Genomic DNA, 72,089 nt, shown 5'->3' with positions numbered 1-72,089 from the left:
CTGTAGACGTTCTGCAAGCGCCTATGAATATCTGCCCTTCTTGGAGCGCACCTCCACTACAGACCTCGTTTAGAAGGCTGTATATAGCGCCGGGACTTATACCCTACTACACTGTACTACTGGGTCTGAAGTGGGAATATTCCGCGATGTCCCACAAGAAATTCGGCATTTTTTGAATGGAAACTGGCAGAGAAAAAAGTATTGTGTCACTTATTGAATGCCCCCCGTACTGCAGGCACAAGCATCCATGTTGAGGGAACCACAACTCCATTTGTAAGAAATAATTTAGAAATGTATGGAGGGTTTAAATACATGTAAAATGTGGCTTTCTTCATTTTAATTAAAACAGTAATAATAAAAAAGCAAAATAAAAACAATAAGCATATATTTAAAACATAGACACTTACTAATGCAGGAACTGTTTGATGTAAATGTTATGTGACGTGGTTGCTGTCATACGTTATTTGCTGAGTTTAAAACTGTTAATTCGCCGTTCATGTTCAACCAGAGGGCAGCAGTTTTGGTGCAAATATTCGCTAATTTAAGTAGAAAATTGATTCAATTGAGTAGAATATTTGCTAATTTCAGCAAAATAGTTGACTGATTGCGATCCAAAATTGAATGGTTTGCTGTATGGTGCGTTATTCTGTGTATGTCCCACATTGCTAGCAAACAGAAGTACCCCTCCCGACCATTCAATTATGCCCACAAAAACATATCGCACTTCCAGGAACAGGATTTGTACGTTCATTGTTCACCATGAAAGTGTACACTGTTACTAAATGCTATATCAGTGTCTATGACTGATGAGACATTTCTTTAGGACCTAAGGAAAAAACGTGAGTGTTACTTACACCAAAAGACTATCATATATAAAAAAGTGTGTGTTGGTTGCTGTACAGTTAGCTTTTTCTATTGTTATTTCATCTCCCTCGTCAGATACGGATGGGGGGTTGGCTGTCAGCAGTAGATGCAGCCTGTTTCTCAGCCAAACAACAAGCAAATCTAACAGAGACGAAAAAACATTAACATAAATGTGAGTTGTTAACATATGAATTAAAAAGGAAAGATGACATTTCTGGAGGGTTTAAATATATGTGAAATGAGGCTTTCCTCGTTTTTAATTAAATCAGTAATAATAAAAAAGTAGAAAAAACTATAAGCATACATTTAAAACACGATATAAAACATTGATCTTAAAAATACAGCACTTTACTGTTACTAAAACCTGAAGAACCGGCTTGGGAAAGGTTGTCTGTTGCTGAAGGAGAGAAGATTGAATATTGAAGAGGGAAGGAGGTGGAGGTATAAGAAGGTAGTAAAGGTGTGTAGCATCAATTGAGTAGGAGTGGGTGTTGGGAGACACGAGGAGAGGAGTAGCGTATGTATCGGTAACGTCACAGTTTGAAGGGGAAAACCGGATATGCAAGAAAGAGGGAAGCAAAAAAATGTAGGTGAGATATGCTGAGGGAATGAGAAGGAAACGCCGGCCGGAGTGGCCGAGCGGTTCTAGGCGCTTCAGTCTGGAACCGTGCGACCGCTACGGTCGCAGGTTCGAATCCTGCCTCGGGCATGGATGTGTGTGATGTCCTTAGGTTAGTTAGGTTTAAGTAGTTCTAAGTTCTAGGGGACTGATGACCACAGCAGTTAAGTCCCATAGTGCTCAGAGCCATTTGAACCATTTTTGAGAAGGAAACACTGAGGTGGTGCAATGGATGGGGTGGATTTATAGCTGGTAGGATGGTTAAGTTTTGCACGGAATTCTAGTTCTGGGAGAGAAAGATGGCTGAAATTTCGTTGAAAGTGGATGTGGAAGGTGTGCAGTGTTGGATTGGCGGGGTGTGTACGTCGAGGCCCAACAGCACAGTAGGATTGAAAAGTAGATGGGAAACAATAGGATTATTGTAATCAAGTTTGCAGATGGTGTAGATTGTCCATAGGTGTCCAGTTTCAGTGAAGAGGTGGGAAATTGTTATTCTTCAGTTTCTCCCGGCGTATTTGTTGCTCGAACAATCCACGGGTATACTGCCGATTCATAGTGTCCATAGTGCCCGTTGGACACTATGAACCGGCAGTATACCCGTGGACTGTTCGAGCAGGTGGGAAATTGATTAGTTCGTAAAGTATCTGGTTGGGGGAAGGTAACAGATGCAGAATGCGAGGCAGAGTTCATGGCGTTCTAGGATCTGGAGGGACTCATAGAACTTACATGGGGTAGATATCCCTGCCACATTTACATAGGAAAGGACGGAATATAGCAAGGTTTTGTAGGTATGGAGGACAGTGCAAAGGCGCAGTCCTTTAATGTGATGTGTTAGAAGTTATAACAATTGAAATTTCTGTCGTGCTTTTGTTGGATGGCTAGTAGGTGAAGTTTCCACGTTACTTGCCAGTTGATCGTTTCTCCAAGATATTTCAGTGCGTTAGTTAATTGCGTAGTACTGTCATAAAAGGTAAAGTAGATGTCATTGAAGCAAATGGTGTGGGTTTCATCGTCTTTCAGTTATTGCCTGGGCTTTGGAAGGATTGCTCTTGAGGAGCGATTGGTTAACCCAGGGGGTACAGTGACAGGTAGATTCGGCGGTTCATTGCGATTTCTGTAGTGTAGGACAGAGGGCGAAGAGTGCGGTGTCATTACCATCCTGATGGAGGTGGACTGCTGGAGGTGGACTGCTGGAGGTGGACTGCTGGAGATAGCTTGAACATATGGACAATTTAGAGGCGAGGCGATAGGGAGAGAAGTGAGGACGAAGCATATGTCACATCTGCAGTAGGATGGATGGTATGGGAATTGCTGTAAATATAAGTGTATCACTAAAATCACTATTTAAGGATGGACGATTAGGGAGGAAGGATGCAGTCGGGTGGACATAATTAACTGAAAGATTAAGTCTGGAGTTTGAAAAGGAGACCAAAAGGCCATACATTTCACTGGTTTTCTCCATTTCGAAAAGGAGACTGAAATGTCATACATGGTCATTGGCTTTGTCCTGGTTGAGGGAGTCAAAAATAGCGGATGTGTTGATTTTGAGCTGATAGACTGGGAGATGGGTGAAATGCAGGAACTGGTCATCAGAGAAGATGTCCGTGGAATGTGTTCCAGTATATGGAAGAGTTACTGTGGAGAGTAGCATTCAGTCTGGTGCATGTCTGGTACCAGTCACAGCGATGTTTAGCATTTAGTAGATCACTGACATGTTTCTATATTTTCCCATAGTGTGTGAGTTTTCCCAGCCATGAGTACATAGGAAGGAGCTTTATAAGCGACCAGATATCAGAGAGGAAGTACAGCTTGTGGAGGAAGAGTGGGGCGATGGATGTATAGGTCCTTGGTGAAGATGTTGGCTGATATAGCTTCTGACAGGGTTTGCTAGTGTAAGGCGGTGGGATGCAGACTATCAGCAGGTTGCTGGATGGCTTCCAATCTGCGTGTGTATGGATTCTGTGTTGGCTTTCCATTTGGTATGGGAGTAGTTTTCGATAACTTTAGCGTGGAGATTGGGATCACGGACGCATGTGGATAGGTAGTGTGGAAGACAAGATGAGAAGCACAGGTAGGTGGTGACTTCCTACTTGAAGAAGAACTATTTAAATATTCATTTTTTATTTTTATTTATTGTCTTTTCTCTTTTCTGTAAATATTATAATAATTTTCAAACAGGTTTATTCTCAAAAAAATGGCTCTGAGCACTATAGGACTTAACTTCTCAGGTCATCAGTCCCCTAGAACTTAGAACTACTTAAACCTAACTAACCTAAGGACATCACACACACCCATGCCCGAGGCAGGATTCGAACCTGCGACCGTAGCAGTCGCGCGGTTCCGGACTGAAGCGCCTAGAACCGCTCGGCCACCGTTGCCGGCTTTATTTTCAAATATGTATGTAAGCTGTAGGAAGGGTTAACGCGGAAAAATAAAGAACCGCTTCACGAAGAGTCGTCTTTCGTTATCTGTGAGTCGAATTGTAAAGACGTATGAGAATCTGTTGTGTCCAAAATGCTGAATAATTACAATATAAAAACGTATCGACACTGTTTTCATTGACGCTCCAACGAATCCACAACCTTGGAATCCAGTTAAGTAATTTCTTGGAAATTGTCTTTTACAAATCCCATATAAGATTGGGCGTCGGTCTTCGATACAACGCTGCATAATAACTGAAGTACGTGAATGCACTTATCTACTTCCTTTTGTGGCCACCATATTTAATTTTGTTCTGAGGCCATAGTGAGCCGCGACCAGGATCCTGTAACTTTTTCATTTCACGAGGTCCGATTCATTCTATTTCCTTAATGATAAAATAAATGTATTTTTCTCCCAACATATGTTTACATAGGCCACAAGGTACAGGCCGTGCGTGCCTCACAACGAAGTGTACGTTCGCGGATTTCACGTAGGGACTCGTAACTAACCAGTATAAATATTTTAGAAACATAGGGTTATTTTTTATTTTTTGTCTCATTTTATCGCGAATGTACGTTCTCTCTTATTCTTACAGCCAGTCCGGTGCCATATTTCAGTAACTGTTGTTCCATATCTTAATCGCACCGCTTCTTTACGGCGGAATTTATTACACTATTTGCAGGAGAACTTTCTGTTTCTAAATTGCCGCGCCGACTGGTCGAAATGTAAAACAATAAACATTAGCAGAAGCACAGGGAGCGCTTACAAACTGGATTGAGGACGTCTATAGGACTTCTACAGTGCCGGGAGGTACTAGGATGTGTGGAGTGTTGTTGCTTTCAGGAAAGTGTAGTGTGAGGTGGGGACAATGTCACGTTGAGGACTGTGGGAGTTACGCAAGGTATCTGCTATGGATTTTGAAGTAAAGAGCAATAATATAGGTGGAAAAGATATGTTTGACGTGTGAAAGTAAGAGAGGATGGGATTTGAGGTTGTATGCGACTGAATTCGGATATTTGCCAAGAGGTTGCCTGCCTGCAGGCGCCTAGGCCTACTTCACAGGGTGTCTCTGTACAGTCGCATTTTTAAAATTCTCCGTATAGGTGGGCTTTGCCAGACTGGGGAGAGGCGGTCTGAGAGGGAGCCTATGCCATTTATTTACGCTAATGTCAAGATCGCATTCTCTGTGATTGCGCTACAGGATGACGCGAAACAGGAGAGCAGAAAAGCACAAGCCTCCTGTCTGATCACTTGTGGGAAGCAACACGTAGTAACCCACACCATGGCTCTTCCACCAAATACATAACATTGTCTTTTGTGGATGTGCGCAGGTCTTTGTTCGGAAGGTGCAGCTTTGCTTGGGCTCAACCTGTCCTTTCTTTTCTTTAGGTTAGCATAAAGGCACCGTGTGATTGTGAAACACTGAAGTACATGCCTTAATTTTTGGTAGACGAGGAGAGAATTACCGAAGTTTTCTTAGATAGCGTTGAAAATTAATCAAAATATTTTCCCTGATATTTATTTTCGTGTGTGATTCACAATAACTGATTCCTTTCTAGAGGAGTGAAACAATTATTGACCAATACAATACAACTTTTATGGGCCAGCCGGATGAGAAAAATGCATAAGAAATGCGAAAAGAAAAAAGTCATGATAATGCAATAGCCTAAATAGGTACTTTGCCTATAGGAACATGAGTATAAATCGTTGTAAAATTCATTCTATTCATCAGAGTTCATACCTCCAAATTCTATCAATTTCTACGTCCAAAGTAGATTCTGACTGTGGCGTGTGCTCCAAGTGATTATGGCAGCTATAAATTGGTTTTTGCAGACCTTCCACAACGTGCTCCACGGAAAGAATCTTCGAAAAATACAGCGCGGACTGTGTCTGAAAGTAAGTGCTTTTCCACCTTGGAAACGTAGTCCGCTGTCAGACCTAGAATTTTTTACTCAGTTTTCTGTGAATTAGCAAGTATAGACGGTGTTGACGATATTGTTGCCATACAGAGCATATTTCAAAATTACAAAGCGCCAAACTACGCTGGCAATTGCCTCTGTTGTGGCGCAGTCAGGCGAATTTGTATGTAAACTTGGGTTTGTCTGTCAGCCAACTTGGACGTAACTAAACTCTTTGCTGCTGTGATTCCAATTTGTCCTGCACTGCTTTACGAAATGTTAACATTCATCTGGAAGCAAACAGTCCGCAAAGTCATATGCTGCATCGCATGAACTTCGATGACTTATTATATTGTAATAATTACCTGTATCTTCTCGGCAAAACGGTCGTCTTATAAAGGGATTCCTGGGCCGTTCATATGAACTGATGTCTTAAACCCACACTGTCGATACAATAAGTAAAAAAAAGAATGATAAAAATCTGAGCTCATTCAAGATTTCGCACTGCATTCCACTTGCGTATCTGAAATTGGCCTTGAGGGAATTCAATGGACAGAGGCGTTAGTGCGGCCTTATCTTCTGGTTTTTTCCCAATGATACTACCCACTTTCATTTGGGATAACATGATGAGCGATTCTATGGTGTTACTTTCTCTTTGTTAGTTTCGAGTGTTTCAAAGTAACAGAAATTTCATGTGAATCCATATTGAGAATTCCTCCTAAAAGCTTCATCTGTGCAAAATGGAGGCTCGTTGTGTATCGAACACTGGCTGATGATGTAGCAACTACAGATATTTGGCACTAAGAAACCAAGGACGAAGGTATCCAGGAAGGTTAACACCAGGCACTGCTTTATGGATTGAAGATTAATGGGTTTTTTAGTCTTCCTCACTTCCATATTATTGAGCTCACTGCTCCATCATTGTACAAAAGAATGCTAAAACTGTGGGCAGAACTTTTGAAAGCAGGAAGTCTGTGAGTGACAATCTAAGGATATGAGGAATGTCCAGAAATTAAGAGTACTCGCTTACTTAAGGATAAAAAAAAACAAAATATTTGCTAACATTTCACAGATTCCAGACATGAGTCAAACACTGTGTTTCGACGTAGTCGTCTAGACTCTCACCGCACTTTATGAGCCAAGAGTGGGCTTTCCGATAGTTTTGGCAACAAAGCCTCACCGCCACCTTTTTTTGGTCCACTGTTTGCCAGCACTCTCGACGTCATCAACCCATGAAGATTTTTTTTCCAACCATAAACAACTTTAGAGAGGTGAAAGAATTGAAATATCTACGTGTCAGATCAAGGGTCAAAGCTGGTGGTTTATGTTAAAAAAAGTACTGATCTTTTATGGTGACCCAGCTAAATGATTCAAAGTGTTGCTTTGTGGTGATGGCTGTTGGGGACGTGTAGCATGCAACAAGCACTCTGCCCTCGTCAACATTTCTCTTCTTTTGTTCTGTATCACCCTCGGTAGTTCTTTAAGGACTTGACGGAACAGAGCAGCTTTGTTACTCCCACAGCAAAAATGCAATGAGAAGAATTCGCTCAATTTTCCAAAAGACAGAAAGACGGGTTTTAGGGTTTCGAAACAATGGTTTTGAATTTTTTCGCTGATGGTAAGAAGAGATGTCGCTGATGCGTTGATTATGTTATAGTTTCAGAGATATAATCGGCCACCCATGTTTCGTATCCATCTCGCATAGAAATCTCGAGAACCAAGCGTTTCATTAATGGTTACTTGATGATAAGAGTTCTAGAGATTCTTGAAAACACTGCGTTTATCTCGCCCAAGACAACCCACTGTCGCTACGAATGATTTCTTCGACATAGTTCACCATATCGTCAGTCACGGTTGAGAGGCGCCACGACGCCACAAATACACATTACTACAATTTGTCGTACCATCCCAATTGACAATTTTTAATTTTCTAAAAATATGGAACAGTGCACTTCCCTTTGATGGAAGAAACCAGATTATGCTCGTCACCTCACAGCTGGCTTCATTCTGAATATACTCATTTCAACACGGCAGTATAACAAGAGTTTTCAGCCGACTTAGGCAAACCAGCATGTATTCTACGAACTACGTCTTGTTGTTGAGCACAGTCCTGTCAACTTTATCAGCAGAAGTCCAGCTAAGCGTCAGATACTCAGTACTCTTACTGTCTGGCCATGATTTTTTCAACCTTCCCACAAAAAAAAAAAAACAAAAAAAAACGCTTGATTAAAAATCACTTGCTTACGAGCCGTTGGAGTGCGATATTATTCATCATGAAGAGAAATTCAAACACAAAGGATGTTGCATTATAAGTTCGTAGACTTTTAGGCCACTATTAATTTGAATAAATTCATTTTGAGTATCAGGCCACGTCATTATGAAGTACTAAAAAAGCTACAATACCGTTGTTTCGATCTATTTTGCAGCGGTCCTCTTCAGAATGATTAACTGTTCTTGTGCTTGATTTTTTTAATACTTTATGTTATTCTGAACTACGTTACAGCCATCCTCGCAGTTAGCAGTAAAGGTGTGCATGAACTGAGCCAAGAGTCCAGTTTCTTGTAGCTATTTCCAAGTGTCTCCAGAGTAGATCTTGAAAATGAGAAAAAATCATTTGCGTAATATATAGCAGTGTCGTGACAGGTGATATGATCGAAGAAATGAATCATCTGTAAGCAACCCAGATGTTTACGTCCAGTGATAGTTTCATTCAGCTTCATTTTCCAAGTGCTGTGCTTGAGGTAAAACAGAGCAAATTTTTCCAAACCCCTGTTTTGCTCAAAGATACTTTGTACCCTTCCGGTATTTGAGGTTGAAGTTGCAGGATCGTTTAACACATTAGAAAGAATAAAGAATGTTCTACGATCGACAATGCCGCGAAATACCAGATTTAGGAATACGTATTGCAGAATCTACTTTGCTTGTGAGTTAAATGTAAGCGATGTAATTGGCATATTTACCAACAAAAACCAATGAGGGCTGCCTGTTATGAGTGTAACTACCAGTCTTGAATGTAGGTCTGTTAAATTCATTTATGACACTGTATGTTGTATGTTATAATTTTTTACAAGTGGTTCAAATGGCTCTAAGCACTATGGGACTTAACATCTGAGGTCATCAGTCCCCTATAACGTAGAACTACCTAAAGCTAACTAACCTAAGGACATCACACACATCCATGCTCGAGGCAGGGTTCGAACCTGCGACCGCAGCAGCAGCGCGGTTCACTGTGTCACGTGTAAAATATCAAAAATTCTACAACGAATGTAAAGTGATGTCATTGATCGTTATAATTCATGTAACGACATACTTTTAATAAATCTGTGTTTTCATGACATTCACTAAGTTTCTAGTATTGGGTTCAAATGGCTCTGAGCACTATGGGACTTAACGGAAAGTCATCAGTCCCCTAGAACTTAGAACTACTTAAACCTAACTAACCTAAGGACATCACACACATCCATGCCCGAGGCAGGATTCGAACCTGCGCCCACAGCGGTCGCGCGGTTTCAGGCTGAAGCGCCTAGAACCGCTCGGCCACCCCGGACGGCTTCTAGTATTCAGCCATAGCTAAATTTTGTGTTTACTGCTTCAGTAAACGTTAAAAAGGCTGGCTGTATAGATTACTCTACTAAGTTCAATAAACGCATAAACAGAAATTAGTCGTGTTTGACTGAATATTCTTTGTGTTGTATTATTTTCCACAGATTTATCAATATCAGTTAGACATTTAGCCGTATAACAACCTTTGACTAATCTGTTTGTGATATTCGCGCACTGATGCTGTTCATGCCAAACGTCGGTTTAAAATGTGTTTTCTCACTGTTACTGCAAAATGTTTCGGATGACACAAGTTGTCTGCAATACTATTTTTATATACAATAATTTAGTACATCATCACTCTGGTTACGTAGCACTGCACTCTGGTGGCAGTTGCTCCATGTTTCCCTATGTTTTTGATGTTTCAGCCAGTCTCCCGGATGTGTAGTTACCAATATAAAAGATAAAATATTATGGTAAGCCTAGCAAAGAAGTTCCTCGATTCTGATGCCAGCCAGAGTGTTCATTTTAGAGAGTGTTTATTTTGTGTTGATAGCTTCGACCATAGATATTGGTAGACTAGTCATGACGTAAATTTCGTGGCACCAACACCTCTACTGCTATACCACGTGACTATTGGCAAAACAATGGTGGTATCCTGTTGTGCTTATGGTTGTACCGAGCGTTTTGTGAAGGGAAGTAACATTAAATTTCACCTGTAAGTATTATTAGTTTAATTTAGCGGCATTTCTTGAATACTGATAAACTGTTGTGTATATCATATCCTTACCCAGAACGTCACAGTTACGTAAATTGGCGGTTTGAAGTGCTGTGTGTGTTTCCAGGCGCACATTGCAATCGTATATATTTCTTGGAATGGTAAGCTACAAAGCTGCTTTTTCTCTTTCGTATAGGTTTCCAAAGGATGAAGGGCGCAGGCAGATGTGGATACAGGCAGTGAAACGAAAAGATTTCAAGCCTACTGTGCACACACGCATCTGTTCGAAGCACTTTGAAGAAAATTGTTTCGACAAAGAAAAGACTGGTGGGAATTGGCTTCACAATGACGCCGTGCCAACAAAATTCGATTTCCCTGAGCATCTGCAAGCAAAGAGACCCAAGCTTCGTAAACCTCCGACTAAGAGAGATTCATTTGACGAAATTTCATGTGCAGAAACTTTCCATAATTCTCGTAAGTCTAGATATCTACTTTGTGTTAATATGTTACCGTAAGAAGGAGAGTGTTACGCAGTGGCTGTAAAAATGTAACAGCGTTTTTTAAAGTAACATTGTCGTATTATGCTTTAGACTGAGAGGAAATTCTTTCATGTACATTTTCGTTCAGTGGACTGGTATTTTTTTTGCAACCGCTATACAAGCTTCTGAAGTAAAAGCTGGGACAAGCAAATGTTTTAGATACATAGGAGAGTTTAAGGAAGATGATTTGGCTGTTCCTGGCATAGCTAGTAAAATGGCAACTGTTGCAAAAAAGCAGCTGAAGAAGAAAGCCAGAAAATTAAGTAATTTGCAGCGATCAGCCCACAGAATGAGGAAGAAAATTTTAAATTTGGAATCATTAATAAGTGACCTTCAAAAGAATAATCTTATAAGTGAATCCATGGGTAATTTGCTGAAGGTAAGATAGAACTATTCAAGTAGTACTTATAATTTCTTGACATATGACATTAAAGACATACCAAATTGCCATTCTTATTATAAATATCAGGTGGTGTAGATTCTAGTATTGTACCTGTCTTATGGTTCCATGACAAGTGGCATAGTTGATTGTAAGAAAGTCTCTATTCACACAAATGTAGGCATTGTTTTGAAAAATATCAACGTGTTCACGTAAATAATAGGATAAAATTACACTGTGGAAAGTACTGCAACTAGCCACAAGTGTCTTAGAAGTGATTGTTATTGTAACATTGCTAGCTTCGGCCTGGAACCCATTGCCATGCAATACCACTAATTCCTTGCAGCTTTACGTGTGTGTCCTAAAATTTTGAAATTACATATTTCTTGAAAGGTATTAGATTGTATATAGACTGTACACATTGCACTTACTTCATGAAATTCTCTCCTTTACATTTCCTCTCTTAGAACTTTTTTATATTTTGGGACACATACATAAAACTTGCAAGAAATCAATGCTACCATCTGACAATGAGCTCAGATTCAAAACTAGTAATGGTACAATACAAATCACTACTAAAAGAAACTTGTGACTGGTTGCATTATTTCCTACAGTGTAATTTACAAAAACAGTTGTGGTGTTCAATAACCACAATGGATAAAATAAAGTAGGAGAAAGCACCATAATTTAATATAAATGAGAAAGCAGTAACTTTTATTTAAGTGGAGACACTCTTGGAAACTTAACTATGTTAGATCTATCATACATGAGCGCAAATAGTAGAAACAGGTATGATATTTTGTTCCTTCTGTGCACAAATTTAGTTTGTAACTGCTAATTATGTGTTGTTTTCTCATTCCTTATCAATGCAGAGTCTTCTGCATGATGTGATATTCAGAACATGTTGAGTGAATGACAGTTTGTAGCCTAGCTCTTGCAGTTCTTTACTGAGAGTATCATATTGCTTTCAGATGCTGCCACCAGGTACCTCAGAGTTGTTAATGCGTGTCAGCAGAGGTCAAACAAGAGAAAAGTACCCAGCAGCTCTTCGGACCTTTGCTTTAACTCTTAATTTCTACGGCAGCAAGGCTTGCAGTTACGTAAGGAGAAATTTCAATACATCTCTGCCACATCCACGGAAACTGAGAAGGTGGTATAGTGTGATTGATGGAAATCCAGGTTTCAGCAAAGAAGCAGCAGTTGCTCTCAGAATACAGAGTCAAGAGCTTATGAACAAGGGCAAGAAATTGCTGTGTGCTATGTCATTTGACGAAATTGCAATAATTTTCGTCAAAATAAATTTGTTGGATATGTAGATTATGGGGCAGAGCTTGACGATGATAACCTTCCTGTTGCAAATGAGGCACTAACATTTATGGTAACTGCTGTTAACGGTTCCTGGAAACTGCCAATTGGTTACTTTCTAGTCAATGGACTAACTGCACTAGAAAAATCTAACCTATTGAATGAGGCTCTAAACTTTACTTTTGATGCTGGTGTTGAGGTGATATCAGTAACTTTTGATGGAACACATGTAAATACTGCAATGATAGAGAAGCTAGGTGCTTCTTTTTCTTTACCTAACATAAAATCTTTCTTTAAGCACACATTGTGTAATGATGAAATATGTATTTTCCTTGACCCATGTCACATGCTAAAGTTAGTACGTAATACATTAGCTGGTAAGGGCACAATTTTTGATGGGGATAGAAATCCTATTAAATGGGATTATGTACTCAAGTTACATGATTTGCAATGTGTGGAGACACTTCATCTTGCTACAAAAGTAAAAATGAAGCATGTTGAGTGGTATCGCCATAAGATGAATGTCAGAATTGCTGCACAGTCATTGAGTAATAGTGTAGCTAATGTCCTTGAATTTCTTAGCAAAGATTTGCAGCTAGACGATTTTAAAGACTGTGATCCAACAGTTAGGTTCATAAGGATTATGACCAATGTTTTTGATTGCTTCAACAGTAGAAATCTGTTAGCGAAAGGTTATAAAGCACCTCTGTCATTGCAGACTGCTAGATACATTTTGTCTTTTCTGGATGAAGCTGAAGAATATATAAAGAATTTAAGACTGGATGCAAATGGCCCCTCTGTTTTGTTTACAAACAGAAAGACTGGTTTCCTTGGTTTTATTGTGTCAATTCAAAGTCTCAAAAGGTTATACAATTCTCTGATAAGCAGTCCTAATCCACAACTTAAATTCTTACTGACACACAAGTTGTTACAAGATCACATAGAGACATTTTTTAGTTCAATCAGGAGGTATGGTGGTGATAACAATAACCCTACAGCCACTCAGTTCAAAGCTGCTTACAAAAGGTTACTTATACATCAGCAACTAAGGGGTTCAGAGTCTGGAACTTGTTTAGACACTGAAGAGTGTTCTATTCTGAATGTATCTTCAGCACTGGTTGAAGTACAAACAAACCCATTAGTTTCATGTATAAATTTCCGAGCTGAAATTCCTGATTTGAAAACGTGTCTCATGATCACTGTTACAGTATCCCTTCTATTTGTTTTGAACAACTGTCAAAGTATGTGACAAATGTTGTTGTGTACATTGCAGGATTTATAGTACGTAAGTTGAAGATAACCATGTATTGTACTGAATGTGCAAATTCTTTATATGGCTTATTAGAAAGTGAAAATGAACTCCTGACGAGAAAGAATATGGGAGGTTTAGTAACACCTTCCAGGGATGTTGTTCAAATCTGTAAAGTAGCAGAAAAAGCCCATCGTTTGCAGCAGGCAAAGGGCATGCTGACAAAAAAAATGAAATGCTTGTGCTCTTGTCATCTGCTATGGCAGAAATTGACAGCAATGTATTTACAGCTATCAATGAACATGTAATGAGCATTGACCCCACAGAAAACCATCGTACAACTCTTATAAAATCCATTTTATTTGAGTATTTTAAGATCAGAAATCACCATTTGGGGAAGACTGTAACAGAAACCTTTCAGAAAGGATGTGTAAGGAGCTTGTTTACAAAACAATATTATTTAAGGGACACTAAATGGTTCGTGTGTAGTGTTAGTCTACTTTTTAAAAAAATAGAAATTTGTTCAGTGCTGAGTTTGTTGTAAATACTTTATTGTGTTGCAAAATAAATGTTTTATGAAAAATTTATGTGAATTATATTATGCTCATACCTTTGTCATTCAAGATGTGATATTCTTAGTCTAGTAACAGATTGCCATAGACAGTTAAGAATAGAACTTTTAACATACTTTGCAGGAGAAAGAATAACTTAATTGTTTGCTATTTGGGCTGTGCCAGTTTAAACAGACAGTTGGAATTTCATATTAGTGTCTCGAATTGCATGGAGCTAGGGATATATATAGGGTGTGTGTGTGTGCGTGTGTGTGTGTGTGTGTGTGTGTGTGTGTGTGTGTGAGAGAGAGAGAGAGAGAGAGAGAGAGAGAGAGAGAGAGATTTATTACCAATAACCCTTCCCACTCCAAAAGCAATGGCAATGTGCATTGCTACTACACAAGAAGAAAGGATGATTTTTACTATCCTGGATTAAATCTGACTTTGGTACAAAAAGGGGTGAATTATGCTGCCATTATTTTAAATAATAAAGAATAATTTGCAAAAACAAGTTAGGGGTTTCCTTTCTCATCAGGGTTTAGTTTTATTTTGTACTTCCCAGTTACATACATATGAATATCAGAAACAGATACTGAATACCATTTGCAAAAAGGTAATTGTATGGCCTATGTTAGTTTCCAGGTAATAAGCTGTAATGTATGGGATAAATAATATGCTGCTACAAAAATCTTTGGTCATTTACCGAAAAGCACTAAAAGCCTGACAGATAGCCAACCAACATTTAAAATCAAACTAAAAGAATCTATGAATGACAGCTCCTACTCAGTAGACGATTTTTTAGATACAAATAAGTGATTGGAAGAACTGTCATGTAATGATAGGTCTACCTTTCATTAAACTGACACATCATTGCGAAGTATCGTATTCATGATCTGTGGAACAAGTATTCATGTAAGTAGGTATTGATTTTGTAGATATAAATTCTATCTTATTTGATACATCTACGAAACAAACTGTTTAAACCAAAAAGAGCTTTCAAATGAAACTGCTTAACGTTTTGTGGGTGAACGACACAATTGAGTTCGTTACATTCGATGTGAACACGTGTGTTTACGTTACAGGTTTCGTTTTTTTATGCCTATTTATGAAGTCTATAACACTTTCTACAACAAAGGAACTAAAACACACACACGCAATATTTACATTTTATGCAGTGCATAATGCGTATTGTTAGTAGATAATGTATCTCGTAATTGGTAACACTGAAATATTCACGGCGAATATATTGCCGAACATCGAAAGTGTTTCAGCAGTTCACAAAGTTCATTGTGAAGTAATGGCTGTAAAACTAAATTTGTACAGTGGTTACGCAATAATTTATCACTTCTAGCTGTGTTTACATAAGCTACATTTTATGTGGTGAAGTTAGCAGGAAATCCACTGAGAAATACTGGAAGTGAAATCAGAATGCTGCCTTGAACTCCCGCCGACGTTCTGCCAACAGTCACGCGATTCTATGTTGCAGCCACGCCAGATGTATAGCCGCTGCACTGCTTGCCCAGTCTATTAGTATCTATGGGCGAAGGTTGATAGTCGCTTTCTGAGAATGTAGTGCAGGGAGAAGTCTCAAATAGATAAAGATCCCTGCATTCTATGAGAAGCAATGGATCTGCATCGTAGACAGCAGTTCTTGTCTCTTTATAACGCAACGGGTAGAGTCTCTGGCACCGCTCTACACGTCGTGAACAACCTCTTCTCCAAAAAGTTGTAAGACGGCTTCTCATTGCTTAATGGTAAGAAATAGCAGAGAAGGAGAAGTTAGGACGCCAGTTTCCGAGATACGCGGATGTGGAGATAAGCGTTTAGACTGAAGAAAAAAACTGGGGAGCACTGGTAGAGTGACTCAGAATTGTTCAAGAACTTTGTACGTGGAGCAAAACGATTGATTAACGTTGTAAAAATTTGATAATACGGGAGGCTCTCATTTTGTTAATAAAATATCATTGTCCAGCATTTTACAGACCCTTTTTTGTTGCTGCACAGTAATTGTACTGACATGTAAAGAGGAGAACGAACTGTTCTTGGAGACAAGACTTTGCCTGGACGCTCGGAAGAGAATGCATTGGCTGGAGACATGGAACGAGACACTTGGTGTCGCGACACGGGAGAGAGGGCAGGGTCTGGAGATGCACAGAAGGGCTGTTCTATCTGTCGGCAGCTGATGTGTTGCAGTGTGCAGCAGACTGTGACACTCGCAACTCTCCGCGCTACTGAGTACTGAATACGGTGAGAAATTGCAGTTTGGGCGAGCAGCGTATGACAATTACCGAGCGTTTATAGCCATGCTGTTATTATCAAGTATATTTTGCAAATCTTAGGATTTCTCGAGCAACTGAAGGCTTATTTGTGATTCAATAAGTGATGCTATTTGCATGTGGTGGTTTTTCATTCTTTTGGTGGATTCAGGCAATCAATAACTCATTTGTAGATTGCGGTTTTATTCATTTCACCTAACCTATTCATTCTTTGTTGGGACACTCAAACATGTAAGTTCTGTCCCTTATCGGTAACTATAAATGTATCTTTGTTCTATTAGATATCCATTCTGCAACACATTTTATTAAATACTTAGTAGCACGTGGGAGATGACGTGTTTCTTGGTCAGTTCGACCGACGTGGAAAATTCTAACATCGACAGGAGTATGTCGAAAGCTCACCTGTACCCTCACAGGCTCAGCTTGAAAGTAAATGAAATAAAATACCGTGAATATCCACTGTGTCACACTTAAATAAATAAAAAACTACTGGACGATTAAAATGAGGCTCAAATAATTGCTCCTGCGAAAATTTGCATCTATTGTGTATGGAAAAATACTCGTCGTTACAGCAGCACATTTCCTCACTGGCAACGTGTCCCACTTCGTGACTTATTTCTTTTTCTCATTTATTGGAAGGCTTCAGTGGCATCGTGCGCTTTATTGCTTCAAACATACACTCCTGGAAATGGAAAAAAGAACACATTGACACCGGTGTGTCAGACCCACCATACTTGCTCCGGACACTGCGAGAGGGCTGTACAAGCAATGATCACACGCACGGCACAGCGGACACACCAGGAACCGCGGTGTTGGCCGTCGAATGGCGCTAGCTGCGCAGCATTTGTGCACCGCCGCCGTCAGTGTCAGCCAGTTTGCCGTGGCATTCGGAGCTCCATCGCAGTCTTTAACACTGGTAGCATGCCGCGACAGCGTGGACGTGAACCGTATGTGCAGTTGACGGACTTTGAGCGAGGGCGTATAGTGGGCATGCGGGAGGCCGGGTGGACGTAACGCCGAATTGCTCAACACGTGGATCGTGAGGTCTCCACAGTACATCGATGTTGTCGCCAGCGGTCGGCGGAAGGTGCACGTGCCCGTCGACCTGGGACCGGACCGCAACGACGCACGGATGCACGCCAAGACCGTAGGATCCTACGCAGTGCCGTAGAGGACCGCACCGCCACTTCCCAGCAAATTAGGGACACTGTTGCTCCTGGAGTATCGGCGAGGACCATTCGCAACCGTCTCCATGAAGCTGGGCTACGGTCCCGCACACCGTTAGGCCGTCTTCCGCTCACGCCCCAACATCGTGCAGCCCGCCCCCAGTGGTGTCGCGACAGGCGTGAATGGAGGGACGAATGGAGACGTGTCGTCTTCAGCGTTGAGAGTCGCTTCTGCCTTGGTGCCAATGATGGTCGTATGCGTGTTTGGCGCCGTGCAGGTGAGCGCCACAATCAGGACTGCATACGACCGAGGCACACAGGGCCAACACCCGGCATCATGGTGTGGGGAGCGATCTCCTACACTGGCCGTACACCACTGGTGATCGTCGAGGGGACACTGAATAGTGCACGGTACATCCAAACCGTCATCGAACCCATCGTTCTACCATTCCTAGATCGGCAAGGGAACGTGCTGTTCCAACAGGACAATGCACGTCCGCATGTATCCCGTGCCACCCAACGTGCTCTAGAAGGTGTAAGTCAACTACCCTGGCCAGCAAGATCTCCGGATCTGTCCCCCATTGAGCATGTTTGGGACTGGATGAAGCGTCGTCTCACGCGGTCTGCACGTCCAGCACGATCGCTGGTCCAACTGAGGCGCCAGGTGGAAATGGCATGGCAAGCCGTTCCACAGGACTACATCCAGCATCTCTACGATCGTCTCCATGGGAGAATAGCAGCCTGCATTGCTGCGAAAGGTGGATATACACTGTACTAGTGCCGACATTGTGCATGCTCTGTTGCCTGTGTCTATGTGCCTGTGGTTCTGTCAGTGTGATCATGTGATGTATCTGACCCCAGGAATGTGTCAATAAAGTTTCACCTTCCTGGGACAATGAATTCACGGTGTTCTTATTTCAATTTCCAGGAGTGTATTATTCTGTCCTGAACTTGGTAACTTTCCTCTATCTTTCTCTCTCTCTCTCTCTCTCTCTCTCTGTCTCTCTCTCTCTCTCTCTCTCTCTCTTGACACAACAAAAGGCAATGATTATGTTTTCGCCAGTTCTGCTGTTAACAAATTTTGAAATCTAGTATTTGGTCTATTAACATCGGAATGACATTGCCTAAAAACTAAGAACGACTGCATCGAGCCTTGAAGGACGTGAAGCGGTATTATGTGCTCAATATCCAGGCCTGAGCTCCTATGAGCATCGTTAGTACTCCCTAGAATATCATTTACGTGTCAGTTGAGTTTACTCATAAACTGGTCAACAACTGCTCACGGTAAGTGAGGAAGACTACCTCAAGAAGAAAATCTCAAGAAGGATTAAAGCCAATGCCTTCATGTGGAATAACTTACAGGAAAGATTCCGTAAGACATTGCAGAGACATGTAGACTGTAACCTAATATTTTGACAAACGCTCTAGTGAGCCCAGCATAGTCCAGTGATAGCACTAGTACGATATCAGATTTTAGCCTATGGATTGAGATGCACCTTGCGATTTCACTTAAAAGAGTATAGCCTTCTAGAGGCTCATATCGGTCCTATACAAATTAAGAAAAAGACATTTAATGAAGATATCTGGAACAATGTTCTCTGAAGCTGTCTCTAGTCCGCTTAAGTGCTGCACTTCTCACCTATGGTATCAGTGCATGAAACTGAAACCGTCTCCATTTACTTCACGGTTATTAATTTCTTTTATTCCTGCCTGTGCTAGTTAATTTTTTCATGCTTAACGGTTGTTATGTACTATTTGCGACTCTCTAAACCGATTAATTTCGCAAGGCTGCATTAATTAGTTTCCTTCCTGAAAGTGCATTCTGTTAGAAAATCTTTCTAGGCAACTACATAAGTACATTACATTACAAAAAGTAAGAGTCTTTTCCTTGTTGTAAATATGAGCCAAGTAAACGGAAAGGAATGAAAATTATGAAGGAAATAGAATATGATATCAAATGTTGACTGTGGTAATGTTCCTGGGCGTATTATTTACGTTTTACCTCAGGCATTCGCAGCACTGTGTCACTGTTCATTTGCAATCTTCTTAATAGTTGTTCTTGTTAATCACCGTAACGTTTTATCTTTGCAGCAGTTTAAAAGATAAGATACGCCGTCGTGCTAACCTCATTAAAAGCACGTAATTTTCCCGATGTCGTTTCACCATTGTTCGCAATGGCCATTAAGACAGTATCACCCTAGATGCTGATCAAACCTTGGAAAATGCTTTTGAGAGCCATTTTTTGTTAAATGTATGATAGGACGATAACTGAACGGGAAATTTTATCGTCGTTGTTTGCCTATTTTTTTGCTAAACCCACTTGAAAGGAATATAAAAAAAGGGAGGAAGGTTTATCTGTTTAGCAAGAGTAATAGAAGGCAGATTTCAGACTACCAAACAGATCAAAACGAAAATTTCTGTTCCGACACTGACAATGTTGAGTGTTTATGGAAAAAGTTCAAGGCAATCGTAAAATGCGTTTTAGACAGGTACGTGCCGAGTAAAATTGTGAGGGACGGGAAAAACCCACCGTGGTACAACAACAAAGTTAAGAAACTACTGCGAAAGCAAAGAGAGCTCCACTCCAAGTTTAAACGCAGCCAAAACCTCTCAGACAAACAGAAGCTAAACGATGTCAAAGTTAGCGTAAGGAGGGCTATGCGTGAAGCGTTCAGTGAATTCGAAAGTAAAATTCTATGTACCGACTTGACAGAAAATCCTAGGAAGTTCTGGTCTTACGTTAAATCAGTAAGTGGCTCGAAACAGCATATCCAGACACTACGGGATGATGATGGCATTGAAACAGAGGATGACACGCGTAAAGCTGAAATACTAAACACCTTTTTCCAAAGCTGTTTCACAGAGGAAGACCGCACTGCAGTTCCTTCTCTAAATCCTCGCACAAACGAAAAAATGGCTGACGTCGAAATAAGTGTCCAAGGAATAGAGAAGCAACTGGAATCACTCAATAGAGGAAAGTCCACTGGACCTGACGGGATACCAATTCGATTCTACACAGAGTACGCGAAAGAACTTGCCCCCCTTCTAACAGCCGTGTACCGCAAGTCTCTAGAGGAACGGAGGGTTCCAAATGATTGGAAAAGAGCACAGATAGTCCCAGTCTTCAAGAAGGGTCCTCGAGCAGATGCGCAAAACTATAGACCTATATCTCTTACGTCGATCTCTTGTAGAATTTTAGAACATGTTTTTTGCTCGCGTATCATGTCATTTCTGGAAACCCAGAATCTACTATGTAGGAATCAACATGGATTCCGGAAACAGCGATCGTGTGAGACCCAACTCGCCTTATTTGTTCATGAGACCCAGAAAATATTAGATACAGGCTCCCAGGTAGATGCTATTTTTCTTGACTTCCGGAAGGCGTTCGATACAGTTCCGCACTGTCGCCTGATAAACAAAGTAAGACCCTACGGAATATCAGACCAGCTGTGTGGCTGGATTGAAGAGTTTTTAGCAAACAGAACACAGCATGTTGTTATCAATGGAGAGACGTCTACAGACGTTAAAGTAACCTCTGGCGTGCCACAGGGGAGTGTTATGGGACCATTGCTTTTCACAATATATATAAATGACTTAGTAGATAGTGTCGGAAGTTCCATGCGGCTTTTCGCGGATGATGCTGTAGTATACAGAGAAGTTGCAGCATTAGAAAATTGTAGCGAAATGCAGGAAGATCTGCAGCGGATAGGCACTTGGTGCAGGGAGTGGCAACTGACCCTTAACATAGACAAACGTAATGTATTGCGAATACATAGAAAGAAGGATCCTTTATTGTATGATTATATGATAGCGGAACAAACACTGGTAGCAGTTACTTCTGTAAAATATCTGGGAGTATGCGTGCGGAACGATTTGAAGTGGAATGATCATATAAAATTAATTGTTGGTAAGGCGGGTACCAGGTTGAGATTCATTGGGAGAGTGCTTAGAAAATGTAGTCCATCAACAAAGGAGGTGGCTTACAAAACACTCGTTCGACCTATACTTGAGTATTGCTCATCAGTGTGGGATCCGTACCAGATCGGATTGACGGAGGAGATAGAGAAGATCCAAAGAAGAGCGGCGCGTTTCGTCACAGGGTTATTTGGTAACCGTGATAGCGTTACGGAGATGTTTAATAAACTCAAGTGGCAGACTCTGCAAGAGAGGCGCTCTGCATCGCGGTGTAGCTTGCTGTCCAGGTTTCGAGAGGGTGCGTTTCTGGATGAGGTATCGAATATATTGCTTCCCCCTACTTATACCTCCCGAGGAGATCACGAATGTAAAATTAGAGAGATTAGAGCGCGCACGGAGGCTTTCAGACAGTCGTTCTTCCCGCGAACCATACGCGACTGGAACAGGAAAGGGAGGTAATGACAGTGGCACGTAAAGTGCCCTCCGCCACACACCGTTGGGTGGCTTGCGGAGTATCAATGTAGATGTAGATGTAGAAAGACAAGGACAATGAGCACTTCTGACTTCTGCTCTACGTCTCCAAGAATTTATTTCATAAGTTTTTGTGTGTATTTCGGACTTAGCAAAGAAATAGTAGCAATAAATTCCACAAAGAGCTTCGAAAGGCATATTCGATTGGAATGCCACAGAAACGTATTACAAACATTTAAAATTGTCATTTTTCCATGGGAATGCCACAGAAACTTATTACAAACATTTAAAACTGTCATTTGTCTACTAATTCGACCAGAACCCAGGTTATTAACGTCGTTATTTGGACAGGAAGCTGTCAGCGCGATCGGGAGCATGGCATGAATTGTTGTGGCACTATCTGAAGGACAGCCACACTTTAAGAAAAGCTGCGTGTCCGAAACTGTCACAGGCTTACAGGAAACATTGTTTCTCGTCATCATGCTCGATGCTCGTACATTTACAATAGTAATACAGTCTTTTAAAACAGATGTTTTTCGGTATCACTTCATCTTCGTCCCCTTAACAATATTGCAAGGTGTCTTGACAGAATTTCCAACGCATTACTTTTATTTTCCGTTAGGTAATTATTATTTATATTTTCTACTAATTCCCGAAACCTTTCTAGTCGGATACAAGTATAGTTACTTCTAAATGATGATAATAAAAAAGGCTAGATTAGATTTTTGCCCATGAGTTTTCTAAATTTTTGGTAACATTTTTGGTGAACAGCGACTTGCACTCTATATAAAATCAGTGAAAAAACAGTATAGATCGTTTCGGTCTAGTCTTCAGAACGGCACCATCAGCTGAAGCTGACGCAGGTCTACTGATTGTTCTAGACATCACCAACTTCAGCTGATGGTGCCATTTTGAAGATGGTCTAAGATTAGGCCGATATCGGTCATTTTAATAAAATAACCGTCGCGATATAGAGAGTTTTTCCACTTATTTTACATCCATTTACCACTTGAGTCTATGTTACCACTTTATTGACATCTATATCTGCAGGACAGCAGGAGTAACAAACGCTAGTAGCGTGTCGAGGACAATTATGGCCAGGAATTGGCTGACAACAGCATCAGCGCTTTCTTCTGTTCATGGATATTCCAGGAATCCTACCACGATCATATAATCACGCTAGTAATATTACGCTGACAGTATTATTAGTATTACCTTATCTTCAAGGCCATCCCACGAATCCTATATATTCATTCCACTGTTCTTGTTATATTTCACTGTCAGCGCCATCACCACTACCTTCTTTCTAAGGCGATACTGGGAATAATGACATAAGCATCAGCACATCTGGCCATGTGCTAAGGCCATGGAGGTAAGGTTACGCCTGTGTAGGAGAGGGAGGGGGAGGGCTCCACAACCCAGCACTCCTGTGTCTCCACCAACCTGTGGGACCACAACCCTATCCCTCCACACCCTCCCTTAACCACTACTCAGCAGCCAAATGCGATAAAGTATTTGAATTGCCTGAAATGTCTAAGAATTTTGTCCATTATGTTCGCACTATTGTCTTCCAAGATTTCGTTTAAGGTCTGGCTCACCAGTCACATGGTTAAAATTCATTTGAAGCTATATTGTAAAGACTAGATAGAATATACAGGGTGGTCCTACACTATATGTCAAAAATGCAACAGCAGGTGGAGGGTATCGAAATAAGCAGATGTTGTACAGGAATACATGTGCAACTATGCTGCCTTGAGCCAGCAGAGAGCGATGATGACTGTGGCATATGAAAGTGCTTCACTAACTGGATTCGCCATTTCGCGCACAGATCTCGAGCAGCACACATCGTTTTTCCAATGCGGAGCTGGCCGTCATGCATTTCGTGTAAGGGGATGCAGAAGGCAATGAGTTAGCTACTCAAAGGATGTACAGGGGGCGATTGCTGGAGAGAAACCAGCCGTATCGCCGAACATTCGAGCACCTTCATTGGGACTTATTCACAGGAGGAGCGTTTTATGCTTCCAGGTGTGGAACATGCGTTGGAAGATATGGCAGAAATCCTGCAGTGGAAGGAAGAATACTAAATACAATAGACGATAACCTTTCGACGAGCTCGAGAGGTCTAGGACACGTGTTGGATGTGAGCCATCAAAGCTTTTTGAGGACATTACGTGAAGTCAGAATGCATCTGTTTCATTTACAGAGAGTGCAAGGACTGACCCCTGACGATTATCTTCCCCATCTCAAAATGGTTCAAATGGCTCTGAGCACTATGCGACTAAACTTCTGAGGCCATCAGTCCCAAGTTAGAACTACTTAAACCTGACTAACCTAAGGACATCACATACATCCATGCCCTAGGCAGGATTCGAACCTGCGACCGTAGCGGTCGCGCCGATCCAGATTGTAGCGCCTAGAACCGCTCTGACACACCGGCCGACTCCACATCACAACTTTGCTTAGTGGTACCTGAAGCAGACTGCAGCCAATGAAACCTTCCCTGCAAAAGTTTTATATACTGATGAGGCTACATTTAAGTGGTCGGGTATGTTGAACGTCCATAATTGTCAGCGATGGTCTCGTGGTAACCCACATGGCACAAATTGCACACGCCTATCAAGGAAGATTTTCCATAAATGTTTGGGCAGGCATTGTGCACAATAGCTTAGTAGGATGGACATTCTACCTAGTCATTTAACTAGCCACACATACGCCATGTGATCAAAAGTATCCGGATGACTGAAAATGACTTACAAGTTCGTGGCCCCCTCCATCGGTAATGCTGGAATTCAGTATGATGTTGGCCCACCCTTAGCCTTGATAACCGCGTCCACTCTCGCAGGCATACTTTGAATCAGATTCTGGAAGGTTTCAAGGGGAATTGCAGTGCCGCACTGTGGAGCGGTATCGATGTCGGTCGGTGAGGTCAGGCACGAAGTCGGCGCTCCAAAACATCCCAAAGGTGTTTTATAGGATTCAGGTCACGACTCTGTGTAGGCCAGTCCATTACAGGGATGTTAATGTCGTGTAACCACTCCGCCACTAGCCGTATATTAGGAACAGGCGCTCGATGGTGTTGAAAGATGCAATCGTCATCCCCGAATTGCTCTTCAACAGTGGGAAGCAAGAAGGTGCTTAAAACATCATTGCAGGCCTGTGCTGTGGTAGTGCCACGCAAAACAACAAGGAGTGCAAGCCCCCTCCAAGAAAAATATGACCACAGCATAACACCACCGCCTCCGAATTTTACTGCTGGCACTACACACGCTGCCAGATGACGTTCAGCGGGCATTCGCCATACCCACACCCTGCCATCAGATCGCTATATTGTGTACCGTGATTTGTCACTCCACACAACGTTTTTCCACTATTCAATTGTCCAATGTTTACGCTCCTTGCACCAAGCGAGGCGTTGTTTGGCATTTTTACCGGCGTGATGTGTGGCTTGTGAGCAGCCACTCGACCGTTTAATCCAAGTTTTCTCACCTCCCGCCTAACTGTCATAGTACTTGCAGTGGATCCTGAAGCAGTTTGGAATTCCTGTGTGATGGTCTGGATAGATGTCTGCCTATTACACATTACAACCCTCTTCAACTGTCGGCAGTCTCTGTCTGTCAACATACAAGGTCGGCCTGTACGCTTTTGTGCTGTACGCGTCCCTTCACGTTTCCAATTCACTATCACATCAGAAACAGAGGACGTAGGGATCTTTAGGAGTATGACACAAGTGACACCCAATCACCTGACCACGTTCGAAGACAGTGAGTTCCGGGGAGCGCCACATTCTGCTCTCTCACGATGTCTTATGACTACTGAGGTTATCTGATATGGAGTACGTGGCAGTACGTGGCAGCACAATGCACCTAATATGAAAAACGTATGTTTTTGGGGGTGTCCGGATACTTTTAATCACACGGTGTACAACACCTTCCTACACAAAAAAATGGTTCAAATGGCTCTGAGCACTATGGGACTCAACTGCTGAGGTCATTAGTCCCCTAGAACTTAGAACTAGTTAAACCTAACTAACCTAAGGACATCACAAACATCCATGCCCGAGGCAGGATTCGAACCTGCGACCGTAGCGGTCTTGCGGTTCCAGACTGCAGCGCCTTTAACCGCACGGCCACTTCGGCCGGCCCTTCCTACACAAGGACTTATGTGAACTTCTGGGCAATGTTCTAGCTGTCCACAGAAGAATGTGGTTCCAGCACAATGGAAACCTACCTCACTTCAGTCGAAATGTCAAGAATCACCTGGACGCTGTCTACGGCCAGCAGTGGATGGGACGGGGTGGTCCGCGCTAAGCTGCCTGGCCACAATGTTCTCGTAATTTAATCGGCGTGGATATTTTCTTGTGGAACAATATGAGAAACCTCGTGTATAAGAGTCCCGTCACATCTGTTGGAGATCTAGTTGTCCACATGTCTGCTGCTGCTGGACATGTGATCAATATGTTTGACGTGTTTTCTAATGGACGCCGATCCATGTGCCGCCACTGTGAATCATGTATCGCTGTTTGTTGCCATTCTTTCGAGCACCTCTTGTAAATTATTAATAAATTTATGATGTCATTTGTCTTTCCTGTATATATATATATATATATATATATATATATATATATATATATATATATATATATATATATATATATATATATATATATGCCTGCACTGTAGACCACTAGCAGATCTCTGCACTGTAAAAGAAAAGCAAAGGTCGTTCTTTGTCCTACGATTTTATTTCAGATTTTACTGCTACCAATAGATGAGGGCACTACTGCCATGTAGTGAACTTGATTTGTTCGTTTGTTATAAAATGTGTAGTTCTCATTGTCACCAACAAATGACTCCAGTGTTAAAGAACACAACAGAGTCTTAAATCAATTATTTTCCACATCTAAGGTATGGTAATATCTGGGCTCGTTACCATATTGGTTGGATCACATGCGACAGAAAAACCGAGCTCTGGTCAGATGAATCCCGATTTAAGTTGGTAAGAGCTGATGGTAGGGTAGATTATGATGCAGACCCATAAAATCATGGACCTAAGTTGTCAACAAGGCACAGTGCAAGCTGGTGGTATCTCCATAATGGTGCGGGCTGTGTTTACATGGAATCGACTGGGTCCTTGGTTATGTTTAGCTATGTGGAAACCATTTGCGGATATTCATGGACTTCACGTTCCCAAACAACGATGAAATTTTTGTGGATGTTGATGTGGCCTGTCACTTGGCCGCAATTGTTCAGGTTTCGTCTGAAGAATATTCTGCACAATTCGAACGAATGATCTGCCCATCCATATCGCTTGACATGAATCCCATCAAACATTTATGGGATGTAATCGAGAGCTCATTTCATGCACAAAATTCTTCACCGACAACACTTTATCTGTTATGGACGGCTATAGAGAAGCACAGCTCAATATTTCTGCAAAGGCCTTCGAATGACTTGTTGAGACCATGCAGTGTCGAGTTGCTACACTATGCTGGGCTAAAGGAAGACGTCCGACATGATATTAGGAGGTATTCCATAATCTTTGTCACTTCACTGTAGACACCAGCAAGCAGTACTTACAATGTGCTCCTCTATACTGTCTGTTAACCACTTCCATGTAGTGTTAATTAACGAATAACTTATGGAACAGCGGCTGTGCGAAGGTGACTTGCCAAAGCGCCACCGTCTTAGTTGGTGGCAGAAAGTGTCAACATCGATTCCTCGAATGTGCTAAACATACATCAGTTATCACAGAGTAAGATGGAAACAGCTGATGAAAGCTTTGGTTTTTAATTATTACTACAGAACCTGGACAGTTTTGTTGCAGACACTGGTGACATAAATTACATCGAAAATGTTATGCTCTTTAGCAAAAGAATTTAAATGTGCTTACACCCATTATAGGACAGTTTCGCAATAACACTATGTGAGTTTAAATCTGTTATTGGTTGTGGCTATTAACCGTCCTTGTATACTCTGTAGAAACAATATGTTGGTACTCTGGCAAGTTATTTGTTAATTGATATTGCATGAAAGTGCAGTACAGTGAAGCGCATTGTAAGTACTGTTCGTCGGTGTCCAATACATAGGAACCATCTCGTACGGGGTCAAAAACATGAAGCATTCTGTTCCCAGATATTACATTCTATTTCCATGTAAACTGGTATGCACCCTAACCCACCGAAAATGCTAGGAAGTTTCCTATTTCCAATGTTACAGGTGCATATATTTCGGATGGGAGAGATGAGTAGTTGGGTGACCTTGAAAACTTGCCAGAACTAGGCAGGTGAAGGTAAGGCAACCCTCGTTTCATACCTATATTAATACAGCTTGTATTAACGCTTTGTACTGCTCTCACCAGGTAGGGTCTGCCATACATAGAAACATCACAATTCAACCGTGGCAATGTATACACTCCAAGTGTGTGTGCTGTCATTGATTAGGTTGAAAATAAAAAAAAAATAATCATGGGACACATTTTATTTACATAGCGACAATTTTACAATTACTCTTTTTGCAGAGAACAATACTCCTCCAGAGTGGTATTCACACTTGTGGACTGCTGCTGCTGTGTTGTGTAGGACACGTCCATGCCCCTTTTCTCTGCAGACGGTTTTGGCTAGTGTGACGTGTGGAACACTTCCATATCTGGTCAATTAGTAGCTCTCCTACCTCAGTAATAATAACACTACCATAATTATAGCGTCATACACACACAAAATGATAACTGTAGATAAAGGAATACTTATAGTTCGCTCCAGCATTTACAGCATTTTAAAAAACGGATACAGCTCCAGCAAATACAATACGTTTTGTTAGCGGATTCAGTAAGGTAACGCATCTTCTTGCGATTTTATGGCAAAGCTATTATTTGTTGAACAATAGCGCTCCTGTCTATAGTCATACTCTCCTCCATTATCATGCCTTTCCATTCGTGATCTAGATAGCTCTGAGTACATATTTTGTCTGATCGATGTTTACAACAAACAGATCTGTTCAAGGCGACAGTGCAGTGACATGACCCCGTTTAAACTGTCCAGTTGCGATGACGTCAGAATTCTGGGAGTGGTTATGTCACTGATGCAATGATGTCAGAATCCAGGAATGGTGATGCTGATGGACACGAACATACATTAACCCCCTACATCGTGCTCAAATTAATCTCGGAATCGAGAATTGGCTGAAACCCAAAGTAGACTGCTCCGAAATATTTAATGAGTGATAGAACGTTTATCGAAACGACAGACTGGACACTATTGGAAGGGGTGTGTTCATTGCTGTCGACGAAAATATTGTCCCTACAGAGATCGAAACTGAGTCTGACTGCGAAGTTTCTGGAGACGAGTAACGGGCCTAGGTGAAATAAAGTCGGATGTTTTTACCGGCCCGTCCGATTTCATCGTAAAGTCTACGCTCAATAGGGTGGAAATATTCACAGTATACAGAATTAGTAGGAGGCAACTTTTTCTAGTGAGTAAATACTGGGACGTCTATGGATTCATTGCAGGGGGTACGGTCATAGGAGAGAAAGACATCTCTTCCACAAAACTTAAGATATCTGATGTTTCATAACTTTGTAAGGCGTAAATCCTATTACATTAGGAACTACACTATTCTTTACTTTCCCAATTTTTATGCAATATTTCCATATGAACTATCCTTGTAGCTGCAGTATGTGCAGCATATTCGGTCAGTTTCGCTAATTAAACATTTTATGGCACTATAAACTGTTTCAGTATTGGATAGCGTTGCTTCAGGTTCCTCAAATTTGGCTTTAACTCTTTGGATTTGTGATAATTCACATTCTTCACCATGTTATAAAAAAATATACATTTCCTTTCATCGTACACACACTTTTTAACACTTGGGTGAGCAAAATTCAAATGAATGGATTCAACTATTTCATCAATGCAATCTTTGAGGCAACACACTCTACAGTGTTCATCTAAACAATACCGTACCATAATTTTTGTATTATTTTGGCATTTTATTGTCACCATTTCTTCTACTTTTAACATCTTCCATACGTCACCCTATTCAGGAACCTTATAACGTTTATACATTTACTTCCAGTTTTTTTCTTTCTCTGCATTCTATTTATATACACTCCATGACGAAAAAGTGAAACAACCGGTTGTCATGATCAGATGTCAGTGTAGATTTACACACGAACACACTATCTGTGGGTATGTAAATCGTTGTATTTGATGAACGACCACCCTAGTGTATTAGTGTTGTTGATGTTGTCCACACAGAGTCAGGTATTGAGTGATCACTAAGAAAGACACGGAAATATTACGTCCTCATGTGAGACAGAATAGTCAGTACTGGGCAGAGTCCTAAACAATCCTCACCAAGGGGTCACCATTTGGTGGAGTGGTCTAACTCTGCAGTATTCAGATTTGTGAGGCATTCGGATGTGACAGTAGCCTGATGTTAAACACCAATGATACGTGAGGGCAGTCATACTCAACATCAATGTTGTGCTCGACCACATCTGACCACAACAAGGGAATATCGCCATGTTGTGCACTGAGCACCTTGTAACCCCTTCACATCTGCATTTACCATCTGACAGTAAGTAATGGACTTCCTGCAACATTCTGTCTCATCCTCCACCACTGGTCAGAGACTAGCATCAGTGGAACTAGGGAATCACCGTCCCATGTGTAGGCTGTCGTTAACACTGTAACACAGTCGGCTGTGTGTGTGGAGGTGCTGTGAATGGGAAGTGTTGACTGGTAGTGGGCGACATCGCACTTTGTGAATCGCTGTTCTGCTCTGTCCTGGGACACGTAGTTGACGAAATCGCTGTCGACCTGGGACTATGTCATTTTCTTTCAATCTTTTGGAGAGGCACAGCGTCATGGTGTGGAATCATGGCTGGTAATACTTGTGATATCTGTGATGGCGAACAGCATGTCATGGACATCCTGTGCCCTCGTATGTTAGCTTTCATGCAAGGGTATCTTGATGCTTATTTTCAACAGGACAATGCTTGTCGAAACATGACATGTTCTCTGTGTATTGTCTGCAAGGTGTTGAAGTACTCCTGTGGCCAGCAAGAGCTGCTGGTCTTTCTCTGATAGATCGTGTGTGGGCCTTTACTAATATTCCAGATCATGTTACTGTAAGAACAGAAATAAGTCAGCAGTTTATTTGAAGTATTTATCTCGTTTCTAAATTTAAATATGAAGTTCATGGCCATACAAACAGCTGCAATTCATTGCAAATACTATAACTCTATACTATCTTATTCCTTGTCATTCATGTTAAATCTGTCTTGATTAAAGAATTTGTCCGTAAGTTGTCTGTATCATACGTTAATTTACGAATAGTAATAAGACAGCATACCACTTGAAATTTGTTCTTTTAATAATTTTTTTCCGCAGGGGGGGGGGGGCCTCTTGTTTTAACGCCAGTTTTGATTAAAGTATTTGTCATCCTATCGGCTTAAATACATGTAAACAAAAACCGATAATACCTCTGAGCAAAGTACGCCCATGTGATATCTGTTTCTCAAGATCTTTGCAACATGTAACTATTATATAGCTCATGTTATATACTACCCCAGTGTATATGCATACATATTGTGTAAAAGTACTCATGTGATACCAGCTGGCCATCACAGTGGAACCAGACAGATGGGTACTGACAAAAAAAGACGCCCATACCTTCGCAGTAAGTACAAAATTAAATTTTTGACAATTTGACGGATAAACAATACTCATGACGATGCATTAAAACATATTCTATCTTCTTCTCACAGAGCCAACACCGAGCATTATAATTGAAATAGATATGCAACTTCCGGAAAACCATTTGAAGCTGAGCCTGAAATGGTTCGAAAACCGGTTCATGGAATAAATAAATAACTATTTAAAAAAAAGAGAGTGGTCGATGTTCTATGTTTCTACAGTTACATTTATTTTAACTCTTTTAAATAATTGAAAGTATGATTTAAAGTACCCGGAATTTAAAGTGAGTTGGGCAGTTAATAACAAGGAGAAGTCGAGAAAGTAACTTGTGCAAAACAAACGTATGTTTACTTTATAAATCTTAATGATACAAATTTACGAGAGAAGAGATACGTAACAGTCATTACATACGAGGAAGAAACACTTATCCGTGGAAATCGCGTATTATCGTTCCGAGTCAGGGGCCCATAAGCCATGTTAGTGAAATACTTATTAACAGTGCTCGATGCAGTCGTTCTCTTGAAAATGGCTACTTGTATGCAGACGCAGTAAGTGCGATTTTGCAGTCTTCTTATTGACTTAAGCATCTGTAGTCGGTGATATAGATTAAACGTGGTTCACCAAGAATAAATGTAATATTTACCGATGTCGCTAAGCTTATTAACTGTTTCTTATCAGACTTCAGATTATTACTTTGTGAAGTATCAGTCCATGGCAAGAAGCATATATCTTCTTTAATGTCATAGTGTCCGCCCACGGTAGCTGAGTGGTCAGCGCGACAGACTGTCAATCCTAAGGGCCTGGGTTCGATTCCCGGCTGGGTCGGAGATTTTCTCTGCTCAGGGACTGGGTGTTGTGTTGTCCTAATCATCATCATTTCATCCCCATCGACGTGCAAGTCGCCGAAGTGGCGTCAAATCGAAAGACTTGCACTAGGCGAGCGCTCTACCCGACCGGAGGCCCTCGTCACACGACATTTCATTTCTATGTCATAGTCTGCAGTACACGTTGAAATCGGTCAAGTTGATAAAGCAGCCTTTTTACCGCGCCGATTGTGTAGTTTAATGTTATGATATCATAGTTTATAATAAGAACACATAACATTTATTGTTTGGAAAGTATCGCTTTAGGGGTAACAACCGTCTATCAATCAAGGGAGTGGAAAGAGGGTTGAAAAAGTAGCGTAGCTCATTACAAGCAAATAGCTGGGTTGTATTCATACAGTATTGGAGAAAGGCAGCACTTAGTGACTTGCAACAAATTTTACATATATTTTCAAACCTTTACGGAATCTATTCCTCGCCGACAACCTCCACAAAATGATTAAAGACACAATTTTATCGCTTACTACATTTTCACTGTTCATGAAGCACAACGTCATTACTTCTGTAGTAATAACTGCATTTCCCACACATTTTTCAGACAGCATCCACGTATGCCACTGAATATACTATTCTAAGACACATACTTCACGAGATGCAACGTCATACACACTGAGATGCGTGGAAGACTATCGCACCAGGCATGATGTTTAAATTTTTTACTTCTCTCCTACTAATAACTCTATTCCATACCAATTTCGCAGGCAGTATCCACATACACAGCTGAATGTACCTACAAATATATAGTATTGAAGGACCATAGTTCAGGAGATATGACAGCAAATAGATGTGTGGAAAACTGTTGAACCATGTATAACGTTTTAATTTATTACTTCTTTACTACTTGCTCTATTCGCAACAAATTTTTCCTATAGTATCCGCACACACAACTTAAAGTATTTCTAACACTGATTTTGAATTTTGCTACAAATACATTTGCAGTATGTTACAAATATATATGAAATACGTTAAACACGTATGAAACATTTGCGAAATGTGTGTATGTGGTAAAGCAATGCCAAACAAGCTCCTCCTAATCCTGTGAATCAATTTCAACCAAATTTATTGTACATAAAGTCTACTGTCTGCAAATGAAATCCTGTGAGGCTAAGAACGAGATGTGGGTGATCAGATGGAGAAAGAAGGGGGATGGAGATATGGGCAGACAGAGAGGGGAGAGGAGGACATAGATAGGGGGAGGAGGAGAATAACAGAGAGAAGGGGAGGTAGAGATGGACTGAAAGTCCGCAACTCGTGGTCGTGAGGTAGCGTTCTCGCTTCCCGCGCCCGAGTTCCCGGGTTCGATTCCCGGCAGGGTCAGGGATTTTCTCTGGCTCGTGATGATTGGGTGTTGTGTGATGTCCTTAGGTTAGTTAGGTTTAAGTAGTTCTAAATTCTAGGAGACTGATGACCATAGATGTTAAGTCCCATAGTGCTCAGAGCCATTTGAACCATTTTTTTATGGACTGAAAGAGGCTGGAAGAGGTGATGGACTTTGGAGATGGAAGATGGACAGAGAGAGGGACAAGAGGAAATTAACAGGAAGCGGGGGGATGGAAGAGATGGACAGAGAGAGTGTGTGGAGGAGATGGATGGAGGGAGGAAGGATATGGACTGAGAGTGGGGGAGAAGAAAATGGGCAGAGAAAGGGAAGAGGAGATGGGGAGAAGAAGGAAAAATGAGTAGGTGAACAGGGAAATGATGGAGAAGGAAATGGTCAGTGTGAGGAGTGAAGAGAGGATAGATAGGGAGACCAGGAGATGAACAGAAAAATGGTGATGAGTAGATGGACAGAGAGAGGGGAAGGAGGAGCTGGAGAAAGACAGTGGGGAGGAGGGGATGAGGTTAGAGGGGGATGAATGATGGACAGAGGTGGAAGGAGCAGATGGACAAAGAAGTGAGGAGAGATGGACAGAGGGAGTGGGGAGGAGAAGATCGGCAGAGAGAGGGTCAAGAGGAGACGGGCAGGGAGCGGGAGGTCGAGAAGGTGGGTAGAGAGGAGGGTAGTGGACTGAGAAGGGGATCAGGAGTGATGGACAGAGAGAGGTTGAAGGAGTAGTTAGACTGATAGATAGATAGAAGATTCCTGCGCTAAGCTGGGTAACAAGCAAATTATTTATATACATAAAAGAAGAGTTGATCGAAACATTTGATTGTGCGCAAAGAACGTTAGGAAGGTCATTAATAAGCAGTCTGACCGCACATGTAAAGTAGGAGACTCAGCACATAGGTACTGCGACGCTCGGTCCGTCCTGGCGCACAACGCGTATAGAGGCCGGTTGCTGCAACTACCACAACGGTGTTTAAGTTCCCACCGGCTATGAAAGCGTCTCGCAATTGTTATGGCCGGGAAACTATTTTCACACTAACGTCCAAAAAATTGTGGCTGTGGTACGGTATTGTGTGTCTTGGTACGATGGAGAACAGTCGACACCTGTCAGTGCTGTAGCGTACTTGAGGGAGAGGACTGGACAGTTTATCGCTACTATAACGGAAAAAAGATATGGCCAGGGGCCCCCGCCAGTCCACTTGTGGGCTTAAAGCCTCGGCGTTTGCGTCCATGTTGCTCTTCGGTAAACACATCTCTAGACTGAAATGCACCTACGTTGCTTTCGCAGAAAATATTCTCCTGAACATACGAGAACTGCCAAGAAAACCTGTCAGCTACAGTGAAGTCATTTTTACAAGTAATTGGTGAGTGGGACTGAATCCTCAAGGTGGCTCCTCAAAAACAAGTGGCGGCCCTCGTGAAATTTTCCTAAACTATTAAGGAATAATTAATTACTTCTGCAGTAAGCTTCTTGTTCAAGGAGTATTTCAAATTATCTGGGTTTCTGCGAGTATATTTATGTTGTATATGTTTTGCTGAAAATTTCTACGCAAGACTTAGCTTAACGTATACGCTGTTGACGGGGATACATGTGTTGCGCAATATGTGAGAAGTGAAACTAATCGCGAAGTAACTATTTCATACCGCTTTGTTGGAGTGTGTTACTGTAAAGCTCCGACTGTTCGTGACACAAAACGATACAAAACAGTTATGCGAATCAGTTAAATTATTTATTAGCAATTTTCAGCAAACACCGCTGATTTTTACATTTGTATGCACGCTCACGCACGCACGCGCGCGCACACGCACAGACACACACACACACACACACACACACACACACACACACACACACACACACACGCAGCATAAAGTTTCATCTCTGTATTTCATCTCTGCGTCTCTCTGCATACTGGATGTTATGGGGCACCAAATATTATTGAATTATCAGGCACAAAGACATCCAGAGTTATGAAGAAAATAGATGTTTACTCAGTAGGTGACCTGTTTCGAGTTAATATCTATTTTGGAACTCATCAAGGCTTCCAAAGTTAAATGTGCTTCCAGATTGCCAGAAAATATTGCCGATGCATATGTTTCTTGTCTCAAGTATCTCTGAAGATCGTTATTATCCAAAGGTCGTAAGGCATTTTTTCTGTTGTTTCGGCATATATTTGCAATTTTGTTTTGCAGTGTGTTGCTGGAGGCATCCCAAACAGTTACTTTCATGTCACAACCAGTGCCAACAGAAAGCGTCGGTTAGTTTCCCGTTACGAACAAAATTATTTTTAAATCGGAATTTTACGTGTCCACTTGATATTTTGTCTAGTCGTTTTATCGACATTAATTAAGAAGGACAATAAAACTCTAAGAATAAACAGCACCCTAGCAGCGACTCAGTGGCGCTGCAGTTTTGGCGGTAGCAGGCAGCACCGGGCAGGACGCTGCTGTAGCTGCTTGAGTAATTGTCATTCTTCGTCGTTCACTGTCGCTGTTAGTACATACTCATAAAACGAGTACCGGAATAGACTACTCTGGGACCAGTCTGTCGAAGTGGCACGTAAAATTCACCTTTGAAATCAATATTGTCTGTAATGGAAAAAAAACTGATGCTTTCCGTCGACACTGGACGACGTATGAAGCACGTGATGAGCAGTAGTTGCTTCGACTGACTCCAGCTACACAATGCAAAAAAGGAATTGCAAATACCTGCCGGACCACCAGAGTAAATGCATGTCACGACTATTAGGTGAGTTACCTTGTATATATACATGGTATTTCAAAGTCTTTTATCAGACTAAACTAAACTCCATCCGAACAGGCCTTGGAAGGCCCAACGGTGCTGACCGGCCGCCGTGTGATCCTCAGCCCACGGTGTCACTGGATGCGGATATGGAGGCTCATGTGGTCAGCACACCACTCTCCCGTCCGGAGCCTCAGTTTGCCTCGCAAGGGCTGAATGCACCCTGGTAGCCAAGAGCGCCCGGCAGATCGGATGGTCACCCATCAAAGTGCTAGCCCACCCCGACAGCACTTAACTTAGGTGATCTGCCACTGCGGCAAGGCCGTTCGCTTCTTTTATCAGACGTCTGGGGGTTACAGATCGCGTCATGTGATATAATTTTTGTTAGACGACATATTCGCTGATGCTCCTCGGCGATGGGCGATGCTAGGGGTCTTTTAAGATTGGTTAAGCTCCTGCGAAGCGTCATTTCATATTCACAGTGCGGTGTTGATATGCAAATGACTTGCCTGTAGTCCCGTCATCTGCTACACGTAAAAGGTGGTAGACCAAGTAAAACTTGAATTCCTGGTTCGATTCTAAAATGTGCGTCTCCCCTTACTGATACTCATTTCTAGTTGTTTCCTGTAGAAAATCAATCTGTTTACTAAAATGGTTCAAATGGCTCTGAGCACTATGGGACTGAACTTCTGTGGTCATCAGTCCCCTAGAACTTACAACTACTTAAACCTAACTAACCTAAGGACATCACACACATCCATGCCCGAGGCAGGATTCGAACCTGCAACCGTAGCAGTCGCGCGGTTCCAGACTGCGCGCCTAGAACCACTAGACCACCGTGGCCGGCTCTGGAAATATGTTTTCAGCCAAAAGTAATGGGACCCCATGCAGGGATCGCGCGACATCTGAAAATGCTTGAATTATTGGGATCCTTACTCATACTTTAGCAGCTACCTACTATTCACAGTAAACCATTGGGTGTGTAGGGTTGATGCAATTGCGCAATACTAGAAAGCTTCAGATTAGCAACAAATGTTCCTGCCAGGATGTGAACACAGAAATGTGTGTAAAGTGATATGCAACTGTTAGAACAGTAGAACTAACAGACCAATCAGTGCTGAAATCAACTCTCTGTCCATCTTCCATCTCTGAAGTACATCTCCTCTTCCATTCTCTTTCAGTCCATCTCTACCTCCCCTTCTCTCTGTCCTTCTCCTCCTCCCCCTATCTATGTCCATCTTCTCCTTTCCCCTCTCTGTCTGCCCTTATCTCCATCCCCCTTCTTTCTCCATGTGGTAACCCACATCTCGTTCTTACCCTCACAGGATTTCATTGCAGACAGTAGACTTTATGTATAATAAATTTGGTTGAAGTTGATTCACAGGATTAGAAAGAGCTTTTTTGGCATTGCTTTGCCCACATACACACATTTCGCAAATCTTTCAAATATATATATATATATATATATATATTCTAATCCTGTGAATAAATTTCAACCAAATTTATTATACATAAAGTCTACTGTCTGCAACATATATATATATATATATATATATATATATATATTTGTAGCAAAATTCAAAATCTGTGTTCAAATACTCTCAATACTTCAAGTAGTATGTGCAGATACTATAGGCAAAATTTGGTGCGAATAGAGCAAGTAGTAAAGAAGTAATAAATTAAAACGCTATACATGGTGCAGCAGTTTTCCACGCATCCTTGAAAAAACTGTAGTTTCTTGAGTAGTGTCTGCTGAAATGTGTTTTGTGAAGACTTGAGTTGTTTTAGCGAAAGATAAAAGAAACCGACTTAGCCAATAAACAGGCGAAAAACTGTGACCCACCCGGCTAGACGCGCGCGTTAGCGTAATTTGTGGCGGCCACGGTCGGATCGGCCCGGCTGATTAGCGACTAGTGCCAGTGTGCCGGCCGGCTTGGATGTGGTTTTTAGGAGAGCTAACTATCGGGTGGTAACCAGGCCCCTCTCAGTTAGACCAATCGCTTGCATCTGCAAAACTTTTGCACACTTTCACATTGAATAACATTAGATGCAGATGGTGACCATAAATTTCGTCTCGGAGCACCCAGCATCCTCCACCACTAACATTACCAAGAACATACATTAACATGCCAATCCCGAGAGGTACGGGGTACAGGCCAGGAAACAGGAAGATAACTGGAAAACTGTCATTCTTGAGGGGAGTGATTTCGCGAGCAGAGAAGAAATGTGTGATAAGTGCAGAAAGTGAGATGGAGACGGCGGGCCGCGCTGGATTAGCCGAGCGGTCTAAGGCGCTGCGGTCATGGACTGTGCGGCTGGTCACGGCGGAGGTTCGAGTCCTCCCTCGGGCATGGGTGTGTGTATTTGTCCTTAGGATAATTTAGGTAAAGTAGTGTGTAAGCTAAGGGACTGATGACCTTGGCAGTTAAGTCCCATAAGATTTCACACACATCTGATTTTCTTTGGAGACGGCGACGAACATTACAGAGCAGACGAGAAAATTTCTCATGGGGTTAGATGAAATGGCATGAAAGGATACGAGCGAGATGGCCTATGACGTAACTGAGGTGCAATGACGTATGTTGAAATGGAAATCATGATAGCAGAGTTGAAAGCTGTTCACATGGACGAAAAAAAGAGGAAATAATCGAAAGCCACGCTATTAGGTCAAAAAAAAAAAGAGATGAGGATGAATATGGGCTATCAGGGCTCTAATATGTGAAATGTGAAATAATGAAACCCGTCCACAAGACTTACAAAGTGTGGAAACGGTGATCAGCAAAAGTTGTTAAAATTGCCTTATCTACAGCTCGAAATAGTGAGTCATGATTAATGTGATAGAAGTAACTAATACATGTCTTCTTTGTGAAGATGTGAACTATGGCGACGTTATTACCAAAAGCGACGTAACAGGACCTACGAGTAGTTTTTATTTTCTTGGCCGTCGAAGGGCGAACACTGGCAGACATCCATCAGAGAATGAAGAATGTGTGTAGGGCACATGACTGTCGGAAATCACCACTGTGGAATGGTGCTGCATGTTCCATGCTGGTAGCGATTCGACACAAACCCCTCGTCGATCTTGGAGGCCATCCTGATCCATTACTCAGGTGGGAAAAAACGGAGCACCGCCCTGGTCTCCGTATGCGATTATCACGCCTTCGGTCGCTTAACATAGACCTTGAAGGGTCGAAAATTCCTGTCGGATGAGGTTGTGCAGCAGTCGGTTATGAAGTTCTTCACGCAGCAGGACATGGTATTTTAAAAATCGGTATCTTCAATCTGACGCGTCAGTGGGATGGCAGCCTCAACCCACACGCCGATTTTACATTAGTGTCATACCAATTTTGTACCGTACTGCCTTCAAACCGAAACTTTTTCATCGTCCATTACAATAAGAACACATGTGTTTGTAAACGTTATGCAACTCTTTATTTGAAGACAAACAAATTTTCGACTATTCAGTGTATGCGAATATTCCCCTCCACAATTACATTGAAATGCTAGCATCTACCACCCGGAAATAGTATAGAAAAAACATTTACTTTATGTTATAATCAAGTGAGTATTATACTTCTTGTTCTTCTTTACGCACCATACAGGAATAAAAGCGTTTTGAGGAATAATTAGTATGTTTTCAATATAATGCACTAAGAACATCAAAAGGAATTATAATATGTTACACATAAATGACTCTGATGTGTTTATGAGACTACTGTAACAGATAAAAACGTAAAATAAAACGAAAATCGTAAAACTGAGCAAACTGATCCTTGTTAATGAACAGGAGAACTTCCAGTCGCTCAACATTCAAAGGACTGTGACTTATAATTTAGATGCACCAGTTCGTTCCAGTCATATGTCTGTGCCCATGATACTGTTGTATGCTCCGTCCTAAATAATTTGCTGTGTCATTACGTTTGAATGAACGAGAGAACATATGTGTTCATTAACGCCTGTGAATGCAACACAAAATGATGCTAGCGATAACACAGCACGTGTTCATTGTAGGATGTTATCCGAAGCACAATTTGTGGAATACGTGTGCGGAAATGTATGCGCAAGGGATTAAGACTAGATGTGTGTTAGCAAATATCCAGCAAAGTCTGCGGAGCGAAACTTAGTTCAAAATGACGTGAATTCGGCTCTGTAGCGATACTAAACAGTAACTATCCTTAATGAGATAGACCACCAGAAAACTGTGTTCGAAGTAAGAAAAATCTGGAAGAAAGTCCCACGAAATCTCTATTCCGTCTATCTGTGCAAATGGGAATCAAGAAACTGTCGTGTAAAAGCATTATCAAAAATAATCTGCATGTGTATCCCTACAGATTTACTTTTCTGCATGAGTTAAAGTTTCCAGACAAACCTTCCAGAGTCGATTTCAGCTAATGGAATCAGAACTGTTGGTATCTCAATTTTTCTTTTCTTCGTAACAGACATGGCTCAGCTTGTCAGGGTATGCCATGCCAAGTGATGAAACATGGGTCAATATGTGTCAGAATATCCCCATCAGAACTTTGAAGAGCCGCAGCATAATGTCTAGACTGGAGGTCGGTGCACTACCTTTGGTATCTCCATCACAATACTATTCTTTCAACAAACTGTTAATGCTGTTGCGTCCAGACAGAATATGAACGACTGCATGGGCATTTTCAGTAAGACGATCGCCTGATCTCTCTCACTGTGATTTTTACCTTTGGAACATTGAGGGAACAAGTGTACTCAAATAATCCCCACACATGGAAAGAGCTGAAGCAGAAAATTGAAAACACGTTGCTGCTGTCCCTCAAGCAGAGGTGCTACGTGTATCTCAAAGTTTAGTAGTTGGAGCAGAGTTCTGCGTCGACGTTACTAGTAGACATATCTAGCATCTTCTTTGACGTACATTAATAAGCGTCAATCCAGCGTCAGTCTCACTGTAAATATTTACTGGATCAGTTTCATAATGTCCTCACTGTGCCTCAATGTGTTACAAGTGTGCTGCAAAACTAAAATTTTTCTGTTGAATAGGGGAGAAAATGGTGAGAACTTGTCCTTTAGCCATTGAAGGACGTTAAATTTTACAGTACAGATAGTACCTAGGAATTTGATCGTGAATAGCCGTCAATGCTATGGCTACCATACAAGGGGCTGCCGCTAGTTGGAGCTAAAGTCGCCAAAGAAATCTAAAATCATAGTGACAGGAATTAAAAAATGCAATACGGTAGTGGCTAGAAATAAAAAAAGCAAGATGTGGGTGTGGAATATTGACAAGTGCAAGCTGGCACTGGTGAGAAATTTTAAAAATGCGGTGTTGGTGGCAGGAAATTTTAAAAACGCAAAATTTCGGAGCCGGCAAGTTGTGCTTTGTACCTCTTTGCCTCCCTACCCTCTTCAACTCCGCTGCCTATCCCTCGCCTCTCCAGCCAACCACATTGTAGCATTTTAGCGGTCATTAAAATGAGGCAGCATATCACGATGTAGCCGTCAGATTACAACACATTCACTTGAATTACGTAAAACTGCGCCACGTTAATAAATCTTACGAAAGCTTGACTTGAACTGTGTGACAAATGCTATCAGTGCTACAGGACTTGAAAAGAAAAGTTACATAAGCATCTTCATATGAACTTCGTAAATTGGCAATTGGCATCCCCGCCCCCCCCCCCTCCTCCCTCCCCTCCCTCTCTACCTATCTCTCTCTCTATATATATTTCTCTCTCTCTCTCTCTCTCTCTGACAAACACACACACACACACACACACACACACACACATACTTAATAACGTTTCACCTCTTTATTTCATCTCTCGCCATGGGACAGCAACTCTTACAGAATTACGACGTAGAGTTGTGAACAAAAGAGAGTTTATGCAGCAGGTGATCGGTTTCAGGTTAATAATAATTTTTTCGAACCCACTAACGCTTTCAATGTTAAATGCACAACCAAAATAGCAGTAAACACTGCCAGTAAGTTTATGTCTGGTCGCAAGTGAACGTCCTTGTAATGTTGCTAAGAACCACAGTGGTCTAACTAAAAAAAAATTGTTTCTTAATTATACCACTCAGTTTACTCACAATGAACCGAAATTTGTTTCGGAGAAGTGGTATAACGATAGCTCTCGCCAGAGCTACTTGACAGCTCCAAATGCACTGTTCCTCTCCGAGTGAAGTGCGTTCACTGGAATAGTGATATAAGTCAAGCGTGAAGGCCACGTGGTCTTGTATTCTGTGTTGTGTTGCGTGTGCACACACATCAATGCTCGAGGCAGGATTCGAACCTGCGACAGTAGCGGCCTTGCGGCTCCAGACTGCAGCGCCTAGAACCGCTCCGCTACTCCGTCCGGCAATAGCGTCACCGGTGTCGTAAACATGCTGCTGAAGGGTCTCCACATCAGAAACCGGTTTTGCGTACACAATGCTTTTCAGATTACCCCCAGAGGTAAAAAACCAGCGGCTTAAGTCCAGAGATCTCGCAGGCCATGCTACAGAGCATCTGCGTTCTATACAACGTTCGGGAAAGCTGTTGTTGAGGTGTCGGCGAACTGTAATGCATAAGCCCAAATCTGGTGTACGCACATTTCGCCACCTCCAAACCCGTTCGTATGTCTGAAAGGACCCATGATCACACATACACCCAAAAAGGGCTTGAAATGTTGTATGATGTGGTTGGTGTCTGTGAGGGTATTTGTTTTGGTATGGCTATGCTGCCTCTCGAAGGTTTCCATCTGCTTGGCCGTCCACAACGACCATACCGGCTTGTTGCTGACGTGATTACCGGACCGTTGTGCTGCTTACAGTAGACTGCGGCAACCACACAGCCTGTACCACACAAGGAACACACGGCACGTGGTCAGAGGAACTGTCATTCGTCAGCGCCATCTACTGTCTTAAGAGATGCATTTCTGGGGACATGTTCATAGTACCTTTTTTCTCCATTTCCACTCAGGAATCCGCTCCTGCCGTTTGTCGGTTTTGTTAATGTTCTGCCTGTATAGGCCTATCGTGAGAATGAAGGGAATGAAAAAAATAATATCGTAGATGAAAGAAAATGATTGAAATTAAAACAATATGAACTCCACAACACTGAAAAGAAAACTGAGAATGATGTGATCTAGTGGACTCATTTGTAGCGCTGAGGTGGCTGAGACTCAGCTGTACCGGCGAGATAGATGCGACGAGTTCCTGGTCAACGCAGCCGGCCAGCACTTTTCGGCCCCCTGTCACGATATCCAAGAAGCAAGTGGGGTCTACAGCATGTAGGCTGCTAGAATTGCACACGAAAACCAACGCAAACTGATGTTCTGGAGCAGGTACGCAGTAACGTGACATTAAGACTAAGGACGCAATGCATACAGTTTCAGACACGTGACACTTGTAAAAGCTCAGTTTTACTCTTCGAGGGTGGTCGAACAGTGCGAGATCCATATTTATTTGTTACCTTCATTCAGTTATCTGATATCACATATTTTGGGGCCACTCCGTGCAATCACAAAGAAGATTACCAGCTCAAAAAAGGGCGGTCATACTGATCTGTTGCGACAGTTCGTGAACTTTTTGTTCCTAAACCGTAGACATATTCCGTCAAAAGATTTGTTGTTGCCAATATTGTCTCATTTAGAAGCAAATGAAACATTTCATACAGCGATCACTAGACGGAAAAAGGAACTACACATGGATAACACTTCCTTCAGGTTTATACAGGAAGGTTTGCCTATTCAGTATGTATAATTTTCAATAGACTTCCAACAGAATTTTAAAAAATAATGGTAAACCCCAAGTACATAAATTCAAGTCGAAAAGTATCCTTGTGGCGCATTCATTTTTTTCTATACAAGGGTTTCTCACAGTGTAAGGTGGCATGGTCTCCTGACCTTTATTTCTTACATATTCCGTCCTCATAATCGTATTCTGCACATCAAGACGCTTCATTCCAACCCAAACTCGATAAGGTAGAGTCAATTCTGTATGAATTCATGTAAGCCATATGCAAATCTAATAAGTAAATCGCAACTGCACATCGAGTTTGAAAAAGTCGAGGCTGGTGTACACAACATGACGGCCACAGGAATTTTCGTTCTAAAGAGGCAACCAGCCCACTGGGAGGACTGACCCTTCAGAGGGGTGAGTCAATATACCTACTTCGACCGGAGCGACTGCCCAGTGAAAGGACAGCTTTTGCCAGAGTGAAGAGATAACAACCCCCGTGTTCGACTTAAAAGCAAATTCCGCTACATTGTGTGGAAGCACCCAGAAGACGCATTTCTTGATGGACCGACAGTGTAGTTACAGAGTTGTCACAGGAGGACAATATATGCCTAACAGAGATGCTATATCTTTTGGCATTGGTCGAGTCAAACGAAACATCATTCTCTTGTTTAAAAGAGCAACGCTGTTGGCAGAATATTTCTGATACAAAGAGCCAGAGGAGTGAGGGAAGACAGCGAATGATACACCCTTGCAACTTTTCCAGAGAAAGGAGCTGTTCCATTGTCGCTCTTGGAGCAGAAATATGTAACGAGAGCGAGAGCACTCGTATGTGCACGCAAAGAGCGAGGAACAAAGTCTCTCCTCAGTACTTCACTGGGAGAGAACCCCTGTCATTAGCGAATCGGAGTGATTATGTTGAGTCGCTCGTGGTTAAGCATTGTTCACTGTGTTGGCCACCACACTTATTGTGCGGTGTGAACACGGATAGCGTACTAGTTAAACGCCTGCGAGCGAATATTCGGTGGCATCGGACTGGACTGGTTATCTGACCGGTGTACCATGCCAATAGTTAGACTAGGGGCGGACAGGAGTCCTTGACTTCATCAAGGCGTAGGGAGAGTTTGACTGGTGAAGGTCAATCCAGATAGAAAGAGAGCAGAGAGCAATGCAGGCAGCAGTTGTTGCAGCTCATGGTATTGTGCGCTACAGCATATGCAAGCCCCATCTGTCCTCCATAACAGTACACTCCATTACATTTCTCATGCGACAGCCTTGACCGTACCTAGAAAAGCTATTCAAGTTGTGTAGGCATGGCTCTCAGCCATTCTGCCGAGTAAATAACATTCTTAAAGAAAAGGGAGAAAAGTACCTTTCCTTGTTTTGTAAAATAATAGCATTACTGTCCATAAGAGGCAATCTACTGAAAAGAACCCGGAAATTTATTAATTTATAAGAAAAATCTTCAGTTGATTTCTCAGAATTTTTTTGTAACAAATAATATTTTTCGCTCGTTTAATGTTTTTCTTACAGTAACTCGCAATACTCCAGTACCCAAGTATTCCACTAGTTACGTAAGTATATAGAATATTTTTGTGTCTTTTCCTTACAGTGGACGACTCCAGAAGATATTTGTTGCTGAACCTTTTTCAAGCAGTTCTTTTTGGTACATTAGGAGCGTCTGTCTGACTTCTGTAGCAGTGTGAGGTGGAAATTGTTCTTGCAGGAGCCACGGGGTACTTGCTGGATCAATCCATTACGCAACTTGACAAAATAAAATCCACACACTCACAACAGTAGTTGAGAAGTTTTTCCTGTAGTGTTTCATTTACTTGTGTACTCTGTCACCACTTCCTGTCAGCCCGGTAATTGAAGTTAATACTAAATGCGAAAACTTACCCTGTATAATACACCTTTTTCTGTTTTTTAATATTTCATTCTTTTGTTTACAGTTTTTATTATTAGAATTCTGTAATTTACGAGTACCAACAGATTTATTAACCAAGTAACATTAGTTCCCCTGAGTCTGACAGCTTAATAAATAAACACATTTTCTTTGTGGTACCTGGAAAGAAAGTCATGTTCCGTTGCGACTTTTCGACCGATATGCATTGATCGATCTTATCATGTACCTTAAAATTCCTGATACTTCATTGCCACTTACGAAAGATACAATAAGCACCAGCGGCAGTGGGACTGACAATACTTCAACCTACAGTACTAAAATGGATGTTACTTTAAACACTTTAATATGCTATAGTATAAGTTGCTGTTATAGCTTCTTGGCTGTGACCTGTAGGACCGCCACTAGAGAAAGTCACACATTCTTTTTATATATGCTTTTTATATATTTTTATAGTTCGTAATTCAATCTAAAAGTAAATGAAAAACGAAACAAGATTACATTCGAAATAGCAAACTAAGAAAAATCGTAAGTTGAGTGCAAGGATTGTATACGCTCACGTGTAGCTGTACTTCATCGATACACATTTGACAATAGAACTGGAGCGATGCTGGGTCAAAACACAAAACAAAACGAGCAGGAAAACCAGCCGAAGCAGACCAGATGGGAACATACATAACAAAGAAAATCTTCAGAATAATCTAAATTAACCAAAACCTTGCCTTAGAAAAACAACATTCAGCATGTTGGCGAAGAGGTCTCGATATCGAGGCATTCCCAATCATGTCCAATAGGCCGTGATCATGTACTGCATGGAGTTTATGTGACCGTCCCCCTCGTCGTCTACAACATAATGAACGAAGTGTCGCAGCGACCACATAAAGGTATGTGTTTTCGACCGTGGAAAGAAAGAAGAATTTGGGGGCAATATGATGCCCATAGTGTAGGCTGCCTCAGAGATCGAGTAAGGAAGGCCAATTGTGTCCTGATCCAAGACCAATTTGCCCTATGACGTCCGCAAGTAGAACTATGTCGTATCGTTTCGGGAGACGTACAACGACTACACAAATCTGTGTCACTAAGCCCAGTGCGGGAATGTCGGTAGTTCCTTGGAATCAAGTTATTTACTACCTTATACCACGAGGACGCTATGCACATCGGCAAAATCGGAAGACTGATATTGAACCAAACTGTCGTCCAGTTTGTTAGCGACGAGTCTCTTTCAACGAGGTTCGGGCAAGGGACTGCTTCCCCCACGAGTCTGTAGGAATTTCATGGCGAGGACAGGTCTCCATAAGATGTCAGCCCCGAAATAGCTCACCGCAAGATAGAAGTCACTAATGTGTTTTAACATCATTAATGCTACCAAAATCAATAGGGGATTAAAGACTAGCAGGACGGACACAGAGAAATAAATGAGACGTAAATGTGTGAGTTTCTTGAGTCATCGTCAAAATGGTACGACGCACATATAGCATCTGCGACTTCCTTCGTATATCAGTCAGGTCCAGCCCCAGATAGGAGCGAGGCTTCGTGATCACCTCATACCGTAAGCGAAATATATGTCTTTTCCATCATAAACTACCAGACAATTATTGTAGTTTCCTCGCCATCGTCGAGGGAAGCGGATAAACTTGGGCCACGTAATAAGCTTGGCATAATGCATATATATCCTGTATTCGGACTTTCTGGAGTAGGGTAAGAGAACGCCTTTCATGCTCTAATATCGCTCCCTGAATGTTTTCCGTAACAGACTTCCAGTTGAGCGCCGCCATTATGAGTGGACAACGATCAATGAGGATATCGAGAGCCGTATACCGACCGATCCACTGCAGTAGCCCATGGAACAACCGCGTCATCAAAATGCCGCAAGGGAAGAAGCTTGCATTTACCTTCATAAAGTTTTGCACCTGAACTCCGACAAAAATCATCGATGACAGCCGTCAGTCGAGATATCTCAGCAGGGTTGCGAAGTAGAACCATCACGTCATGCGCGTGTGCACGAACAGCTATGGCCACGCAGGAAAGCGTCCAACCTGTCAGCTGGGATGCTAGCATTCGAAACAGGGGCTCCCGACAATACAAACAAACTCACTGACAGCGGGCTTCCTGGATGCACTCTCCTATGGATATTTATGAGGGGCGTCAACTGGCCAGTAACAACCAACGAAGCCGAAATACGCGTAAAGAAATTTGAGAGCACTCGCCGTGTGTCAACAAAGAAACCAACAGCCTCCAGAATCCGAAGCAGAAAGTCGTGATTAACACGATCAAATGCCTTATCGAAGTCTAGAAAAGCAACAGCACAAGGGACGGACATTACAGCAGCAACCGAAACCACATCACGGCACTCGACTATAGGGTAAGAATGGTACGATCAGGTACGCAGCTTCGATGTTTTGCAACACTTGTATCCATCAGAGCCGACATCCTATTATTAACTCCCTCGCCACAGTGTTATAATCAAAGTTTAACAAAGTAAGTGGTCGAAAGTGATCAGGGACAGCCGGCCCAGTGCGTTTCGGAATTAAAACAGTTTTTACCACTTTGAAGGAGGGCGGCACTACTCTACCCTGTAACACTTTATTCAAAAGGGAGGTAAAGGTAGCACCCAACAACGGCCAAAAGCGCACGTAAAATTCCTTTGGAAGTCTGTCAAGACCGGGGGACTTTTGAGAAGGCGATCCCACAATAATTTTGTAAACTTCCTTAGACTAAAAGGCAGCTAAGAGCGTTTCATTGTGTTCACATGTATATGTCGTATCCAAGATGCTGACAAGTGGGTCGTAAAAGGTTTCACTGGACTCATCGATATCGTAGATGTCTACATAGTACTAGTGTAAGATATGCACTGTATCAGCTGGTTCCATTACGATACGTCCATCATTTGTCGTGAGAGAACGAATACAAGCGCGTCGGTGACTGGTCTGATGCCGAAGCAAATGGTACAAGGAAGTATTTCCTTCCGTCACCAATGAACGCGGCTCAGATAGGATTTTCAAACCTTCCATTTGTATTCTCTTCAAGGTTAACAATTTTGCCTTTACACGCCTAACATCCGCAATTCGCAGAGGGGCGTGATCCGAAGCAGCATAAAGTTCACGCAAGATGGAATAGTAATATTCCTAGGTTCTCTCGAACTTCGGCAGCGAAGAAACTATCAAAGTTTGCCTGGGCCTCGGTTTTGCTAGCTGAGTCCACCAGTCAAGAGTGGGAAGGTTTTTCCCCGCAGAGTACGACTCGCATCACGTCATCGAGGGAGGGGTCAGCTAGGTGAGCGACGTTTAGCATCCACGGGGGGCGGAACAATTTGACTGGTTTCCGTTCAAGATTGAGAGCTGTGGCCACACGACAGTGATCCGTAGAGGAAGCTGGGATAACTTCAACATTAGGAACACTTTCGCTCAGTCAGTCCGATAAGTAAAATCTATCTAACCTGTTACTAGAAGTCACAGTAAAGTGTGTAAATTTAACTAACGTCGGGTATTTACATATCCAGACGTCTTTTAAACATAAGGAGCGGACCAATTCACGTAATTCACGAAACAAATTAAAATTTGGAGACTGATCCGCAGGACGCAATACACAGTTATCATCACCAATCAATAGAATACTCGGAGGACTCTTACGCAACAGATTAACAATATCATCTTTACAAAAACGCGAACGATCCACTGCACGACCAGTGCCAGAAGGAGCATATAAAAGAACCAAGGTAAGATTAAATATTCGACAACCTATGCCTCTGCCAGAATCCAACACTTCCACCTCAGCAATAGGAATGGCTTCGCGAAAGAAGAAGTCCCCTTAGAATATTCGGGTGTTGCATTAAAGATCATACGAAAACCAGGTAAGTAGAAATTACTAAATAACATCTCCTGTAAGAAACTATGTCCGAACATAAATCATAAATGATCTGAGGGGGCGAAGCCAATCGAAATCCTGATTCCACACTGTTAACGTTTCAAGAAAGGAACGTGTAGGCTTGAGCCATTGATCACAGCTGGTCAGGGATGTACGGAACTTTCGAGTAGAATTAGGTAGACAGCTGAGAGTCAAGGTCCATTGCGGAATTTACAGAGAACTAAGACATCGGGAGACCAGAAGCTCTATCATTGCAACCTTTTTTCTTAGATTTCTTACGTGCCACCGCACGGTCAGTTTGTATACGCTATTTCTGTCGGCTACGTGGGATGGCGGCCTCTGCAGACGGAGGCGTGGGAGGGCTCGTAGGCACAGCTTTCTCCCCCCCCCCCCCTCCCCCAGAACTAGGGTCATGTAATGCAATTCCAGTCACTAAGACGGAAGTATTCTGTGGAACTACCAATACAACAAGTGACACTTGGTCGGTAATTTTAATCTCCCCGGGAGTTGCTGTAGTCGGAAAATGCAGGAAACCTTCGGCGGCTGTAAGACGAAGGAACAGGAGGACATTGCATCGTCTCAGGAAGTAAAGGACACAAAGACGAAGAGGGGGGACTCCGCTCCCTCTTGACGCACAGGCAGCTCAGAAGGAACCATTTCGCTAGCAGGAGCGATGCTGGAGATAACTTCTTTGCCACTCACCGTACCACGGACGGGAGGTACCGCAGCGTCGGGAGGAGCAGAGGACACAATCGGTGCGGAGGAGGTTGGGGCAGAAGGCACAGCCAAATCCTCACCATCACCATCCTGAGTGCGACGTCGCTTGTTTGTCGACGTTATAAGTTCTACCCTGGGGCCAATAGGATTCTGAACCTGACGCGGAGGTAAAGGCGGAAAATCGTTGACACAATTATCAGAACTGACTATTTGTTCATTATAATCCGAAGCAGTAGGGCTGACGGTTGGAGTAGAAGGAACAAGATCAGCAACCGTCAATATGCGACGCTACACTAATGACGTATTTAATACAAAAACCCTCCGCGGACGATTATACCGAACGTGGTCCACTTTCATGAGACAGGAAGCAGGTTACCTCTCGACCAGTATACATGACACGGACGCGGTAACCACACCCTTGCAAATGTAATGGAATACTGCGTTTGACATGCATTTCCGGAAACAGGTTGGAGACTTTCGGTCAAGCCGCTGGAAAACCATTCTGGAGTGTAATTAGCAGTCTTCGAAAGGGAGGTAAGAAAGAAATGACAAGTATTTTGGACAGGTCAGGAAAACTGCTGGTGAGTCCAAAAATGGCTCTGAGCACTATGGGACTCAACTACTGAGGTCATTAGTCCCCTAGAACCTAGAACTAGTTAAACCTAACTAACTTAAGGACATCACAAACATCCATGCCCGAGGCAGGACTCGAACCTGCGACCGTAGCGGTCTTGCGGTTCCAGACTGCAGCGCCTTTAACCGCACGGCCACTTCGGCCGGCTGCTGGTGAGTCCTGTTGATGCCTTGGGCAGATGGAGTTACTCGATATAGGTGAAAAGACGATCAGTAATGTTTCAGATTTCGATGTACAATGGGATAGGAAAGATTGTGGAAATAGGATCACATTTGAGAAAGTGTAGAGAATGGTCAATAGATTGCAGTGCAATAAAGCGGCTGGGGTGGATGAAATTAAGTCGGAACTCATCAAATACAATGGAATGTTAGGTCTTAAATGGCTACACAGGATAATTCAAATGGCGTGGGAGTCGAGACAGGTCCCATCAGACTGGACGAAAGCAGTAATCACACCAATCTGTAAACATACAAACAGAAAAGATTGTAACAACTACAGAGGTATCTCTTTAATCAGCGTTGTGGGCAAAATCTTCTCATGAATTGTTGAATGGAAAGTGCGAGTATTAGTTGAGGACAAATTGGATGAAAATCAGTGTGGGTTTAGGCCTCTTAGAGGTTGTCAATACCAGATCTTTAGCTTACGGCAAATAATGGAGAAGTGTTACGAGTGGAACAGGGAATCGTATATATGCTTTATAGATCTAGAAAAGGCATATGACCGGGTTCCTAGGAGGAAGTTATTGTCTGTTCTACGAGATTATGGAATAGGAGGCAAACTTCTGCCAGCAGTCAGGCAGCAGTTAGAGTTGACGGTAAATTGAGTTCATCGTTCAGGGTAGTTTCAGGGGTAAGACAAGGCTGCAACCTGTCTCCACTGTTGTTCATATTATTTGTGGATCATATGTTGAAAACAATAGACTGGCTGGGTGAGATTAAGATATGTGAACACAAAATAAGCAGCCTCGCATATGTAGATGACATAGTTGTGATGGCAGATTCGATTGAAAGTTTGCAAAGTAATATTTCACAGTTAGATCAGAAATGTAAGGACTATGGTATGAAGATTAGCATCTCCAAAATGAAAGTAATGTCAGTGGGAAAGAGATATAAATGGATTGAGTGCAAAATAGGAGGAACAAAGTTAGAACAGGTAGACGGTTTCAAGTACTTAGGATGCATATTCACACAGGATGGCAACATAGTGAAAGAACTGGAAGCGAGGTGTAGCAAGAAGGAAGTCAGTGCCAAGACTAATTTATCTGTGAACCGTTCAATCTTTCGACCAACTTTGTTGTATGGGAATGAAAGCTTGGTGGATTCAGGTTACCTTATCAGCAAGGTTGAGGTTACGGATATGAAAGTAGCTAGGATGATTGCAGGTACTAGTAGATGGGAACAATGGCAGGAGTGTGTCCACAATGAGGAAATCAAAGAAAAACTGGGAATGAACTCTATAGATGTAGCAGTCAGGGAGAACAGGCTTAGATGGTGGGGTCATGTTACACGCATGGGAGAAGCAAGGTTACCCAAGAGACTCAAGGGTTCAGCAGTAGAGGGTAGGAGGAGTCGGGGTAGACCAAGGAGAAGGTACCTGGATTCGGTTAAGAATTATTTTGAAGTAATAGGCTTAACATCAGAAGAGGCACCAGTGTTAGCCCTGAATAGGGGATCATGGAGGAATTTTATAAGGGGGACTATGCTCCAGACTGAACGCTGAAAGGCATAATCAGTCTTAAATGATGATGATGATGATGATGATGATGCATTTCCGCAGAACGAATTCCACTATAACACTGTAATCTGTGTTGAGTAGACCAGCGTTCACGACGGACATTTTTCACGTTGCCATAAGGAGTCAATACGTCCTTTATTTCCGGCGGGAGGTTAAACACTCGAACATTGCTATATTTGATTTCAGCGTCTACGAGTGACACCGTACTAACGGAATTATCACGAAGCTTGAACGGGACTTGAGAGCCATGTCGCGATAGTAATCTTTCAACGTGAAGGGGATCCATAAATTTCACCTAAAACGCGTACTCGCCGGCATCAAAATAACCGGTGTTAACCTGATCAGAGTTCACCTTAATTGTATCGACAAGCCAATCGTGGGTTTCTAGCGACCCGGGCTGCACGTGTCGCGTTCTTTTATCGAAAGTAAAGCTCACAGTAACTTTCCGTGGAATACACATGAATACTATGGCACTCATAGCGGAGTGGCCGACACCGCTGCAAGTAGACGAACAAAAACAGACAGTACAGGCGGAGCGGAGGTGCTACGACTCACTCGGCAGTCAGAACAACACTAACGAGGGAAACTCCACACAAGCGACGCTGCGGCAGGTGAAATAAACAAGAACCTTCCCGCTCGCCGCTCGAAGCGGAACTATCATTTGGCTACCCGTGCACGATTTCCGGGCAGACCCAAACTTCCATAAGTTGTCAACCATGCGTCTACAAAAAGCACTCGTACAACCATTTCGTATATTCGCTGTAGTGCCTGCTCCTTCGGGCATACATGCAGGTCCAAAGGAATTTTGCATCGTAATTCAGAATAATACAGGCACTGCAATATCGTATAGAAAAATTTGTTCCATTTTCCTTATCTACCATACTGATCGACGTTGCTCTCTGGTTCAACAGTTTTTCATTATTCGCTTCAATTAGTGAAAAAATATTGTGAAAATTTTAATCATTGATTGTACTAATTTCCGCCATATTTTGCACGGTTTTCTTTATCATGTTTGTAGCATTTCGAGGCACGTCTCCACTCTTGACACTAACTGTAGATAGTTCTACGAATTTTTTTCGTTCATTGTTACGCTGTTCACCTGTGCCCATTTCGAAAACTTCGTTCCTTTTAATCTGCAGGGTTAATACATGTGTACCTTTATATAATTTATTATATCGGCAGTAGAAATCTCATGATCAGTTCAGGGGCGCCGATACTGATATGAATGTGTGTTGCGATACTTATCGACAAAGACTGGGTTGTCGAGGCCGCCGAAGTTGCCACCTGTAATCTAAGCCCTGAATTTCGCCATCCCTGGGTCAAAAGTGCAAAACTCGGCCCCTGGCACTTAGCGGATCGCTATATAAGGTCGTATGGTCGCGCTACGGGGCATCTCCTCTCCAGACACCAACAGTCGAACATGATGAGGCAGGCCGTTCTGGTGCTGGCGCTCGCTGCCTGCGTGTTGGGTGAGTGGTTGTCGCAGCAGGAGATATTTTTATCTCTGTTGTACGATGTCAGGGCAGGCAGCCATTCATACAGCTTCTGTTGTTTTGTCTGTGTCTCTAGCTAACGTAGGGAAGTGGTGAAATAACCGAAGCAATGAAACTTCCTGCCAGATTAAAACTGTGTGCAGGGCCGAAACTCGAACTCGGGACCTTTGCCTTTCGCAGGCAAGTGCTCTACCAACTGAGCTACCCAAGCAACGCTCACGCCCCGTCCTCACAGCTTTACTTCTGCCAGTACCTCGTCTCCTACCTCTCCCGAGTTAGACTCTCGGTCCGGCACACAGTTTTAATCTCCGAGGAAGTTTCATATCAGCGCACACTCCGCTGCAGAGTGAAAATCTCATTCTCTAAGCGAAGCAGTGTTTCCGCAGTATAGGAACTAAGTTTTCCTCTACTTTCACAGCTTGTATTTTTCATTTCTTCTCCTTTTCTTCATTCTTGTTTTAAGCGAATAATCTATGTACTTAGACATATAAAAACTAGAAATTTCTTTTTTTGTTCAGTGCAGAGGAGAATTTAATGTCCTGAAGCAACAACTGTTCCGTACATATTTAAACAGCGTATATAATATAAAGTCTTTCGCTTAGTGGACGTTGACGATCGTCTCCAAAGAGTTACATACCGCATTTATATGATTCTTTGAGAATTTAATCACATTGTGGAAATTTAATTCTACCTCGAAATGTTTCACATTTTGATAATAATTAACTAATTGAAAAATTATTACGCAATCATTACTGCTTACCTCAAAAGCATAACGTCAGTGTCGGCGTGCACCAATTCTAGCTTTTATCAGGAGATGAGTTCAGTGGGACGGTGTCCCAATGACGAGTGGTCTTAGTTGTACCAAAAGAAGAAACAACTTCCATTAAAGCTAATAATTGCTGAGGCAGAAGATCCCTGCGGCAGTGATCGTCCACCTCCGTCTTAGTCTCAGGACCAACCTAGTATGTATTTATACGACACTTTCAGTGTCGAGAGTTACCGCTCAAAGAACAATTTAGTCGGGCAGTGCATTAGCTAGGGTCAGCCATGGATATTTTTTACAGCTTTGTACAATAAATGTTGAAATGAATAGTGAGACGGTATTCTCGCCCGGGAAAACTGATGGCTGGGCAGCGAATGAAGACTTGGTTCCTTTGTGGAGTGATCTGGAATTTATCAAGCAGTATAACACCAGTCCCGAGCGAGGTGGCGCAGTGGTTAGCACACTGGACTCGCATTCGGGAGGACGACGGTTCAATCCCGTCTCCAGCCATCCTGATTTAGGTTTTCCGTGATTTCCCTAAATCGTTTCAAGCAAATGCCGGGATGGTTCCTTTGAAAGGGCACGGCCGATTTCCTTCCGCATCCTTCCCTAACCCGAGCTTGTGCTCCGTCTCTAATGACCTCGTTGTCGACGGGACGTTAAAACAACACTAACCTAACCACTAACCTATAACACCAGTGGCTTTACAGCAGTGATGTACGGGACACTTACCGTGTTCATTTCAGCCGTACAGCTTCCATAGTGTCGTAAAGTGTAAGAAGTCGGTGAAACGCTGATTTGATGACGTTGAGGAAGTGCTATCTCATTCGACGGTCCATTACCGTTCTCCAGAGTCCGCGGCTGGTGGTCTTGCGGTAGTGTTCTCGCTTCCCGCGCGCAGGGTCTCGGGGTCGATTCCCGGCGGGGTCAGGGATTTTTTCTGCCTCGAGATCAGTGGGTGTTTGTGCTTTTCACCATCATTTCATCCTCATTCACTCGCGAGTCGCCGTATTGTGGAGCGTATTGTGGAGCGGCGGCCGAACCCCCCGCGAGGGGTCTTCCGGCCACCAATCCCATACGCTCTATTATTACTGTTATCCAGAGACGTTTGGTATTTCGGTCATACTATGGATAATAAGTAGCAACTGATTCCTTTGGCTAGAATTAGTAATCTTCCATTCGGAGCGATTGTGTCACCGATTGTATTGATGTCAATCAAGCAAACTAAAGTTTTCGCAAATGGTTTTCTTTCTTTTCGTTACAACAAATAATATTTTAGATTAAATAATGAGAATATTTATTTGATTGAATTTACATTAATTCGAGAACAGAAAGGGAGAAAATGGGGAAAAACATGACACGAGAGTTTGATGTCATGTTTCTAGATGGGCTTGTTTATAATATGTCTTAAAAGTTTTATATTTGTTGTACGAACTATGAAATATTAAATCGAGAAGAAGCATGTAATGGACGACGAAGGCAACATCCTATTATTTATTTAGTTTTGGCTACGTGCCAACACGCTTGGTAAATACAGCACAACTATCGATTTACGATAAGGCTTGTGCATTGTTGAAGTCGTAGAATTAGTTGTAATACACATTTCCAACTTGAAGAACGTTTACTCTTATTTGTGTTTATTCATGGGAGATGGGCGATGCCCACAGGTCACTGAGAGTGGATTTAATTCTGTTTTAGCTGCTGAACTGCCAGTCCGCCGTATTCCACACAGCGGACCCCGCAGGAAGTTTGGCCTGCAGCACGGTCGCATCACCGGTGGCTCAGATGCCTCCCTGGGTAAGTCGCTCCTTCACGTCGTGATGCGCACTCCATAAATACCAGCGAGCGATGTGGCGCATTTGGTGGCACACTGGTCTCACCTCTACGTCCAGTTATCCAGATTTAGGCTTTCCGCGATTTCTCTAATTCCCTTCTGGAAATGCTCCTTTGAAAAGGAACATCCGATTCGCTTCCCCATTTTGGATACATTTCGAGCTTGTGCTCCGTCTCCAATGATCTTAATGTGGATGAGGCCTTAAACTGCAATCTTCTTTCCTGTCCGCCTTCTTATGTACTGAGTCATCAGCCATCAACTCCAACACATGTTATATAGCTCTGCCCTGGGATAGACACTCGTAATATGCCTTTCTGTTTTCTGAGTCGTGTGGTCTGCTTCCTTAGGACATCCTCTGCCGCGCCAGCCCTTTCATATATATAGTTCAGTCTTTGCTAACGAAGTTTATCACCATGATATGCATAATAAGGAAAGTTTTGAGGAGGAATTAAAGTTCAGGAAGAAGAAATAAAAAGTTTGAGGTTTTCCTATGACATGGCCATTCTGTCAGAGACAGGAGAGAGAAACGACGTCTTACAGAAGGACAGAATCGCATTCGGCCTGTATGCTGGTGATGGGATCAAGTCTTTTACTGCCGGTATTGTTGACGTTGCTTCCTGGTACTGGTAGACGCGCTGAGCCGGCGTTCTGTGTGTGCAGGCCAGTTCCCGTACCAGGTGTCCCTGCAGTGGGTGCAGCTGGGGCTGGCGTCCCACACGTGTGGCGGCTCCATCGTGAGCGCCAGTACCGTCGTCACCGCAGGCCACTGCGCCGACCCCGCCTTCATCGGGCACTACGAGGTGAGTACGAGGCTGCCTAACGTTTATCAAAACAGAAGGCAGTAATTAATGATGAAGTTATCGTTAAAACAGTTAAGTAACTGCAGCCAATCTCAATATATTGTACGGCCGCGATGAAGGAAGTTAGTACATACCCTGAGGTGACAAAGGTCATGGGATAGCTCTTGCTGAAGTATCGGGCGTCCTTTTGCCAAGTGTAGTGCCGCAACTGCATGGGCTCAACAAGTCGCTGGAACTCCCTGCAGAAACACAGGCCCGTGCTGCATGTTTAGCAGTCCATCATGGCGAAAGTGTTGCTGTTGCACGACTTTGTGCACGAACTGACCTCTCGATTATGACCCATGAATATTCGAAGGGACTCATGTCAGGCAATATGGATCGCTGAATCATTCGCTCCAGTTGTCCAAAGTGTTCTTCAGAGCAATCACGAACAACTGTGGTCGAGTGACAGGGCATATCTTTGCCTGGGAAGTTGAAATCCATGAATGGCTGCAAGTGATCTCCAAGTAACCGAACATAATCATTTCCCGTCAATGATAGGCTGAGTTGGATTAGAGAACACAGTCCATTCCATGTAAACACCATTATGGAGCCACCATTAATTTATTCTGTGCTTGTTAACTTGGGTACGTGGCTCGGTGGTTCTGTGCCACACTCGAAACCTACCAACACCTCTTACCAACTGAAATCGGAACTCATCTGCCCTGGCTTTGTCGTTTAGGGTCCATCTGGCCAGGAGAGGCGCTGTGAGCGATGTCATGTTAGTAAAGGCACCTCGTTGAGGCGTATCTTTCATAGAACGTTAATGCCAAATTTCGCCTCTCTGTACTAAAGGACACGGTCGTAGGGCGTCTCACATTTATTTCTGCGGTTATTTCATGCCGTGCTGTTTGTCTGCTAGCACTACAACTCTCCGCTGTTCTCGGTCGTTACTGAAGGTCGTCGGCCGCTCCGTTGTCGCTGGTGAGAGGTAAAGTTAGAAATTTGGTGTTCTGGGCACACTCTTGATCCTGTGTATCTTGGAATACTGAATTTCCCAAGTGGAACATCCCATGTTTCTAACTCCAACTACGATTCCAAAGTCTTTCAATTCCCGTCGTGCGACCATAATCATATCGGAAATTTTTTCACATGGATCACATGACTACAAATCGGATTGTGTAAGCGATGGTTCCTCCATCTACATGTGTGCATATCGGTATCCCATGACTTCTGTCACCTCAGTGTGCTTCACCCTTCACTGACAACTGTTGGAATCATTTCTGTATTGCCTATTGGGAATGGAGAAACTTGCTTTAGATATTTAGCTACACAACAAATTTTACGGCCTCATATTAAGCAACACAGAATGTCCACATTGTCTTCTCAATTGTGCTAAGTCATGAGACCACTGTATGCGTCGGTAAGTCATCTGTCCAATTGTTGCGTCGAACAATTGCATATAATTCCTGAGACGGTAGATATGTATTAGATATTATAACATAACTCTAGTCCCCTAGTACGTTCGAATGCCCTGACAGCTAACACTGTGCGTTGTCTTCTGTCGTGTGTTTCAGGCCGTGGCTGGTATCAACTCACTGAACTCCAACGGCCAGAGGGTGCGCGTATCCCAGCAGGTAGTGCACCCAGACTACGCGGACGTTGAGTAAGTGTCACACACAAATTCTATATTAAGTGTAGTCTAAATTTGTGTGGAATGGATACATTATAGCTGATGTGTTGGCAGAAGAGCCAACACCGTGTTGCTAGAGGAGGCCGAAATGCACGCGTTTAAGCTCACGCAAACTGGCGTGAGGTCTGGAACAGGACAATGTAATTAATATAGCCAATAAGGTACGTTGCTGCTGGAATACTTAACTTTAATCCATAATTGGTGTACATCGCTCTTGATGATACATTAATAACAATCTCAATATAAACTGATAATGGCACCTTGCTAGGTCGTAGCAAATGACGTAGCTGAAGGCTATGCTAACTATCGTCTCGGCAAATGAGAGCGTATTTGTCTGTGTAGCATCGCTAGCAAAGTCGGCTGTACAACTGGGGCGAGTGCTAGGACGTCTCTATAGACCTGCCGTGTGGCGGCGCTCGGTCTGCAATCACTGACAGTGGCGACACGCGGGTCCGACGTATACTAACGGACCGCGGGCGATTTAAAGGCTACCACCTAGCAAGTGTGGTGTCTGGCGGAGACACCACAATAGCCTGTTATTCTTGGCGGTACTGTTCTTGAGAATGTGCCTAAGAGTTATAGTAAAGAGTTGGTTCTGATTACTCAGAGGTATCCACGTGTGGAGTTTGCAAACGGTTTTCATTCTTCCGTAGAGTTTTATTCTCCAGTGCCGCCGGCGAGTTCCCAATCATTTAGTCTTATAACAATCGTTAATAACGAATGTCGAGATTATCGCTCTGTCTTTCGGGTTACAGGACTCTGCTTCTGGTACACTGTATGACCATTAGTTACGTACCAATATGATATATGTACTGCACATATGCCTGCAATAATGGTTTTTCAACTGACGATGGGTGTTTAATTTGATTTGTCGTTTGTTCTACAGTAATGTCGCCATCAACGACATCGCCGTCTTCCTGCTGCAGTCCAGCTTTTCTCTGAGCGGCAACGTACAGGCTATCTCGCTGCCCACCGCTGGATCCGTCCCCAGTGGTAAGTCAATCACCTCTTCCGGCATGATGGCTATTTATAAAAAAAAAAAAAATGTGTGGACGCTCGAAATTCTTGATTATTTTACTCGTTTCCTCGTTACTTCTTCTCATGAATTAGTAACCATCAATAGGAATCAGAATTTTTCGTCCTCTTCTGCTAAAGCTGATTAAACTATACGGAAACCCGTCATGCGATCACGTAGCGCTATACAGGAGGGTTTACGGCTAGACCTTGTTTTTTACAGCTGGTTCGACGGCTACTCTGTCCGGCTGGGGCAGCGTCAGCACGGGTGGCATACCCAACTACCCCGACATCCTGCAGTGGGTCGACGTCAGCATCATCAGCAACACCCAGTGCGCGCAGCTGCTGGGTAACAGCCCGCTCAACGATGAGAACATCTGCACCGGCCCCGTCAACGACGGCATCTCCGCCTGCTCGGTACGTAGCTGACTACTGCAAGTCACATGAATGGTGGTGAGCTAAGCGTATTAACCCTCTCGCGCCTGCTAGGGCAGTCCAGCCTGCGCGACCGGTTGAAGGGTCCAAGATACTTTGTGCCTCACCGGCGGGCGGCTGCCAGACCCACGACCGCTGCAAGGTGTATCCACTGGAGGCTAACCACGTACTCCAGCGCTCTAAAACCACTCTTTAGTAACACTCTTCATAAAATCAATATCACATGGTAGTCACATTGGTTGCAATGTTTGGTAACCACGAAAGAGAATATCATATCCAATCCAAGCATTCTGTTATAAGTTTATCCCGGGCTTAAGCTTATAAAAGTGATAGGAACTTTTTTTTGTGCTTTGGAAGTTTTTATAACTGGAGATTTACATTAGCAGTATAAGTGGCTGTAACCTAATAGAATATCGTTAATATCGGACTGATTTGTTTCAAGATATAAGATTTTAATGTGAAAAGTTCCTAAAGTTGAGCAAAATACGGTTGTGCACGTTTACCTCTCCCTGCGTCCATCCGTCAGGCGTTCCTACCTGCCGGACGTAAGTGAATTTGGCAGTTCTACCTGCCAGGCGCACATGTATGCCCATAACCGTGAAAGCGTTAACATTTGCGTCTCACTCGCATGACGGTTGCATAGCTCTGATCTACCGTAGCGGATGCAATAATCAGGGCATGGATTTTCTTCACTATTTCGTCAGCATACGCCAGAATTCCAACAAGGAACTTCTTTTGTGTCTATTGTTGTTGTGGTCTTCAGTCCAGAGACTGGTTGGATGCAGCTCTCCAAGCTACTCTATCCTGCGCAAGCTTCTTCATTTCCGAGTAACTACTGCAACCTACATCCTTCTGAATCTGCTTACTGTATTCATCCCTTTGTCTACCTCTACGTTCTTAACACTCCACGCTTCCCTCCAATACTAAATTGGTGATCCCTTGGTGCCTCAGAAAGTGTCCTACCAACCGATGCCTTCTTCCTTTCAAGTTGTGCTACTAATTCCTCTTCTCCCCAGTTGAATTCAGCAGCTCTTCACTAGTTATGTGGTCTACCCATCTAATCTTCAGCATTCTTCTGTAGCACCACGTTTCGAAAGTTTCCATTCTCTTCTTGTCTAAACTATGGTCCATGTCTCACTTCCATACATCACTACAATCCATACAAATACTTTCAGAACGGACTTCCTAACTGTTAAATCTATACTCGATGTTAACAAATTTCCCTTCGTGAGAAACGCTCTCCTTGCCATAGCCAGTCTACATTTTATATCCGTCTCTACTTCGACCATCATCAGTTATTTTGCTTTCAAAATAGCAAAACTCATCTACTACTTTACGTTTCTCATTTCCTAATCTAATTCCTTCATCATGATCTGATTTAATTCGACTATATTCCATTATCCTAGTTTCACTTTTGTTGATGTTAATCTTATCTCCCCCTTTCAAGACACTGTCCATTCCGATCAACTGTTGTCAAGGTCCTTTGCAGTCTCTGACAGAATTACAATGTCGTCGGCAAACCTCAAAGCTTTTATTTTTTCCTCGATGGATTTCAATTCCGTGTCCAAATTTTCCTTTTTTTCCTTTTACTGCTTTCTCAATATACAGACTGAATAACGTGGGGGATAAGCTACAAGCCTGTCTCACTCACTTATCAACCACTGCTTCCCTCTTGTGCTCCTTGACTCCTATAACTGCCATTTGGCTTCTGTACAAATTGTGAATAGCCTTTCGCTCCCAGTATTTGACCCCTGCCACCTTTAGAATTTGAAAGAAAGTATCCCAGTCAACAATGTCAAAAGCTTTCTATAAGTCTACAAGCGCTAGAAACTTAGTTGTGCCTTTCCTTTCATAGGGCAGCAATAGCTTCGTGTGTTCCAACATTTCAACGGAATCCAAATTGTTCTTCTCTGAGTTGGGCTTCTACTTACTTTTCCATTCGGAAGTAAAGAATTCGTGTTATTATTTTGCAACTGTGACTTATTAAACTGATATTTCGGTATTTTTCGCATCTGTCAACACTTGCTATCTTTGAGATAGGAATTATTAATGTTCTTCTTGAAGTCTGAGGTTATTACGCCTGTCTCATAGATCTTGTTCACCAGATGGAAGAATTTGGTCATGGATGGCTCACATAACGCTATAAGTAGCTCTAATGGAATGTTGTCTCCTCCCGAGACGTTATTTCGTCTTAGGTCTTTCAGTGCTCCGTCAAATTCTTCAGGCAGTAAAATAATTCCTATTTCATTTTCGTCTCCGTCCTGTTCCCTTTCTGCTATATTACTGTACCTTCTAGTTCACCTTCCTTGAACAGTCCCTCATTATACTCCTTCCCTCTTTCAGCTTTTCCATCTTAGCACTGGTTTTCCATCTGAGCTCAGGTCTCTTTAATTATCCTGTAGGCAGTATCTATCTTACCCTTAGTGATATATGCTTCTACATCCTTACGTTTGTCCTCCAGCCGTCCCTGCTTAGGTAATTTGCACTTCCTGTCGATCTCATTTTTGGGACATTTGTATCCCTTTTCGCCTGCTTCGTTTTTTCATTTTTATATTTTCTCATTTTATCAATTAAATTCTATATCTCTTCTGTTAACAAAGGATTTCTACTAGCCCTCGTCTTTTTACCTACTTGATCCTCTGCTGCCTTCACTATTTCATCTATCAAAGCTACCCATTTTTCTTCTATTGTATTTCTTTTCTCTGTTCTTGGCAATCGTTCCATAATGCCCTCTCTGAAACTGTCTACAAGCTCTGAACCTTTCAGTTTATTTCTACCTTTGTGGTATACGGTCTGGTAATTCTGCGTGAAACGGATAGTCAGTTTGAGAGGAGCTTTAAAAATCGCCTGAAATGATGAAGTTTCACTCTCTTCACAAAATATGAACGTTCGGAGGCCAACAAATGTGGAACAACTAAAAATAAAGATGTTAGCAGGCACTGTACGGCAGAGTGTGTGTCGTAGATCGAGAGTGGGTGTGCTGACCACGTGGCTTGGTTTTCTGCAGGGAGACTCCGGCGGACCGCTGGCCCAGGACGGAGCCCTCATCGGAGTCGTGTCCTGGGGCATCGTGCCCTGCGGCTCTGCTGGAGCGCCTTCCGTCTTCACCAGGGTGTCTGCTTTCTTGGACTTCGTCAACCAGTACGCCTGAATACGTCGTGCTGCAATTGTAAACTGATCTGAGACTCGAGTAATAAAAATACTCTAAAATTTTCTCTACGTTCTTCGTTATTGTGTGCCGTTTAATCCATAAATCTCCTACGTTATTGGTTGAAACCGGAAAACACATCCAGTTTCAGAATGAAAAAACATACTTCAGTTTTATGGAAACTGCAAAATTGCTTTACAGTATTTTCTGCTGGCGTTTTCCTCTGGTCTCCATTCCTTTCAATTCACATTGCAAAGCAAGTTTGGCATCACACATCTAAAACACATTTCTTTTTTGCACTAATGGTGGGAAACGCAGCCAGCAACAAAAACCTTTTCAAAAGCTTTATTGTATTGTCACGAGAGGACTCTGGGAGATGTACCCATTTTCAGACGGTTTCATATGTTTTCTGCAGCGGTAGCTTAACAGACATTCTTAGGCAGTGCAGGAGCGGATGACGGGCTGCTGACGAAAGTAATACTGTAGTAACACAAGGTTAGGCAGCCACAAACGGTTACGGTAATAAAATAAAGCTTTCTTAAAAGCTGTTTGTTCTCTATTAACAGTGCTTAATTGAACAGCAGCCACGGGGTCAACAAGATCTAGCGTGGATAAAATAACACTTATATTTCTAATGTCTATTGGACGTCGGTTTGAGTGAGAAGCGATGAATGTGCATTTGCGAATCGGAAGCGAAAGTTCTAATCTTTTCTAAGAAGGCGCGCTGAAAAGTTGTGCCTCCGAATTTTTTATGTGAAAATCTTAAAATCTTTTAAAGAAAAGAAAAGATATTAACATTCTGCATCATTATTATTCATGTCTACATACTTCATTCTCAACATGGTCACATTCCTCCCAACTTGAGACCGGTTTGGTGAAATCGTCACGGTAGAATGTGTGGCAACATCACCTTCCATTGCACCGCTTCATCGCTATCAAACTCCCTCGGAGGGCATCTTTAAGTTTTGGAAAGAGAGGAAATACGGATGGGACCAAGTCAGGAGTGTATGGGGGATGATCTATGACAGTGAACCCGAGGCGTCGTGTTGTTGCACATGTAGCGCTGGTGTGTGGTCTGACATTGTCATGCTGGCTCTATTTTTCTTTCAGTATCTGTTCATTTGATGTAAGTATGAGCTGGCTGCATGGTGTAACTTAGGAGCAGATAAATTCAACTAAACAAAGGTTGGAATTAAACAAATATATTTCTATTTTGTGTTTGATAATAACAATAAACTAATATCAAAATATTTTAATGATGTCAGTCATATTATAAAGCAATGAGCCAGCAACCTTGAACAAATCACAGACCACGAGGTAAATGTTTCCATGGGACTTGGGGATTTGAGAACATACCGATATAGTTCAGCTTTTACGCCAAAATAATGGACCTAAATCTCAGTATCACCACTAAACTACTCATCAAGGGCATGAAAAAAGTAAAAATTAGGGAAACATTTTAGGTTGTAAATTAAAGCACTAATTCTCGTAAACATAGTAATATAAATATAATAACATTATTCCCAAGGTAACTGAACGTGATCATGTAATTGAAGTTTACCATACATGTCAATAACTTAAACAACAGCCTTTGGCTATGTACATCGGAACTCAGGCTTTTTGTTGCAAAATATTAAAGTATCTGTTAGTGGGTATGTGAACTGGAAGAGTCACATGAGTGATAATGTGTCTGTATAGCAGAAGATCCTAACAGCAGGAAGAGGAAATGCATCTCGACAGGATACGAGGCTTTGGCGGCAGTAAGACCATAACTGCGGTAGTGTGAGGATTGTCAAGTACTGTTGGTCACCAGATGACCGAGAGGGCACAATGGATAACACAGTATCTTCGTAAAAGACAGAAGAGTTTACAGTCCTATGAGGTGTGCAATTTTTCGAGAGGCAGTGAGAGATATCTGCAAATTGACCATTGCCCTTGACTGTTTTCACAGATAATAAAATTTGCAAGTGCGTGGTTTCGTGTGTGAAAAGAACAGCGATACTAAATAGCGACAGAAGTAGCGTCCAAATAATTTGTCTGCTTGGACTCAAAACCAGTACTACTGAATTAAAATTAAGGACATAAATTGGCAATGTTATGGAGAATTCTAAGGGTGAAAAGAAACTTTGTTCCCACACCTGACATAGGCATTTTTACGGGGAGGATAGAGCTCTATTCGTCAACGTAAGCGATGACTGTCAGTGAGGCAGTGCTAAAGAATATCTGGTCCATTTTGGGTCAGCCTCAGCGTGTGGTTCCAGCAACAGAGTTATATCAATGATGAAACTATACGAATCTTTTTTAATGTTAATTTATGATGCAAATATCGATTTAGATTTCTGTAATTATTAACCTAGTTTTTCTTATCATACAAAGTAGTAATTAATTTCTTTTTGGTGTTGGTAGTAGATAGTGGTGCGATTTTTTTCTGGACATGAGTGTAAATCTAAATGAAAACCATGAATAATCTCAGTATATTCGAGATCTACTTTCAAAATATATCCTATGTCAAAATCATCTAGTATGCATTCACAGAGAAACTTTCACACTTTTTGGAGAAATCCATACAAATTGGACTTTTGAAGGTATAGCATCAGTGGCCATGTGTAAGCGCTGTTCACAACAAGACATACGAAATGCAAAGTTAATTAGTTTCATCATCATAATTAAACATGAATTTATCTTTTACAGCACCATGTCTGCATGAACAATTAGCAACATCGCCTCTAATGCCTCCTTCAATAAACAGGAGTTTTTCAATGTCTGCAACAAGCTACAAATCGGCTCTGGTAACTTTCACTAGAGCATCCCATACGAAGCCAGTTGAAGGATATGTGACGAGCAAGATCCATTTCATAGGTTTCAAGACGTAAGCTACAAAAGTTTTCGCGGACATCAGCAGCAAACGCATGTCGATTTTGAAATGTAGATCGGAATACTCTCATAATGTTTTAAACTTCAATAAATTCCATACACTGCAGGCTCCTAGGTACTCGCCTTCTAGTGTAGTTTCACTTGTTAACAAATTTTTAACTTCTCGTATGAAGTTAACGACGCTCTAGTAAAAACAATTCATTGCTCACATACTTATATAGAAATACGACTTCCTAATTGACTAAATTAAATTCATAGTTGTCAGGAAAATGTGTTGTCATTATACAGAATTCATCTGTTTCCAAGTAAAATGCGCACCTATCAGCGTTATATGCCTCCACTGGTACATATGGAACCCTTACAGAATCGTTTTATTGTTCATCTGATGGGCTGTCTGTCCGATTATCAAAAGCCGTTTTTCTCGGGAACGGGTAAGTCTATCACGTTGAAGTTTATGTCGCACAATAACGTCTTCGGTCCCTTGGAGGTGTAAAAATTTAAAGTTCTAAGTCAATGAATACTACTACCCCCATGAACCATGGACCTTGCCGTTGGTGGAGAGGCTTGCGTGCCTCAGCGATACAGATGGCCGTACCGTAGGTGCAACCACAACGGAGGGGTATACGTTGAGAGGCCAGACAAACGTGTGGTTCCTGAAGGGGGGCAGCAGCCTTTTCGGTAGTTGCAGGGGCAACAGTCTGGATGACTGACTGATCTTCCCTTGCAACACTAACCAAAACGGCCTTGCTGTGCTGGTACTGCGAACGGCTGAAAGCAAGGGGAAACTACAGCATGCAGCTTTACTGTATGGTTAAATGATGATGGCGTCCTCTTGGGTAAAATATTCCGGAGGTAAAATAGTCACCCATTCGGATCTCCGGGCGGGGACTACTCAGGGGACGTCGTTATCAGGAGAAAGAAAACTGGCGTTCTACGGATCGGAGAGTGGAATGTCAGATCCCTTAATCGGGCAGGTAGGTTAGAAAATTTAAAAAGGGGGAATGGATAGGTTGAAGTTAGATGTAATGGGAATTAGTGAAGTTCGGTGGCAGGAGGAACAAGACTTTTGGTCAGGTGAATACAGGGTTATAAATACAAAATCAAATAGGGGTAATGCAGGAGTAGGTTTAATAATGAATAAAAAAATAGGAGTGCGGGTAAGCTTCTACAAACAGCATAGTGAACGCATTATTGTGGCCAAGATAGACACGAAGCCCATGCCTACTACAGTAGTACAAGTTTATATGCCAACTAGCTCTGCAGATGATGAAGAAATTGATGAAACGTATGATGAGATAAAAGAAATTATTCAGGTAGTGAAGGGAGACGAAAATTTAATAGTCATGGGTGACTGGAATTCGAGAGTAGGAAAAGGGAGAGAAGGAAACATAGTGGGTGAATATGGATTGGGGGAGAGAAATGAAAGAGGAAGCCGTCTGGTAGAATTTTGCACAGAGCATAACTTAATCATAGCTAACACTTGGTTCGAGAATCATAAAAGAAGGTTGTATACATGGAAGAATCCTGGAGACACTAGAAGGTATCAGATAGATTATATAATGGTAAGACAGAGATTTAGGAACCAGGTTTTAAATTGTAAGACATTTCCAGGGGCAGATGTGGATTCTGACCACAATCTATTGGTTATGAACACTAGATTAAAACTGAAGAAACTGCAAAAACGTGAGAATTTAAGGAGATGGGACCTGGATAAACTGACTAAACCAGAGGTTGTACAGAGTTTCAGGGAGAGCATAAGGGAACAATTGACAGGAATGGGGGAAAGAAATACAGTAGAAGAAGAATGGGTAGCTCTGAGGGATGAAGTAGTAAAGGCAGCAGAGGATCAAGTAGGTAAAAAGACAAGGGCTAGTAGAAATCCTTGGGTAACAGAAGAAATATTGAATTTAATTGATGAAAGGAGAAAACATAAAAATGCAGTAAATGAAGCAGGCAAAAGGGAATACAAACGTCTCAAAAATGAGATCGACAGGAAGAGGAAAATGGCTAAGCAGGGATGGCTAGAGGACAAATGTAAGGATGTAGAGGCTTATCTCACTAGGGTAAGATAGATACTGCCTACAGGAATATTAAAGGGACTTTCGGAGAAAAGAGAGCCACTTGTATAAATATCAAGAGCTCAGATGGAAACCCAGTTCTAAGCAAAGAAGGGAAAGCAGAAAGGTGGAAGGAGTATATAGAGGGTCTATACAAGGGCGATGTTCTTGAGAGCAATATCATGGAAATGGAAGGGGATGTAGATGAAGATGAAATGGGAGATACGATACTGCGTGAAGAGTTTGACAGAGGAATGAAAGGCCTGAGTCGAAACAAGACTCCGGGAGTAGACAACATTCCATTGGAACTACTGATGGCCTTGGGAGAGCCAGTCCTAACGAAACTCTACCATCTGGTGAGCAAGATGTATGAGACAGGCGAAATACTCTCAGACTTCAAGAAGAATATAATAATTCCAATCCCAAAGAACGCAGGTGTTGACAGATGTGAAAATTACCGAACTATCAGTTTAATAAGTCACAGCTGCAAAATACTAACGCGAATACTTTACAGACGAATGGGGAAACTGGTAGAAGCCGACCTCGGCGAAGATCAGTTTGGATTCCGCAGAAATGTTGAAACACGTGAGGCAATACTGACCCTACAACTTATCGTAGAAAATAGATTTAGGGAAGGCAAACCTACATTTCTAGCATTTGTAGACTTCGAGAAAGCTATTGACAATGTTGACTGGAATACTCTATTTCAAATTCTAAAGGTGACAGGGGTAAAGTGCAGGGAGCGAAAGGCTATTTACAATTTGTACAGAAACCAGATAGCAGTTATAAGAGTCGAGGGGCATGAAAGGGAAGCAGTGGTTGTGAAGGGAGTGAGACAGGTTTGTAGCCTGTCCCCAGTGTTATTCAATCTGTATATTGAGCAAGCAGTAAAGGAAACAAAAGAAAAATTCGGAGTAGGTATTAAAGTCCATGGAGAAGAAATAAAAACGTCGAGGTTCGCCGATGAGATTGTAATTCTGTCAGAGACAGCAAAGGACTTGGAAGAGTAGTTGAACGGAATGGACAGTGTCTTGAAAGGAAGATATAAGATGAACATCAACAAAAGCAAAACAAAGATAATGGAATGTAGTCGAATTACGTCTTTGATGCTGGGGGGATTAGATTAGGAAATGAGACACTTAAAGGAGTAAAGGAGTTTTGCTATTTAGGGAGCAAAATAACTGATGATGGTCGAAGTAGAGAGGATATAAAATGTAGTCTGGCAATGGCAAAGAAAGCGGTTCTGAAGAAGAGAAATTTGTTAACATCGAGTATAGATTTAAGTGTCAGGAAGTCGTTTCTGAAAGTATTTGTATGGAGTGTAGCCATGTATGGAAGCGAAACATGGACGATAAATAGTTTGGACAAGAAGAGAATAGAAGCTTTCGAAATGTGGTGCTACAGACGAATCCTGAAGATTAGATGGGTAGATCACACAACTAATGAGGAGGTATTGAATAGAATTGGGGAGAAGAGTCGTTTGTGGCACAACTTGACAAGAAGGAGGGACCGGTTGGTAGGACATGTTCTGAGGCATCAAGGGATCACAAATTTAGCATTGGAAGGCAGCGTGGAGGGTAAAAATCGTAGAGGGAGACCAAGAGATGAATACACTAAGCAGATTCAGAAGGATGTAGGTTGCAGTAAGTACTGGAAGATGAAGAAGCTTGCACAGGATAGAGTAGCATGGAGAGCTGCATCAGACCAGTCTCAGGACTGAAGACAACAACAACATCAACAACAACAAGTCAATGCAGCCAAGAGATACGGCCATTTACGTCACACTTTCAGAAACTCGCAAAATCACTCATCAAAACCTATAGGGTACTTCTCATTGATCTAGGATTATGAAATTTGGCAAAAACCAAAATTTCACAGCACAAATAAAGGAGAAAATCCGAAAATTGTTCAGCTGTGATTACTTCACATACAAACATCCTTTCGTCATGAGAACTTCCATTGCATTCGTCATCTGTGGAAAGCATGGCAGACAGATATTACTGCACGCGAATATAACATGTAAGTTGTAGTCAGGTTTTAGTAAGTTAATACAAATATTTTATAAGATTTTCTCTCTCCACGTCAATAAACTGAAACACCGTCTCGTTTCTTTTTGTATGTCTGGGTAGTCTAAGGAAGTACTGCAGAGATTTGGAAGTCTTGTAATTCCCAGGACCGATATATTGACAGTACTGATACCGATAACAGCCTAAAATCGTTGAGATTCTCGATATATGGGATAGATGGAGTATCTGTATACATAATTCCGTTTGTACAGACCTTTCAGTGCACGATTCCTACTGGCACTTTCTCAGTTTTGGGGGAACATGTTAAGAAATTAACTCAGCCTATAAATCGAATATTTATGTTTCATCTCCTCTCTCAGTGTATTAGTGAGATTCTCTTCGTAAATCATTTATACCTCTCCATATTCGGTGGCAGCAGAGAACCCTGTCCCAAATTCCATTTAACTTCTCCATCACCAGAATGAGATTTTCACTCTGCAGTGGAGTGTGCGCTGATATGAAACTTCCTGGCAGATTAAAACTGTGTGCTGGACCGAGACTCGAACTCGGGACCTTTGCCTTTCGCGGGCATCACCGTCTTTCATTATTTATCCACATGTGTATGTGTTCAAGAAATGGCCATCATAATCGCTGAGATTGTGGAATACAATTGGAACTGTAAAATAAGGTCTATTCACGATGTAGCTGGCATTTCTACATCTACATACATACTCCGCAATCCAGCATACGGTGCGTGGCGGAGGGTACCTCGTACCACAACTAGCATCTTCTCTCCCTGTTCCACCCCCAAACAGAACGAGGGGAAAATGACTGCCTATATTCCTCTTTACGAGCCCTAATCTCTCTTATCTTGTCTTTGTGGTCTTTCCGCG

At 42.3% G+C, this 72,089-nt stretch overlaps 1 protein-coding gene across 1 annotated transcript; it reads left to right on the top strand.

Moving 5' to 3' along the window:
• The first annotated feature begins 54,514 nt into the window (after nt 1-54,514).
• On the top strand, nt 54,515-64,328 carry LOC124613624 (trypsin alpha-like). The gene is made up of 7 exons (XM_047142371.1): nt 54,515-54,569; nt 57,055-57,153; nt 57,851-57,990; nt 59,547-59,635; nt 60,549-60,655; nt 60,900-61,093; nt 64,119-64,328. The coding sequence occupies exons 1-7, from the start codon at nt 54,521-54,523 to the stop codon at nt 64,260-64,262; spliced, it is 822 nt and encodes a 273-aa protein (XP_046998327.1). The 5' UTR covers nt 54,515-54,520; the 3' UTR covers nt 64,263-64,328.
• The last annotated feature ends 7,761 nt before the right edge of the window (nt 64,329-72,089 follow it).

The sequence above is a fragment of the Schistocerca americana genome, chromosome 1 (assembly GCF_021461395.2).
Source record: "Schistocerca americana isolate TAMUIC-IGC-003095 chromosome 1, iqSchAmer2.1, whole genome shotgun sequence".
Taxonomy (NCBI): Eukaryota; Metazoa; Arthropoda; class Insecta; order Orthoptera; family Acrididae; genus Schistocerca; species Schistocerca americana.
Note: the sequence above shows the minus strand (reverse complement) of the source record. Positions and strands in the feature narration are given on the sequence as shown.

Excerpts from the sequence above, each read along its gene's own strand:
- LOC124613624 (XM_047142371.1), top strand. The coding sequence starts at position 54,521 with ATGATGAGGCAGGCCGTTCTGGTGCTGGCGCTCGCTGCCTGCGTGTTG. Across the intron at positions 59,636-60,548 it reads CCAGACTACGCGGACGTTGA|TAATGTCGCCATCAACGACA; the intron begins GTAAGTGTCACA and ends TTTGTTCTACAG. Across the intron at positions 61,094-64,118 it reads ACGGCATCTCCGCCTGCTCG|GGAGACTCCGGCGGACCGCT; the intron begins GTACGTAGCTGA and ends GGTTTTCTGCAG.